This window comes from Pongo pygmaeus, chromosome 1 (assembly GCF_028885625.2).
Source record: "Pongo pygmaeus isolate AG05252 chromosome 1, NHGRI_mPonPyg2-v2.0_pri, whole genome shotgun sequence".
Taxonomy (NCBI): domain Eukaryota; kingdom Metazoa; phylum Chordata; class Mammalia; order Primates; family Hominidae; genus Pongo; species Pongo pygmaeus.
The window spans coordinates 10,700,003-10,772,091 of record NC_072373.2 but is presented as its reverse complement, the minus strand read 5'-3'; the positions used below and the strand labels follow the sequence as shown (position 1 = coordinate 10,772,091).

The 72,089-nt window shown below is 36.8% G+C and overlaps 1 pseudogene; it reads left to right on the top strand.

The window, feature by feature from the left end:
• The first annotated feature begins 47,289 nt into the window (after positions 1-47,289).
• On the top strand, positions 47,290-48,649 carry LOC129017000 (keratin, type I cytoskeletal 18-like; annotated as a pseudogene).
• The last annotated feature ends 23,440 nt before the right edge of the window (positions 48,650-72,089 follow it).

Genomic DNA, 72,089 nt, shown 5'->3' with positions numbered 1-72,089 from the left:
AAAGCATGAGCAGTGGGTGCCATAGCCAATTTCTTTCATTTGCATAGTTTCTATATAATTTTGTCTCCAAACTGTAAACAGCAGTTAAAATGGGCCATAACTTATTTTTCTACCATAGGACATCACTGAAAGTATAACATACAAGTTGTAAAATATGCATTCAAGTAAAATATGTAATCTATGTAATGCCTAGCCACATCAATACTTCCACTGTCAGGCATTCATTCCTAAGGGGTTGCATCAACTATGATGCACAATCATAAATGTAACAATTATTCTACATTAACACATGAATTATTCATCTTTGCAGCAATAAATAGATGGTTTTTTCTTACCATCTGAATTAGTAAAATGAGAAGTAACTTGTTTGATAATTAAGATTCCTGTGTTACTATGTTGGTGTACCATTAATACATAAAGTCAATCTGTAGAATTGGTAATACATGTATGATTATGATTTACGAGCATAAATCAATTTACGGTTTATGTAGTGTTGATTTTATTATTTCAAAAGAAAAATAACTAAGAAATTATCTCAAAATTATTTATATAAGGAAAAACTTACATAACACATAGCAAAAACATTTCATTGAATCCTTTTTAAAAATGGAACTACCTAAATATTCTGAATCTGTAGTCTGTTATGGAACTGGTGCATACACATTTTGAAAACTTCCACAGGTAAATGGTAACCATAATCTAGGTTGGAAACCACAGCCCTGACATAGTGTCCAAAAGAGAAATTCTTAGGTGGAATGGTCTTGAATAAGATATAAAATATAATCACATGTAGGAGACCACAAGAAGAAGGGTGACTTTACCTTGGCCAGAAACAGATAGTCTGGCTATCATTGCAAGCTGCCAGGAAAATAAAATATTCATTTAGTACAATAATAAGACATTTTTTCCTGGAGGAAAGAAATCAAGGAGCAATTATATGCTTGAGGCTACCTCGGATATTGCAGCTTCATCTGCCAAGGGTCCCTATCTCTAAAAGCATAATACAGTAGTTATCAACCATATGTTTAGTGAATTGAATATATCTGAAACAGTGCCAATAGTTATGTACATTCTACAGAAAAAGACTGCTGGGCAAACATGATAAGTGCCAACAGAAGGTTGGAAATTTCGCAATATATTACAAAGTTTTCCCACTACAAATTAAATAAGCTTTAATTATTAACTGTAAGACTCAGCTATCTGGAATTATACGTTGTATGAGAGTAATATATAGTATTTCTTTTATGGTGAAATGAGATTTTCATAGATGAAGTAGGTTGGGAATTTTTATAATTTCCATTAATTTACCAAGCAATGCAAGGCACAAGTTCTCCCCAACCTTCTTCATAAGAAGATAACCTTTCCTCCTTAGCCCCACTGGAAATGGACCAAAGCAAATAGAAAAACTGTGAAATGTGGATTTGCTTTGTGGGATAATGTGGTTATATGATTTAATTTTACATTGCTGTGCTATATTTTCTCACTTTGATGCTTTTAAAGATTGGAATGGGCTACAAAAGGCATTCAGCCCCAATATTACAAAAAATGTTTTTGAGTTTGACAGGGTAAAAAATACAAGGCTACATGTGTAAGCTTAGTAATTTCATTAAGTTATTCATACCAATAAAGTATAGCATATATTAAGAATTTATTGATTATTGAGAAAATGAGTTCTTTAGAAATTTAAAGTAAGGAGCTGTTTCGGAGAGTTGAATACATTTAAATATATATGTCTAATTAAACATTTGAACTGGGAATCTGATAACATGTAGGACTAAAGTAAGTGTTTCTTATTAAATTGTGACCCTGCCTCTTTTTATGTTCTAAAGAATGAAAAAATTCTTTCACCTTTTGTATGTTTAAATTGATATAATTACTGAGATGATGACCAGAGGTGTAGGGTGAGCCTAAAATCTACCAACCGACTTCTGTAGGGTCGGTTCAGTTTTTGTCCTTTATTTTCTTGGGTTACAATAGTAATCTAATCTATACATTTGTGATGAAAAATATATAAGATGTGACTATTTTAATTGGGGCTAATCCTAAATTTTGTGGACAACAGTGATACCCCACATTTTAATCAAAATGATTATATCTCAAACATAGTCAATCTCTTTAATTACCTGTACAGTAATCCATCAGATTGTCAACAACACTACTAAATTATACACTTGTGTAGATAGATAGATAGACAGATTGATAAATAGTATTGACTTGCTATTTTGATACTGTCCCATCATACTGCTGTAATCATATTTTCACAGTTTAAATGCACCCTCTTCAAAAAATTGCTAGGTTCAATCTTCTCCCCTGGCCATCCCCACAGATTTTTATAAAATGTTTCTTTTAAAATGTTAAAAATATTTTGACTTCAAAAATAACAATGTTTCAAATAGAAAATAGCAGCCAATGACAACTATAAAGGAACTATCAGGAAAACAGCAACCATCAGAGAAGATTGCCTTTATGGTATGTTTTTAGTTGAATCTGTGTCTCTAAGGTTATGACCTCAGGCTTTGATAAGCAAGCTATGTTTTGATTGACAGCTTCTTTCTTTTATCCTACAAATATGTATCATGGACCTATTATGTGCTTATATTCTAGTGGGGTGACACAAAATAACTCCATTAGTCCACAAATAAATGTGGAGTTTCTCAGTGAGAAATCTGTAAATAAAATAAAACAAAACAAAAGGAAAATAATACAGATCAGTTCCAGCTGGGAAAATGGATTCCTCTTTGCTTTCAATCAATCATTAATATATTTTTACTAATGATTTTTCAATAAGATTGTGATTATTTCATTATGATGATGGATATGGTTTGGCTGTGTCCCCTCTCAAATCTCATGTTGAATTGTAATAATCCCCACTTGCCAAAGGTGGGGCCAGGTGGGGATAATTGAATCATGGAGACAGTTTCCCCCATACTGTTCTCATGGTAATGAATAAGTCTCTTGAGATCTGGTTTTATAAATGGGAGTTCCCCTGCACAAGCTCTCTTGCCTGCCGCCATGTAAGACATGACTTCTGCCATGATTGCAAGGCCTCCCCAGCCATGTGGAGCTATGAGTCCATTAAATTTCTTTTTCATTCTAAATTACCCAGTCTCGGGTATGTCTTTATTGGCAGCGTGAGAATGGACTAATACAAAGATGATAGTTATGGCACATGGCTTTCTTATTTTCTGATAGAAAATAATATTTCTGAAGAGAATTCTGAGATTTGTGAGGACAGTATTTTTTTCCCAGTAATTAAGTCAATGATTTACATTTAGTAGATTCTCAATAGTGTTTGTTTGTTGAATAAATGGATCTAGTGTGTTTTGTGATAAATAAAATACTCAGCTATGTACATGTGAAGGGCATACATTTTTATTTTGTAATGTCAATAAGAAATTTCAATTATATAATAATTCACCCTGTTGTTAACAATCATAACAATATAAAATGAAAGTAAAAGGAAAGTTTTTTACATAAAATATGTATTCAAACTGGTTCAATAAATTCTATCATCAAATTCTATGTTTATAGAATTTGTTATTGTACTTTAAGAAGTTCTCAGAAACTTTGGACATAATTATAGCTTTAGAAGTCAAAGTGGACTATGGCTGTGACACAATATATTATTAGTATCCTAAGTAGCATACCCTAACTACCTAGACTTTTCAAAACTGTTTTGTAAACTTAAATATGGAATACAGTGAAAATGTTTTGCATGCCAAAAGTATATGTTGCGTGAGCTTTTAAGTTAGCTAAAAATGAGCTAAACAAATGTAGAAACAAATACTCATTATTCTGCAATAAAATGCAAAATCATAATACACTAACTATTCTTTGCAGTCTATCTTTGTGTTAGTCTTGTATTCATCCTTATTCATATGAATGAACTTATTACTGTTATGAAATGTATAATGCATTACAACGTATGATTCTAAAACTTTTCTGAATTTCCATTTATAATGCAGCTTCTAACTCATTTTTAATTGCTTAGAAAACTATGGCTAAAAAGAAAAATGCTCCAAGAGGCTCTTTTATTTCAAGTCACTGATAATATGAATTCTCAGTGTAAATATTAGTTATTCAATGACAATCAAGACAGAGGAATGTTCAACCAGATCGCAATTCTCATTCAGTGTCTCACACTGCCTCTGTAAAAGCTTTTAAAACATGGATATTTAATCATTGAGAAGATTTTGCAGAGGCTGAATATTTGAGAAAGAATATTTGGATATTAGAATGCATGGATGCCTTATTATGCAGTTATTTTTCATGCGTAAGTCACTCGTGCGTTTTTAGTATTCTAATTTCAAGGCTGTAATTCCATTTTAGAGCTGTATTTAGTAAGTGCAAGCTTGAAAGTTGTGTCAAATTTAAAGAATTGTCATATAAAAGCTCTTCAAGTATACCATGGCTACACTCCACTGAGGCTTATGTTCATTTTATCATTTAATCACATAATTTCAAAATAAGCAAAAAATACTTTTAATTCTCTAGACTGTGGATTTCAAAATTTCTGATGACCATTTCCTTGCCCATATTTCAACCATATGTAATGTCACTGTATGTAGAACATAAACTGTGGAAAATCTAGGTACATACATATCTATTCAAAACCAAGGATAGTATTGGCACACTTTGAAATCCTTAAGATGAATTTCTAAAAATGAGAATAAATTATTTGTAAAATACCATGTGACTCCAAGGAAACCAGGTAGTAAAATGTGGTGCAGCCTTTGATTTAGTGAGGAATCTTTTTAATCACATGAATAAATCTCTTCCAACACATCTCTTCTGTAAAACTGATATTTTTTAAAGGATAAATATTTAAAGACAGAGGCATGTATCTTAAAAGCAGAACTGGGTGATTCTAAGATATGGGCCATGTTACAGCCATTGCAACAAAATCCTCCACCTCACCTTCTGTGAACCTGAGAGAGGCACCTAATAATTTATGCAAATGCATTATCAGGAAACTGCTACCCAATTGCTGCTACCAGTGAATAAATCAGGCCTCCAAGGTGTACTTCCTATTTTCTCTCTGATATTAGAAATTTTGATGCAATGGGAGGGTAGGTGATACATTCCAGTACCATCCAATGGGAATCAAAAATTAAATTTAACATTAGAAAAAATTAGATTATTTATCACATTTTGGCCCCGCTGCATATTTACTGTTATTGAAATTCAGGCTGCTTATTGTGATCTGCAACTTGAGAGCAGGTTTGCAAGGAGTTTCCAAATAGAATTATGTGTACAACTATTAAAATAACCCACACTATTTACTACAGTGGGCTTGGTGTTTGCTCTCTTTAGCTCATTTGTCAGTAATCTCCATGTCCTTTTGCATCTATTTATATTTTTACCCTGAAGGATTTGTTTGAAAACAATAGGAAGCCATCAAATTTTAAAAATTACGCTGGAGTATTAAAGTACCAGCATTATATAAAGCTGTGGAATCCTATATATGGTATGTAGAAATCCATTTAAATATGTGCTGAATTAGAAGTAATGTGAAGTGAACTTTGGTTCAGGTTTTTGAGAAACATACTTAAAAATAGTAGAAGAAAATGAATTTTATCAGCTGGAAACTTCCATGACTTTGATTTTGATGGTGGTAATGCAGATGAGCAATAATGGACTATGTGACTGGACACATGCACCTTTCATGCCTGTGTCAAATGAGAATATTGATGAAGTTACTTCCATTACTGAAAGCTTGTGACTCATCTCTTCCCCATTCTTACTTTGAAAATTCAATTTGAAAATATCTGAGAGAATCTTTTAAAATGCAACCCACAATTTTTGTGCCCTATAAAAATACTTTATCTCAATACAGAATCAGATAAAATGATGTATGAAATCCTGAGGAATAACAAATGGAAAAACAATCTTTAAAGAGATAGGCTTACATATATTTCTACAAATAGAAAAGTGTGTTGAAATACCAACTACCTAGCATACCAAATATTCTTTGATAATTACTAAACATTAACAATATATAATAGGTTGCATTTTAAAAATAAAATTCTAAAGCCCTGTTTTCACATTTCCTTAAATGGATAGCGTTCATTGTAGCCAAGTGTGTATTTGCTTAAGAAGCTTAATGTGCTGAGAGAAAGTAGCTCCTTTCCAAATCTTGAGCTTTGATTTATCTACAATAGTAACCAAGAGAGCAAAAATTAACTTGTGTATGTTAATCCCAATAAATTAAAATTGACAGTTTTCTATGCTGATATGTTAAGAGCCTACTTTCCTTTCCCATCTAAGCTCAGACGTGAGCTAAGCAAACATGCCAAAATTGCTAGTCCCTTAAATCTGGACATTACTAATGAATAAACCGTGATCCTTATAGCAAGATGAATAAACCTATTTATATTATATTATATTATAGAGGAACATAAGAATAAATATAAACCATAGACTGAGAGCATATCCTATTCTAGAACACATTATTTTCAAGTACTCTGGAGGAATTTTAGTTCAAGGAAAAGCTAATGAACGTTAGATACATAGTTTGATATTTTAATTTAAACTAAGCATATGCATTTTAATAACCAATGAAGGAAGTAGGCTTACTTCAAGATATTACATGTGTGTAAAAATATGTAGGTATTATTTTAGAAAGTCAAAGGAAAGTCCCATTCCTTTCCATTAAGCAGATCAGGAAAAGGATATGATGAAGGAAGAACCTGACTAGTACAGATTACTTCAAGAAGACATGTTGGTGCCTGTCGCTTCTCTCCCTTGTCATTTGAGTGTTAAAGGAAAATGTACTAATCTTTTTTCCCTCAAATTTAATTGTACAGATTTACATCTTTGAGCCAATATTTGTTCCAGGCAACAAAAGAAAATTGAGATAACAAATGCATTACTGTCTCAAGAAGATTAGATAATACCTAGAGTTGAGGAGTAAGAAAGATCAAAGATAACACAAGACACATCTTATAATAATAAAGCATTGGCAAGTTTAAATAAATAATGAAACCATTGGAATTTATTATTAGATGAAGGGGGTGGGTCGCCCCTTCACAGCTGTGGGTGTTTCTCGTTGGATGGAACGAGAGACTTGGAAAAGGAAAAGACACAAAGTGAAGAGAAAGAAATAAGGGAACCCAGGGGACCAGCGTTCAGCAGATGGAGGATCCCACTGGCTTCTGAGTTCCCTTAGTATTTATTGATTACTTATCGGTGTTCTTCAGAGAGGGGGATGTGTCATGGTCACAAGACAATAGTGGGGAGAGGGTCAGCAGACAAACACGTGAACAAAGGTCTTTGCATCATAGACAGGGTAAAGAATCAAGTGCTGTGCCTTAGATATGCATAGACATAAACATTTCAATGCTTTGTTAAGCAGTATTGCCGCCCACATGTCTCACCTCCAGCCCTAAGGCAGTTTTTCCCTATCTCAGTAGATGGAACGTACAATCGGGTTTTATACCGAGACATTCCATTGCCCAGGGACAGGCAGGAGACAGATGCCTTTGTCTTGTCTCAACTGTAAGAGGTATGCCTTCCTCTTATACTAATCCTCCTCAGCACAGACCCTTTACGGGTGTCGGGCTGGGGGACGGTCAGGTCTTTCCCTTCCCACGAGGCCATATTTCAGACTATCACATGGGGAGAAACCTTGGACAATACCTGGCTTTCCTAGGCAGAGGTCCCTGCAGCCTTCCGCAGTTTTTGTGTCCCTGGGTACTTGAGATTAGGGAGTGGTGATGACTCTTAAGGAGCATGCTGCCTTCAAGCATTTGTTTAACAAAGCACATCTTGCACAACCCTTAATCCATTTAACCTTGAGTTTGACACAGCACATGTTTTAGAGAGCATGGGGTTGGGGGTAAGGTCACAGATTAACAGCATCTCAAGGCGGAAGAATTTTTCTTAATACAGAACAAAATGGAGTCTCTTATGTCTACTTCTTTCTATACAGACATATTAACAATCTGATCTCTCTTGCTTTTCCCCACAATTCGAAGTTCTCAAGAGCTAAATCAACATTTTCTAACATAAAATTTGGTTGTTCTGAAAACACACAAAATCAAAAGTCTGTCTAGAATACTCTCAAGAAGTGAATTAGCATCCTCCACACAGAATTCAGAGCTCTTTAGGGATGTAAGTAATCAATTTATCTTCTGTTTACTTGTGAATGTATTAATTATTTAGTTTTCTTTTCTGTCTCACTGAAAGAATCATATTTCCTCTTAGCAAATCTAAAATCACTTTATCTTTTGTTTTGACCTGATTCTTTCTGTCACATAAGAAATATTTATTAGCCTCATATATTCAATATATGTAAGCGCTGCTATCAGAAAAGAAAAACAAATCCCAAACCATTATTCCATTTTTATCACATGATTTCAGGCCATGTCCAGAATTAGGAAAGTAATAGTTTGAATACTGTACTTTAAATCAACTAGAACTGGAATAACATTGATAAACATACAATCAGATTATATTAGGTTCTTGACTCGCCAAAAATACCCTCCATAATAAATATACAGAAATAATTTTATACTTTGAACATCTTATATGTCCTTTACATTAGCTTTGTTGTTTCCATAAGATATATTTCAATAGCATGCATATTGGTGTCAACTTTTATTATGTGAGAAGGATCAGATGCTTAATATTAAGCAAATGTATTACTTGAAGGAATTTTATAGTCTTTCAGGCAAATAGTTTTTAATTTAACCCTAGAGTTTAAGTTGAGAACTAGGAATGCGGTAGTCAAGACTATTAAAAATTAAGAAATGTAATTTGCCATTCTTACCAAGAAATACTGATATTTGCCAGCAAATACGTGAGTAGATACCAAGGTTGCTGAATTGTTTGTATTAACAGCGTTTTCAGCAAGCCTTGCTACAGAGACGTTTCAGGCAAGAAAACATTTCTCAGCAGCCGAGCATTTTTGAACTTTCCCACACTGCTTACTCTCTTCTACAGGATCCTATGGGAGAAGGAGTGTGTATGAAAAAGATAATTTGAAACTATTGTAAGTGGTACAATGGAAATAAATTCAGTTGGAACTGGTTCATTTCAACATTAATCAGGCTTCATGAGGTGCTTCCTCAGGGACAGAAAAGACTGCCCAGGGAACAAAGCCTCATCACAATGCTGGTAAGGGAAAAGCATTTCTATGCTACAAAGCTGCAACTGAAATATTTACTGGTCAAGAGAGGCAACTTACCTTTACTAGAGTCAAGGAAGAGATTTGTTTTTCTACAGTAGAAAGCAAGCATTAAATTGCCTAGTTACTCTCCGGTTAGCTGAACATCTGGCATCAGTTTTGTATAAGTTGATCAGAAATCATTTGTTTCTCTTGGTAAACTGATTCACAGACTCGAAAATACTTGATAGTGCCAATGTCTGAGAGAGTATTTGAGTGACAGAAAGCTGTTTCTTGACCAGAACAGCCATGGCGCTAGTAGATATGTTACTGTATAGATGTATATCGATATGTTACTATATGGACATACAGCTGACCCTTGAACAATGTGAAGGTTAGGGGCTCCAACTCCCGTGCAGTAGAAAATCCATGTATAATTTTTGGCTCCCCCAAAATTTAACTACTAATAGACTACTGTTGACCAGAAGCCTTACTAATAACATAAACAGTCAATTAACACATAGTTTGTATGTTATATGTGTTATATTATTATAAGAAAGTGAGCTAGAGAAAAATAAAATATTTTTAAGAAAATCATAAGGAAGAGAAAATATATTTACTATTCATTAAATGGAAGTGAGTCTTCATATACATCTTCATCCCTGCTGTCTTCACATTAAGTAGGCTAAAGAGGAGGAGGAAAAGGAGGAGTTGGTTTTGCTGTCTCACGGATGGGAGAAGTGGAATTGGAAGGGGAGGGAGGAGACGCAGGCACATTTAGAAGTTTTATTGAAAAAAAATCCCCATATAAGTGAACCTGCACAGTTCAAATCCATGTTGTTTAAGGGTCAACTGTACTGTATGTCTAGAAGAATCACTATTGAATATTAGGCATGCTTTATCTTATAAATAAACGGTGGGGGAGAAAAAACACAAACCAAGGCCCATTATGTTAGGCTTTTACAAAATGCAAATCTGTCTTGATTTTCATTCAGAGTTGCTTCTAAGACCCTTCTCTGAGCGTGTCCCTTTTACCTGCTCTTGTTGCCCAATACTATCAGCCACAGTCCTCTGACTAAGAAGGCAGATTGAGGTGCCTTCTTATTCAGAGAGATTATTCATGTGATGATGGGCACATGCCAATTCTTATAGGGATCAGAGAGAAAAGTAGAGAGAGAAATCCTGAAGAATTAGTGTCCTCACTTTTGCAAACCAGTATTTTTAAAAACTTAAAGGAGAAAAGTTTTCACCAGTAAACTCTGGTCCTTTCCTACTTTGTACTGATTGCAAAGAACATTCAACTGGAAAGGCAATCAGATTTTATTCAGTGGCCAAAGAATGAAAAGGAGCTCCAAAGGCACCTTCTCCCTGGGCAGTGGGAAGTATGGGAGTTTTAAAGAGTTGGATGCAGGTTTGGGCAGGAATGTAAGTATGTACAGGGTGGAGTTCCAGATGTTCAGGTACAGTTAATGACATGCTTCTTCATACATCATGTGTACAAAAAATGGCAGCAATCTTCTATTGGGGAAGAACTTTTTGGTATTATAATAATATGTTAATGATCCAACAATAACTGAAGGTCACCTACTGTGGTGTGCACCAATGTCTAGCAGGTCTGGACGTCTGATATTTGGCATGTGGTCAGGAGAAGTAGGCAGTTTCTGGCATTCAGGCCACCTGGTTTCCATAAACGGCTGTGTCTATAGATAAACAGACTAAAGAAAAACTGTTAAAGTTTTTCTACAGTTTCTGCTCTGGTTTGTCCCAGTGACAAGGTTAAGTTTGACTTTACTTAGGGTTTGCTTTAAAGTTTCATTGCTGGTCATTTGGGGTCAATAAATAACCTTCCTGTCGACTCTGGCCTGAATGAATCTAATAAATAAATAAATACTGGAGTTTATTTAATTTAGTTTTTTTATAATTTATTTTTTTGAGATGTAGTCTCGCTCTGTTGCCCAGGCTGGAGTGCAATGGTGTGTTCTCGGCTCACTGAAACTTCCCCCTCCAGGGTTCAAGTGATTCTTCTGCCTCAGCCTTCCGAGTAGCTGGGACTATAGGCATGCACCACCATGTCTGGCTAATTTTTGTACTTTTAGTAGAGATGGGGTTTCACCACATTGGACAGGCTGTTCTCGAACTCCTGACCTCGCGATCTGCCCGCCTTGGCCTCCCAAAGTGCCGGGATTACAAGCATGAGCCACCGTGCCCGGCCATTTATAATTTGTTATTCTTTTCAATTGCTAATTGCATTTGCCATAAATTGCACTTATCTGCAAAATTGATGGCAATTATAATTTATTTTTGAGTTTAGGAGTGGAGGTTTAACAGGCAAAAGAAAAAAAAGGAGAACAACCCTCTCTCTTCCAAGAGAGAGGGGCAGCCAAATGGAAATCTGGCAATTATAATTTTTAAAAATGTATGTATCATATTTTGGACACCACTACACACCAGACACTGTGACAGGTCCTTTGCATATACTTCCTCTAAGCTTCTTAACAAAAAAATTAGGTAGGTATTGATAACCTCACTTTAAATATCATAGGCCAACCAGGAAATTGGTTATTAATTTATGTACTCATGTACTTGTTTAATTTATATTAATTTTTTTGTGATAGACAAGGGATTTATAGGAAACAAATGTTTGTCTTCATGAGGTTTGCATTGTTGTTTTTGTTGGGAGGCAGAAATAACTCATAGCCAAGCAAATGAAATAATTACAAAATATAATAAAGGCTGTAGAGGAAATAAAATGGAACTCAAGAACTTTAATGGGAGCAACTTGTTAATATGAAAATGTTTCATATTAACATTTTCATATTAACCCATTTTCATATTAACAAGTTAATGTTCATATTAACAAGTAACATTTAAGGGAACTAATAAATTGATAGCCAAAAAACAGGTTGATATGTAATTTGGGGAGAAGGAAATTATAGGCAATGTAAATAGCATGGACAAAGACCCTGAACTATACAAAAGCATGGCAAACTCAAACAACAGAAAGAGACCCAAAGTGGATGAGGAAGAGTGGCACACTGTGAGGGATTATTAGGATAGTAGGGTGTGCTACTACTAGTAGGGTGTCAACCCGGGCCTTCTAGGCTGTAAAAGTACTTCAATTTACTGAGGCCTTAATTAGGAAAATGCTATGGTCTTATTCAAATTTTTAAAAACATGGATCTTGCTACTTGGTGGAAAATAGCATGACACAATCATAAGGTTAGAGGACTCACTAAAACAAGGGCCTAGGAGCAGTCCTTGAAGAGTAATGTCATGTAAAATTGGATGGAGTGGAGAACAAGGGAGTGTCAGAAAGAACAGGAAACGGAGGTGACATTAAGACCAAAAATCAATAATAGTTTAAGGAAAGAGTGGTCATCTGTAACATTATGCTAAGGTCACATAATAGTAAGATAAAACAATTTACAGTAATCTCCCCTTCCCCACGGGAAATACCTTCCAAGGCTTGAAGTGGTGACTGAAACCTTGGATAGGACCAGCCCCAGTGTATACTATGTTTTCTTTCAATCTGAGAACCAAGAGAGCTGCTAAGTGACTAAGGGGAGGATAGCATCTAGAAAGTGGATCCACCAGACAGAGGTGGTTGACATCCTGGGAAGGACAAAGAGGGACAGTGAGAGATTTCATCATGCAAGTCAGAACAGAGTGGAATTTAAAACTTAGGAATGGTTTATTTCTGGAATTTTCCATTTAATATTTTCAGACCATACTTGACCATGGGTAACTGAAACCATGGAAAGTCAAATTGCAGATGAGAGATATGGGGGACTACTGTGCATCATCAAAGGTATTTTTACAATGAGAACATCAGTTTCAGAGACTTGAAGGTGTGCGTCTGGTAAGGCACAGCCTACTCCCATAGGATAGGATCTTCTTTACTACCCACACTACACATGATCCCCTCCCAAACCCCATCTGACTTACCACTTGCTTTCTTGGACACTCCTGGTACTAACTGTGGAGTGCTGGGTTCTTTGGAAATTGAAGCTGAGATAGAGTTAGAAGTGTAAAAGATTTATTGGAGATCAAAGCTCCATCTTTCATCCCTCAGAGAGATTTTTCCTTCCTTCCTTTCTTTTTCTTTCTTTCTTTCTCTTTCTTTCTTTCTTCTTTCTTTCTCTTTCTTTCTTTCTTTCTTTCATTCATTCATTCTTTCTTTCTTTCTTTCGTTCTTTCTTTCTTTCTTCTTTTTCTTCTTTCTTTTGTTTGTAGTGACAAGGTCTCACTATGTTGCGCAGGCTGGTCTCCAACTTCTGGCCTCAAGCAATCCTCCATCCTTGGCCTCCCAAAATTTTGGGATTACAGGCAGGAACCACTGTGCCTGGCATCGAGAGATTATTTTACTGAGAAAATTAGAACAAATAAAAAGAGAAAAGAACTAGTTCATTTGTTCACCATCAGCATAATCAGAGTTAGTTTTTTTTTCCCCCTTTGCTGGTGGATCATTTCTGTTAAATAATAAATAGTGCAATGTCTACCAGTAATTTTGTTTTCACACTTGGTGCCTGTATACCTCTAGTTTTTTCCATATTTCTCCTTTCCCTTTGGAAAAAAATGTCGCCAAATGTGTCACCTTACACCCGACCTTCCTCCTACCCTTCTGAGTCCCTTACCTCCCCATTCCTCTAAGATGTAGGTGTCCGATGTGGTAGCCACTAGCCACATGTATCTAATTTGATTTGAAATAATTAAAATTAAGCATATTTAAAGTGAGGTTCCTGAGTCACCTATGAATCACATTTAAAGTGTATTTAAAGCTGGGCACAGTAGCTCATGCTTGTAATCCCAACACTTTGCGGGGCTGAAGCAAGAGGCTTGCTTCAGGCCAAGAGTTTGAGACAAGCTTCAACATAGTGAGACCCCATCATAGTGACCTCAACATAGCGAGACCTCATCTCTACAAAAAATAAAAAATAAAAATAAATAAGTGAATAAAGTGCATTTAATTACCCCATGTGCCTAATGAATACTCTATTGCCCATTTCTGTCATTGCACCAAATTCTGCTGGACAGTTCAGAATATCACCTACTCAGAATCTCAACTGATATATCATTAAGATACCCACAGCTAATCCATCACCATCAGAAGTCTGTTTACCCCTTCGTCCAGATTGTCATGGCCATCCCTATCTCATTAAATGGCACCAGCAGCTACCCAGTTATTCAACATGCCCCTCCCACAAAACAACAACAACAACAACAACAACAACAAAACAGGTTTACTGTTGTTTCAACTTCCCCACTTACCACGTGACATTAAATTTATCAGCAAATCTCGGGAGCTCTACCTTTAAAACATATTCAGCATTCAACTAGATCTCACTAACTTCATAGCCAAAATTTTAATTAATCTACCATTATTCTTACCTAATAACATTCTCATTTGCATCCATTCTTCTGTTCTCTTCTATACTCCTTTTCATACACAGCAGCAGAGTGATCTTTCAAAAATGTAAATCAAACTACATCATTTGCTTTTTCAAAACTCTCCAAGGCTTGCCAGCATATTTGGGGAAAAAAATCCAAGCTGTGCACATAGCTTATAAATTCTACATAAAGTTGTCCTTTCCTAAATTCCAGACATCTTATGCCACTTGTGAGCTCTTGCCCAGCCTTGTGGGCTTTCTGTTGGTTCCTCTAACCCTTCCTTGCTTAGGACTTTTGGGCTGGCTGTTCTCACTGCCTGAACTTTCTTCCCCTGAACTAGATCATTATCTAGCTTATTCTTTTATTTTAATTCAGTCTCTGTTTATATATTGTTTCCTCAGAGTGGTCTTCCATGAGGACACCATGTAAAATAACATTTCCTCCATTTGGGTGGGTAGCTTCATATTAGTTTACCTGTTTCATTTTTCTTCTTAGCACTCATCACTTCCTTCAGTTATATTTCCTTATTTACTGCCTATCTCTCGCAGTAGAATGCCAACTCAGAAAGAACTGGAACTTTCCCTTTCTCATTCAGTGTTGGCTTATAGTATGTGCTCCATAAATATCTGTGGCATCACTGAGTGAATGACAGCATTACCATGGGATTTTAGAACCCCAGTGAAAGTATAGAGGATAGTCCAAGGAGACTTGCATCCTTGGGATTTTGTTAGACTATTAACAGAAAATAAGGCGTCAATCTGATTAATGCTAAAAAAGAGAAGATCAGTTCCTTTCCTGTTTGTCTGGTATAGCTTTGTGTTTCTTATTCTTTCATTTTTCTAAATTTTATCTTATTAAATATCGACAAATTATAATTCTGTGCATTTATGGGATACCAAGTGATGCTTTGATACATGTAGATAATGTGGAAGAACTTGCCCAAGCTAATTAACATATCTTCCACCTCACCTACTTACCATTTATTCACCCTTTCTGAAACTTTGTGTGCTTTGAGTAACTCTTCCCTGTTCTCCCCACCCCCAGCCTCAGGTAACCACCATTCTCTTCTCTGCCTTTAAGGATTCTTTTAGATTCCACAGATTTACATTCCAAAATAAAGGTGTCCGTGCTTTGGACTCAAGGCCATATACAGTGTGTTGTTGTTTGAAATGAAAACACTAGAATGGAAGCAGTTGTTATAACTGATGAATACCCGATGTTACATTTCTCACTAGTCTATAAGACCAGACACACAAAGACCTAATTATGTCCCATCGCTTCGAGCAGTGTCTGACTGTTTTACCCATGAACAACATCCTGCATGGATCTCCCTATGAATAGCAGAAATTCTAAAGAGTTAAAAACTGCTGAAGTTATAGGAAGCTATTTTAAAAATATTTTATTTTACGGTGATTATTATTATTATAATGATGATGCTGTCCATACCGTATTTTCAACATGTATTATTATTAGTAGTAGACAGAGCTTTGTGTTTATGCTCACTTAGAGTCAGGTTGGTTATTTAAAATAATCTAGACCCAAATAATTAGATAGACTTCTACATTGTATTGTCTATAGGAAAGTTAATTACATCCATCCAGTGCACACGTTTATTATTAGCTGATAAAAAGGAAATGGCAAAGGGAAATTGAATTTTTATGCATAAATGATTGCTAACAATCTAGAGGAAGTGAGTGAGATTTAGGATTCTTGGCTTCTTCCAATTATTTTCTCCAGTTTCAAGATTCTAGAATCATTCATTTTCCTTCTATTACATTACTATTAAAAAAGCAGACTTTAGTAACCATTTATATTCAGTGGTTCATTCAACAGATAAAATAAAGATGAGTTTAAGTATTATTCCATTTTTCCTCCCCCGAGACAAAACAAAACAAAACATGAAAAGAATATAGACATTCCATAATGTCAAATTTTGTTTTTAAGTTTGAAAAATGCTTTGATATTTATGGCTTGAAACCCTCATTACCACTTGTTTAATATGTGTCAACTTTTATTTTGTATGAGGAAAATCACTTGTTTAGTTTAGAACTGATTTAATATAAGACGTTGAAGCCCTGTCATATAATAAAACTTGGGAAAATAATCCATTGAATATTTTTTACAGAGCATATAGGTGTTAAAATGCAGAACCAGAAACACATTGGATTTGAAACTTAACATGCAAAATGAGGATATTTGTTTTTCTTTCTTAAAGCTACAGTTCAGAGCTTGGGAATGCTAACAGATGACTCACTGCTAGAGCCATTGGTTCTCGATTTTCTCCCCCCAGATTAGATGTCTCGAATTATACTAGCAGTTTTATGGCTCCCAGTGTTTCAGTCTTTGTTTTAGCTGTATTGTGCTTGGAATGTCAAATTATTAGGACCCTGAATAGTAAATCATCGAGGGCACCTTCGCCTGGGGCACCATTGTCTACAGTTTAATTACCTGCCATATATGGTAGAAATTAGAATGAGAGCTTTACCTGCTTAAGCCTTACATTCTAGTATTTAAAACTTAGTTAAGATGGAACCTAAAAAGCACAGAAATAATGCAAATGTGAGAATCATGTAGTGACAACTCCATTGTAAAGCTTCTTACCCCGGCCCCACGGGTAACACTATACAAAATGCATAAAGCTCATGAAATGCATACAACAGTTTAAAACTTTTATACAGATAAGGATGTTGCATTAGGAAGAGTCCTGAAACAAAGTCAGAATCTCTGGGGTCCAGTTCCATTCCAGCTTCTGAAAGGGTATATGGCTGGGTAAGATGTTAAGCCTTTCTTTCATGAACTTTCTTTCTGTTTCCATGTGAGCTGTAAGTTTTCATATGAGTAAAATAAAGGGGGTGACTAGATTTCTTCAAAGGTTGTCATCATTTTTAGAAGCTAGTGGGTACATTTAACTGATCCTGAGGCTGCGCCTGCGCTATCAAGAACACAAATGGTGGAAGAAAGAAAATGAATACAATCAGGGGGTTCTCCTTGTGACACAAAAATGTATTTCAGACTTGGAAAAAGATAAAATGAGGATAACAATATATGTTTTTCATAAAGTTCTTGCATGTTCCGATAAGTCTGCTTGTGTGTCATCTGATGTTTGTTGTGACAGTTAATTTGGCCAACAGTCCGTAGTCAAGGTTAGAATTTAATCTGCAGAAATTTATAAAATACTGTGATTTCACAATCTGTAAAAAGTCAACCAGTCTTCTAACTAATTTAGCAATTTTGTTTACACATCCCTTACACAAATGACTATATAGATCTCAATTTTTTCAAATGCTGTTGAATATTCCCCTTAATCTACCCTCTGGTTCTTTCATTAATGAGTTACATAAAGTGTTGACAAGCACAAACAAATAACTTTTTGCTTGAGAACTGTACTTTATCAATATTCTGGATCCACTTTGCACCAAATGCCATTTAGAATCTATTCACTAAATAAATTAACCTATTGTCTTAGCATAATGATACTTTGGCATAATGACATTTGCCTTATTATAATTTATTTAAATATATGCGTGTGTTAAAATATTTCAGGGAGCCATAATGTTGTTCCCTAAACACATCAGCACAGGCCAGATACCAGGGCCACTGTGTGTGAATTTGCCTTTTCTCTTTCAAAGCTGATTTTTTGATGCTGAGAGCTTGACTGTGGTGTTGTGATACGCCAATATTTAATTTACAAATAGCGTTATGTCTTGATTCTGTCACCCTGCATGTCTGGAGGTGAAGGACTGAGGTATGGAATTGAAGTAGATCTTTTCCACATACGGGGATCCCTTACATTCCTGCAGTGCTCAGCCATCTGTGAAAAGCATTGTCTTGCTGTGTTGTGAAATGTGCATTTACTATCTGTTTTCCCATTGCTAAATTGTGTAACTTCATTGTACAATGAGAAACCAAGAGCTTTGTAGTGGTAGCACGGAGAAGAAATACTTTTCTTATAATTTTGGACTCCTCCCATTGTTCGTTCATTTTTTTTCCTTCCACAGAATCAAGGGTGGCCACCCTGTTTTATGAAGAGAGTGCATTAGGTGTGAAGTACTGGAATACAACACACCATTACAGACATGTCACCCTGGCTTCCTGAAAGCCTGATTTGACTTGCCATATGGTCAACGTGACAGAGAGAGTGATCATTGAATACTGATAGAGCCCTGACTGCAGACTCCACTCTGCCACTCCTAGCTCAGTGTTCTTCTAATGACACAACTTTTCAATGTATTTCGAGGCCAATCAATTTCATCTTCTCCTCTACAGTCACGTGTGCTTTTAAAATGTCAAGTATATGTTCTAGATTGAGCTTCCTATCTTATCTGTCTTATTTCTCCTTACCACCCAATGTTGATTCATCGTCCAAGCAAAAATGTTTGTGGAACCATAATGATGACAGATTCCCTCTGTTTTCTTTATATCTGTTACTGTAGGAATAGAGTTTATTGCAGCAACCCTAGTACCTTGTTCAGTGTCTTCCATTTAGTGTACCTGATATGTATAAATTAAATTGAATTTAATTCTCTTTTCTATAGCAATGGTTTTTGTTTTCTTATTGCAATGTCATATTTTTCTAATTATCCTCTCTCTACTCTTCTGTGTCTTTTACCTAGGCATTATTGGCATGGAATGCCAACTTTGGATGTGTTTTTCTCATTTTATACTTGTTTCTGTGTTTTATATTTCCGCTTATATTGCAAAGGCTTTCAATTCATGACACTATCTTTAGCCCTCTCATTACTCATGTAGTGCACACTGTATAATGGCCATTCTGTATATTGTCAGGGTGACATACTGCTGTATGAACATAACCCAAGCTTTTTCTTTCCCAAGTTTCACTTTCATTTCCTTTCTGATTCATTTCAAATCCACACAATACTCCTTATTTCCAGGAATCGTCTTCTGAAGCTGTGGATAGACTTCAGGAGAGAGCTAATTTAGTATGCCTAAAGCAGCATAATTGAACTGTGGAAGGCACTGTTTTTGTATTCAATTGGTTAATGAGTGTACTTTTTCAATGCTGCAGCAGGAATAGTGCCAGCAAGCAAACTTTACGGAGAGTACATGACATGCTTTTCTGTTTTCTATTTTCTACTGATTCATCAGAATGGGGCATTGTTCTGTGATCCTTACTGCAGTTTCAAAGCAGATCTACATTCCATAGCTTCCTCATTTCAAACGGCCAATTTATCGCTAACTTCAAAAACGTGCTCTGTGTCACTTTTTAAAACAAATCAGAATCTTCCATGTGCTAACTTTTCCATGCTTTTGAAGTTGCTAGAAACTTGATAACATGTCTTCTGTAACTCTTAGCTCTCTTTATTTCTAGAGTACAGTATGGTATTGGCAAACATAACCATTTAATATTCTAACACTTTGTAGCTAACTGAAAGAAGGGGATCTGATTTTGCAAGAAAAAAACCCAGAAAATGTATCACACATCAGAGGATAAGCAAGGGCTGCCTGAAAGCATTTCAAATAACATTTAATGGAAAAGTTAAAAACAAAACTACTGAATTGATCTCTCAAAGCAGATTTCTAAGTTACGAAATGCAAAGGATTAATACTGTGTGAAGTACTAGAGTTCTGTTGTATGAATATGGTAGCTCAGAGCTCAAAATCTACAGTAATGTGGATTTCACAAAAGGCCTTCTCATTTATGTGGGGAGATTTTTTACACAGCCGACAGTGTTCCTTTAAAGTGTGTTCATGAATGCTGTCCGATCACCCCACAAACGGTGAAAATGTGTCCTCCTTCTGAATAAGAAGCGAGCACCCAGCAGGGGCTATAGGAGGGCTTGAGTTCTAACTGGAGGCAAGTAGTTCTGTATCTCCTGGTTTACCAGCACATTCATGGAAATCTTTTTTTTTTTTTTTTTTTTTTTTTTTTTTAAGAGAGAGTGTCACTCTGTCACCGAGGTTGGGATACAGTGGCACAATCACAGCTCACTGCAGCTTTGACTTTCTGGGCTCAAGCGATCCTCCCACCTCAGCCTCCCAGGTAGCTGGGATTATAGGCACAAGCCACTCTTTGTGGCGGGAAATCAATTTGGAGACAAAAAGCTATAAAGTTGACCTATTTTCTTATCCAAGGAATCAATAGTATTTCAAAAACCAGTGAATATTTATGCGTGAGAAAAGTGTTCCTCATTTTTTCCTTGTCTGTCTGCTGACTGAACTTACAGCCTAGGCCTGAACAACTGCAAAGGACCTTTAAAGTTAAGCACTTTTAAAAGCCTTGACATTTGGTATAATTATTCAGATGGACTGCTTGTTCACATTTTTTAAAGGTATTGATAGTTAACTGGATATCCGCAAGTCTGATTCTCTCTACTATAAGTGGAAAAAGAGACTGGAGAGTAATGAGTTTCTACAAGACTTAAAAGGAAACCCTCTATGTATTGATCTGTTCTCATACTGCTGAGTTCTTTGATAAGTTCTTAAAGACACAAGGAACTCATGGGCTAGTTGCATAGGAGGTCTGCAATGAGCTCCTGAAATCACATCTTTAAGAAGGCAGCTCAGAACATTGGCTGTTTGTAGAAAGCACGTCCTCCTAGGGAGAAAGGGCAAAACTTCTCCTGAGCCTCTTACTGTTAGATAGATCCCCAAGCAACGGAAGCAGCTTCAAATGTACTTGCTATCCATAACTGGTCATTTTCTCCACAAAGCAAGGTGACATGATTTGGAACTCTCTATGAGAAGCCAAGGAGATAATTCTGAATCATGTCATCTCACAAAGTTATGGCAAGAACATTCTGTAGGGGAGAACACATAGTTTCTTTTCTTTCCCTTTTTGGGTTCTTAGTTGAGACACTGCTGAAAACAAAAGTCAGTTTAAGAAAACAAAAACAAGTGGCCGAGTGCGGTGGCTCACGCCTGTCATCCCAGCACTTTGGGAGGCTGAGGCGAGTGGATCACCTGAGGTCGGGAGTTCAAGACCAGCCTGGCCAATATGGTGAAATCCCATCTCTACTAAAAATACAAAATTAGCCGGGTGTAGTGGCGGGTGCCTGTAATCGCAGCTACTCGGGAGGCTGAAGCAGCGGAATCGCTTGAACCTGGGAGGTGGAGGTTGCGGTGAGCAGAGATGGAGCCATTGCACTCCAGCCTGGGCAACAAGAGCAAAACTCCATCTCAAACAAACAAAAAAAAAAAACAAAAAAACAAAACGAGCAGACATTTGTTAACCCATGTTGTACCCATCATGCAGGAGAGAGAGACGTCAGCTCAAAAATTATTTCTCTGTCAAGTCAGTGGCTTAAGGGCTTTGCTCAAATAGTTTTTTTCTTTTCATTTTTAGCAAATGATGCTGGAACAACCAGATAACCATATGCAAGTAATGAAGCTGGACCCCTGTCTCATAACATATGTAAACATTAACTCAATATTGATCAAAAAGCTAAATGTAAGAGCTAAAACTATAGAATTCTTGGAGAAAATACTGAAGTAAAGACAACACTGAATTTTTTTTTTTTTGAGACGGAGTCTCACTCTGTTTCCCAAGCTGGAGTTAAGTAGTGTGATCTCGGCTCACTGTAACCTCCGCCTCCCAAGTTCAAGCGATTCTCCTGCCTCAGCCTCCCCAGTAGCTGGGACTACAGGTGCCCGCCACTACGCCTGGCTAATTTTTGTATTTTTAGTAGAGATGGGATTTCACCATATTGGCCAGGCTGGTCTCGAACTCCTGACCTTGTGATCTGCCCTCCTTGGCCTCCCAAAGTACTGAGATTACAGGCGTGAGCCACCATGCCCAGCCTGCTCCAATAGTATTTTAACAAAGAGCCATAAAATCCTATATAGCAACAAGACAAAGGAGAAAGCAGTTTGAGTGTTTTAAAAGATAGGAAAATGTGGGAAGTTAGTAAAATCTGTTCTCAGATTCCTCTGGTGCCTGCTGGTACCTTTTCTGGGTCAATAAACAAGTGCCGTCTCCAGTAAGGAAGGATTGGTGTCCTGTCGTCAGGCAAATAGAGGCTGAAACAGTGTCCCCCTATATTTTCTGTGTCTTTAACAGCCCTCAATATGTTGGGGAGAAATATTTTGATTTCCTTCAATTCCTAGAGATCACTTTTACCAGGTAAAGAGTTGGAATCTCAAGATTCTAGGAGACTTTTCCATGGCCACACTGTTAGGGAATGTTGAAGGTATTCAGTATCCTGGTCTCCCAAGGCAGGGCTGCTTCACCACATCATGCCCATTTTCTTACCCAGGAGATAGTCTCATGTAAATTAAGAGAAACGTCTCTTCCAGCAAATGCTTGCTTCTAAGGCTGTCCACTTCCTTAGTTCAGGCATCTGTGGGGAGGTTTTGGAATCCTGGAGGGAAGAGTTGGCCAAGCTTTAGGGTGGATCAAGGAGGCCACATCTCTACATAGTTACCTGCTTTGTATCCATTGCTCCAATAAGGTCTTCTACCTTCTGCTAGTCTCCATAATACCAGAGGGATCTGGATTACTTCCTTGTATGCAAATCTTCACTAAATCCCAATGCTTACTGAAAGGAAGTGGCAAACCTCTTAAGCTGATTTTTAGTTTTTCAGTTTAAAAGACCTCTCCAGCTACTTTCTTAAGACAAATTACTTTTAATATGTTGGCTTTTGCTCCCACATCTTACCATAACTTCCGTATTCTTCTCTGTGAATTCTGTAAAATAGTGAGAATACACAGTACAAAAGGACACACTCAAAGCCAGAGAGAGAGAGTGAAGAAGAAGAAGGAGGGGGAGAGAGAGAGAGATTGAGAGAGAGAATTTAAGAGAGAGCTATAAGGTGTTGTAAAATTGTGAAATGATACTTACACTCTCCCAAAAAAATAGTGTGGCAGGTATGAATACTTCCTATTCCTCATGCACCCACAAAAGACTATGATCCCTTTGCCTTTCTCAATTTCCCTTGAATTTCTCTTGTATATTTTCTGACATATGTGCAAATTAAGACAAATGTATGATACCCAACATTCTCAAACTAACAAATAAAAATGCATATATATATATATATATATATATATAAAGAGCCATAACTGGGTAGATAAAAATTATATAGATGTTTGTGTTTGTAATGAACAGATAGAAATATCCACTGATGTTATTATCTAGAAAAAAAATTTGTGATGACCTGCCTAGTTTTCCAAAAATTTACAACACAAACAACAAATTGATTTATTTTTGCATAATCCACAGCTTATTTTGGCATCGCACAAACTGCATATTAAATCAAACGTAACATTTTGTCATTGTAGTGAACATAACATTAAATTAAGTATGTTCTTCTTGGGCTTCATATTATAAATAATAGCATCAACAATATTCTAATTCCTGGTTTTTTTTTTTTTAAATGAACAATGATATGACAATTTATGGTAGCAAGACCGTATCGCCACATAATTCTGTTGAGTGATATAAAAGATCCATTTATTGATTGTAATAATCTTAGAGGCCTGTGTTACTTTATCATCGAAATTTTAAAAGAAGTAAGAAAGGAGAGATTTCTCACTGGAGCCTTACTGAGACAGTTTCAGGCATATGAGAATTAAAGGAATGCATTAAACTTGAAAGTCAGGCTTAATCTATCTAGCGGAAAAAAAAATCTTTTTAAAAGGTTCCAAAATACTCAACACAGATCAACTCACTGATTAAGTTATAATATTTCTCATGTATCCTATTTTATTCACCCAACAATGGGGATCCCTGAAATCTTGGGTCACCATATTATGATTGCAGTAGCTGCGCATGGGCTGGGTCCACTCTCCTTTTTTAAGTAATTCTTTTTAAACAGCCTACCAGGAAAGAATAAAGACAACCCAGTGAAATGTGTGACAGATGGAAACCCAGATGCAAAGCCAAGTCACAGAGGAGTCAAGATTTCAATGGAGATGAATTTGGTTGTGCTCCCAGGGAGAGAGATTAAGCCACTCAACCATAGCACTCAGGGCCCAGACAAAGGATTCAGATTCATTTCAGGTCCACAGAGGTGGAGGAAAAGATTTCAGAATCTACCAAACAGGCATAAAAAAATCAGATGTAAATTAAATATGTTAAATACTCAAAATACCCAATGAAGAGATTAAAATTTGCTTGTATTAGAATATACAGAAAATATTTTTGCATCACTGTTCTCAAAGGAGGCCAAATGTTTAAAATATTGTGTTAAGATAATTTTTCCCAATTATTCTCTACTATACCAATTGCAAAATGTCTCCCCTATTTCTGTGTTTAATAATATGTAGTCAAAAATGATAAAAATTCTAAAACCAGCATCTACACTGAAGCTCTTTTAACATCAAATTGAAAGCTTGACCTTATCATTTAATAGGAAATGAATGATTTATTTTTTGAGTTAAGTAACTGTTTCTAAAATTTAATCTTCTATTTTTTAAAACAATGCCATGAGTAAAATTTACTTGAAGCAATTCATTGCTAGAATCATCATCTCTTGGTATTTCAACACAATGAAGCCTATACTTTGTAATATGTCAATTCTACAACTTTTAAGAGTAGATACTTTAAACCATGTGCAAAAAATGAATCTCTACAATGTTTTCCTTTAGTTACACTTGTGAAGCATTTCATATTCTCAAACTTGAGGTAAAGAAAACGCTCTGATTTCCTTAAAACATCTTAACATTTAACAACTTTAGTCATACATGCAATGTGAATAAATACAATCTCTGAATAAACGTAATCATTCCAAATGCCTTTCATAGTACCTGGCACATGATATGTGTTCAATAAATGCTTATTAAAAGTTAAATTGTCTCCTAGATACAAAGATGGGAAGAGGTGGCATTAGGAAAATGCCATGTACAGAGATGTACGGATTTGTGTGTGTATTGATTACTATGTCTAATGGGTAAGGCATTTTAGACAGCCATTTGAAGCCAAAAGAAACAGGAAACTGTATCATCTCTCTTTTACACTTGGGCCAAGAGATAAAGGGAATCTAGTATCACACAAAAGGAAATAGTAAAACTTATGCCTGAGGAACTATAAACTCATATTTTACAAACAGACATTATCTTCTCTATTAAATTTGTGTGTGTGCGCATCTCTGAGTCAATGTGCATATAATTATCTGATAAGAAATTATTTAAAACGTGTATGCATATATCAATGTGAATAATGGGGATAGCTTCCCAAGGATATATATTTGGAACTTATTTCTTTAACAAAATTTTTTTAAATACCCAGTAGCTGCTTTGATAAATGGTAGCTTTTTAGAGAAAAAAGATTATTCTTTGGCTGAAGCTCATTACTGTCTCTTTATCTAGGACTTAGAAGAACTGCTAGTTGGGCCAAGTCTCTCTGAATAAATATCTTATGCTGCCTGAGGAATAAATCACGCCCTAACATTTCTAACTCTGTGTAACTGTTTGAAGGGTTGCACTGCATGTTGCACATTCTATAAGTGCTTCTCTTCCTTATTGTTCTTCACCAAGATGTAAATGGACCACAGGTGGACAACAGCAGGTGCCTCCTTCATGCATCTCTCCCATATGAAGAGAAGCAAACGTCTCTGTCTAGTGTGCTTTGGGACTGGATAATTGCCCTCTCTTCTCGCTAAGCTAATTTTATATAAAATGGATTCAAGTTTGATAGAAAGAAAAACAGAAAGGGATTCTATGAGAAACAGCACAAAATTGAAGTGGATTCTATGGGGAACCACAGTGCTGTAGTAAATTAACAAAAATATATTTTCATTCTACTTATGTGCAAAGCATTATCTTGTGTTTCCAAATCATTACTGCATAAAAAACTCCAGTTTATGCCTTACCTTTGCCTACTTTAAAAACTTTACTATTAGACAATACAAATTATCAAATCAAATCAGAGTCACAGGAATCGTAGATCTAACTAATACCAAATTTTACTGACAATGTGAAGGATACTGGTAATTATAACAAACAGAAAAAGTAATAGAGAAATCTGACCAACAACGCAGGTGCCCTTTCTTCTTCTATTAACACATTTTTTATTTCAAAATTAACATGTAAGGGGCTAATACATGCATCAGGACATTACTTGCACAAAGGAAACCCTTTTGTTAAGGATTATTTCCTATTACTATTTCATTAGCCTATGTAGACTGGGTACAACCGGCTAAAAGCATTTCATATGTAAGGATTCTGTTACTACTACATATCATTACTGTATTGCCATTAGCAATTTTGCAAGAGTTTTGGAACAAATCATCTTTTTCTGTCTTTCCCAGGCACTGCCTGTAGAAAGAGGAAATAGATTAGGCTGTTAGAGCTATAAAAATACCCTAAAAGTGTTGTTTCTACTCTCTACTCTCATGCGGTCACATATCTGGTATCAGACGATACCAGACCAGATATGTGAGGCATGTTTCCCCACACACCAACCAATCAATTCTGCAGTGGATATCAGCCAGATGTCTTTTAATTTAAATCAGTTGTGATGCTCTGTATATGATGAAGGCTTAGTCTCACAATACAGTCCCCACTTTAGACCACAGTTGCAAGTCTGGGCCACCACAAACTTCTGACCAACTGGTTATAAATCAGGGTTCCCACAACTTCCTCCTTGGGTTTGATTCATTTGCTAGAGCTGCTCACAGAACTCAGGAAAACACTTTTGTGTATTGGTTGATTATAAAGGATATTACAAAGAGTGTGGATGAATGGCCAGATAGCAGAGTTGCAGAAGGCAGGTGTGTGGGAAGAGCTGCCATGCCCTCTCTGGGCAGGCCACCCTCCAGGAAGCTCCAGGGGTTCAGCTATTTGGAAGCTCATTGGACCCAGTCCTATCAGGTTTTTATGGAAGCTTAATTATATGGGCATGATTGATTAAATCATTGGCCATTGGTGATCAGCTTAACCTTCAGTTCCTTTCTGTCCCCAAGGCTGGGGATGGAAATGAATATCTCAACTCTCCAATCATGCCTTGGTTTTTCTGGTGACCAGCCGCTTTTCCAAGCTATCTAGCCTCTCCTACCATCAGTCATCTCATCAGCATACAAAAGACATCACTCAAGAGATTCCAAGCTTTTTAGGAGCTATATGTCAGGAAACTGGATAAAGACCAAATCTGTATTTCACAATATCACATAGGCCTTCCACACTAACCCTTTTTTCCACAACCATAACAAGCTTTTACCTCTTAAAATTTGGGAGTTTGTAATTTTTTCTTATTGTAAAATCACTATACAAACATCACAAATTTGGAAAACCTAGAATGTATTAACACTGAAAAGTTAAAAAAGAGAAAAATCACAGTTCTATATCTATGGATAAACTGGTAATACATGTCTCCAAAACTTGTGTGTGTGTGTATTGATTTGCTTTCTACTTATCATTATATCATAATCGATATCAATGACATCAAAATTTCATTGCCTTGTATTCCAATGTGTAGATCTTCTTTCATCTATCATCATTTTAGCTGGTTTCCAATATTTACTTGTTTATATAGCACTCTAATGAAAATTTTCAATCAAATATCCCTGGGGACATCTCATGATTTTTATTTGATACATTCTTATATGAAACATGTGCAGTTAAGGGATTTTAATTAAATATTATAGAATGTATAAATTTAACCCACAACTAAAGCATAGTGGTACCATTTTATTATAGCTATTTTATAATCATATATTCTCTTTGTAAAATATCTAAAGATTTAGAGTGTTAATATTACACTACTTTCCATTATGTGTAAAGAATGTGGATAATTAGTTTATTCATGGTCTTTCCTAAATGCCACTTGAAGATGCTACATCATTTTCATACCAATTTGAAAAAACACCACATATTTTAAAGTGTTACAATTTTAATAAGTAATATTTTATAATTTTTTATATACAGAGAAACCTGATTTAACAATAGTTTGACTTAAAAGTTTTCAGTTTTACAAAGGTGCAAAAGTGATATGCATTTAGATGTTCCTCAACTTATGACAGGGTTATCTCAGGATAAACCCATGATAAGTTGAAAACGCTGTAAGTAAAGAAGTGTACATTTGATTTAGGATATTTTCAACTTACAGTGGGATTATGGAAGAGTAACCCCATCAAAGTCAAGGAGCATCTGTATCTTCATAACAGTGTATTTTATAATAAAATGGAATGCTTTTTCATAATCCATTGTATAATGGTGCAGAGCATATTTATATATCATAAAGTGATATATGTATTTAATGCTTATGATATATTGTATTATATACAGTACATATGAAATATGAAATAGGTATTATGTTATTTTATGTATCGGCATATTTATGTTCTATATTTTATTTTTTATTGGTAATAAAAATTGTACATAATATATGCTACATAAAATATTTCACTTTACAATAAATTTTGCAAATTATTTTTCTACTTATTCTATTGCTATTTAATTCTTTTTTCACATACTTACAAATTTTTATATATTTAAATAAATAATTTTGTACTCTGTTCCTTTGCATTTCTTCTTTAAAATTTATTCAATTGAAATAGCTTATAAAAATTTATAATTATATTTGAGTAATATAATTGATTCACTAGTCATTTTTATTTATATTTTTATTCTTTTGAGACAGGGTCTGGCTCTGTGGCCCAGCCTGGAGTGCAGTGGCAGGATCTCGGTTAACTACAGCCTCTGTCTCCCAGGCTCAAGTGATCCTTACACCTCAGCCTTCTGGGTAGCTGGGACTCCAGGTGCACACTACCACGCTTGCCTAATTTAGCTATTTTTTGTAGAGACAGGGTTTCACGATGTTGCCCAGCCTGGTCTTGAACTCCTGAGCTCCAGTGATCCATCTGCCTGGGCCTCCCAAAATGCTGGGATTATAGACATGAGCCACCACACCCATCCTGTGATTCACTATTCTTAGTGCTATTATTTTGTTGGAAATAATTTGACTGCCATTAGCTAGGGAATATTTTTTCAATATCATTATAACTATTGTTTTTATTACAATATTATTTATAAGAGGTTACCTCTCACTATTCTAAAATCTTATTTGATTATACACTTGTGTTTGTTTCTGGGTTTTTTTTCTATTTTATTTTTGTCTGTGCAGCATTTCTACAGTATTGATAATTGCTGCTTAATAAAATATTCAATATCTGGTATTAGAAATTTATTATTGCTTTTATTTTCCAAAGTGTGTTAATTATCTTCAAGTCCTTCTTTGTCCAGAAATTTAGAATTATGTAGATATGTTTTCCCCATTCCTTCTACCTTTAAGACTGTGTTTGAACTTCATTACATTTCTGAATCAATTTGAGGTAAAAAATTACAAACAGAAAACAGTACTGTTGACTCTGGTGGGGTTTAGATTTCATCTTGAAGATAAAGCTGGTTTTCTTTCAAAGGGAGGAGTTGGATGAAAATTGGGAGACTTTAGAACAATGTAAATTTGAAATCATAAGTTGTTTTCTTAAAGGAAGCTAAAGATGCTTCTCCTAACTCTCAGCTTTAAAGTATGGGGGAGGAAGGAGTTAAGGCTATTTGTTAAAAATAGATCAGCATTCTAGATTCAAACCCCTCCCCTTCCTGTATGGAAGGAGAAATGAACAAGAAAGAGACTCTCAGGAAGTTACTAGGATGATGGTGTGTGTGTGTGTGTGTGTGTGAAGCAGGAAAGAGACCATTATTAGTCAGTAAATATTTAGCTCTAGCTAACGCAGTGAGTATGCCTTTTTTCATACCATTACATCAAAAAACAGGTACTGAACCTCAGAAAGGAGAAATATTTTTCAGGTAGAAATCCAGCACAAGAGTGAAAAAGTCATACACATTTCAAAAATCTTAGAAGAAAATTAAGGATAATGCATTTTTATTTTAATTAAGGAAATATTTATTTAAAAGTTGTAATAATTATAGCTATAAAACATGAAACTAATTTTACTGTTAAAATTGTAAAAATACTAAATATGAAGAAGCTATACAAAATAAATATATTTGTAACACATACAACAGACAAAATATTGGTTTCTAGAATATGTTTCAAAACCACTACAAATTAATAAAATCAACAAAAACATTAACTGAAATTCACAAGAAAATTAACAGGAATATTCAGTAAACATATGAAAATATATTCAACCTCAGTAATAATCAGAAAAATTGAAATTACTACCAAGTAAATTAGTATTTTTTACATATTGATTTTAAAATAAAATGTGTGATAAGACTAAGTGTTGGCAGGTTATGTAGCCACAGAAATCATTATATATGGCCAGAGCGAGTCTACCCTGGTAATCTCCACCTTAGACAAATAATAATAATTCAGCATTACAAAAAAGAAATAACACTTATCTACCAGAGATATACACAACAATTTCATGCCAGCATTGTTAGTAATTAGAAGAATTATAAGCACTCTATGTTGCAACAGTAGGAAAATGGATAAATGAGCTGTAGTATATGTATAAAAGAAAAAGTCAAAACAGAGAAAATGAATGAACTGGAACTACATCTTTAACATATACGAATACTTTTAAAAAAAATTTGCTTGAGATTATATACGATATTTTCCTATTTATACAAGGTTTAAAACAGAGAAACAATATTATAAATGTGCAGTGATACCTGTGCTGCAGGACTTTTCCTCAATTCAGCTAAAGATGGCATCTTTGTCCGTCCCACAGCCACAAAAATTTAGGCTCGCAGATGGTTTGAAGGGTGAGTGAAGCAGGGTTTTATTGGGTGAAAAGGGAAAAACGGGGAAACAGGGATGCTCTGCAAGGCCAGAGTCACTGCTAGAGCGCTTCCTGCCCAGCCAGTCGAATTTCAGTTTCCACACAGGAAGGGGAGGGGCCAGGCTTCTCCCAGCTGCAAATGTCATCAACTTCCTGAGGCTCCACCCTAGTGCGCAGGCCAGATGGATTTTTCCAGAGACCCCCTCCCACCTGGCTGTCTTATTCCCCCGTCTAAAGAAGTACACATAACTGCTGTTAGAATAAGTATAAGGATAAGAATGAAGACCAATGTTAACTGCTTCCTGATGACAGGGGGCGCTGTTTTGGGGAAGCATCAGTCAGAGCTCCCTCAGAGGCCCATTTAAGGGTTCCCAGCAGAAGGGGCCATAGTCAGAGGCTCTGGTTGCATGACTGGTTGGAGTTTGATGGCCTGAAGGCAAGAACAGACCAACCAGGTTATTAGAAAACATGTATCAAAATGAAACAAGGGGAGGGGTAAGAAGAGCTCAATAATCCCGAGGCCTTTTACCAGTTTGCAAAGGGAGAAGGAGGCCAAAAGCTTGACTGGTAAAAAAAAACTTCACCCTTTTGCCGGCACACTGGGCTTCTGTGTTCCCTTCCCCTGAGCCTAATCTCAAGCCAACCAGTTCAAGGTTTGGGAAATTAACTCTTTCCAGTTTGGAGGATGCATCTGAGATGAGTGTCCCGTAGTACAGGGACACAATTACCTATCTGTGAAGAGAAGACAGAGAAGGGGAAAGGAAAAGAGAAGGCATTTTTTTAAAGGAGTCCCAGGGGTTCAGGATGCATTTGAAAGGGGTACAGAGTGAAGATGAATGGCTACCCATCTAGAAAGGTGAGCAGGCATCCATGGTTCCCTTCACTTCCTAAAAGATACCTGGGGTACTTCAGGGAGAGATGGAAGAGCGTCCTTTTTCCATCTTCTGTCCTTGCATCCCCAAGTTCTGGAGACCTTGGCAGGTGCCACCATGAGTACCAAAGCAGCTTGCACCCATGAAGCTGGGGGGCCTAGAGAATAGGAATTATTTGCTTTCATCTATACCTCTATCACCCCTACTGTAAGTAGCCTTGGAGTTCCCTAGACCTCTTTTATGCCATGGATATTAACATGGCCTTTATCCATGAAACAAGAAGACTGGGTTGGCTTAATGGGCAGGAATCAGCTACACTCACTTGTGCTGTGCCTTTTAACTTCCATTATTGTCTGCTTCTGGATCCCTCAGATCCAGTTTTCCTTCTCAGGGTTTTGGCCCAAAGCTTGGAATTGCATGGATTCCTCATGATAAGCTGAATGCTAAGGTAAAACTGTGGAATTGAGTCCCCTTCCAACAAGGGAGAGAAAAGGATGTCTTGTGACACACCCAGATAACTGGTAGCTATAGTTATGCTTGCTAGGGTTTCGGTGCATGGTGCTTGGCTTTGGTTAGGGCCCTTGGTCTTATTCTCCCAAAAAGGAAACTTCCTAGTGATGGGCATTCTATTTATTCCCATCACCTGGCAGGATTTGCAGGATAATTGCTAAGAACTAGAATATTGATCCAGATTTCTACATTACCAGATAACACCCCTCTTGTTCTTTCTGAGCTGCAGCTGGGGATTGCTGGTTGGTTCACAGGAATAAGCAGGGTTAGTCTAAAAATGTAGGCAAAAACTTAAAAACAACTAGTGAGTTTAGAATTTAATAACAAATGTATAACTTTTGAAACATAATTTCTGTCCAGTCCTCACTTTTGTTAAGAAAAAAACCATGATAGGACCAAGTTTTTTGCAAAATAGACTTTAGCCTTATACTTGGCCTGATTATTTGCATAATAATTACTTCTATGCAGGCCCTTTAGATTGGCTTTGATGGAACTCTATTCCTCAAGGGATCTCAGATAAGACCTTTTAAAGCCATGCCTAGCCATGGGTTTATCCTCAAATACATGTGAGTTGGGTCATCCTCTCCTCTTATGGTCCCAAGATAAACTTGGAGCTCCTGGACCTGTTAGAAAGTGACACTCTTTACTGACTACAGGTCAGGAACCCTGTACAGGGACTGAGTATGAGGCCAGCTTCCACATGGGGCTTTTATTGGCTCTGCAAGTCAAGATTGACTCCTTAAAGGGAAGTATGCCCTTCCAGTCAAAGCCTTTGTAAAATAACCAGTTTTTCCAATTGTTTTCTGTTGCAAAAGAAAAATGGATTCTTATTGCACTGATGCAAAAACTATATTGCCACAAGAATACTCACAGATAGTTTCCAAATTCTAGAGGAACCAGGCAGAGAGAAACAAACATGCTACAAATTTTTATCAGAGGAGTGTATACTTTACTTATTAATGACCATAAATAGTTCAAAATAAGTTTCCTTGACTGTGAAAAACAAAACAAGGATCAGCAAATATTCCAAGCAAAAGTCAAAAAGATTTGGTTCAGCTTCCTGAGTTCAGTCCATCTAGTTAACTCTTGTTTTGCTTGATATTTGTGAATATTTCAGCTCTTTATGAGTCCTGTAAATTTTCCTTTATTTCAATGTTACAATCTCAAAAGCTTTCAGAAGCCTGTATTTGAGAGCACCTCCTAAAGTTCTATAGCTTATTATAAACCATCTTTTGAAAAGGATTAAAGCAAGACAACAATTGTCTGTGAACAGCAAAATGCCCAGGGTAGTGACAGTTAGAAACACAACTGACAAAAAATGTTTGCTTATCTCTGCAGTTTGCAATAACTTAACCTTAATTATGATTGGTAGCATACACTTAGACATTAGAATTTTAGAAATCTCATACAGTGTTGGAACATATATTAGCATTATTTACCAAGATATAACCTAAAGAAGACTGAATATCATTTTGGCAATCCCATGTACCTAAACATGTCAAATAATCCTGTTTACCTCTCTTCTCTGGACACTTCAGGGGCCCTCTCAAACTACTCAAAAAGCCAGGTGCTGGGGAAGACAATTTTGAAGCTCAAGTTTGATTTTGGGAAGGCTGTTAAATGTTCAAGGTTTAAAACACTTGATATTAGGAAACAGAATTCCAGATTACCACAAATTATTTGTTTTGCAAAAATGATGACTCAGAAAACGTAAAGAAGCAAAAACCTTTTATAACCCTTTACAGATTTTGCCAAAGAGCAGCTAGTGCCATAGGAAACCCTTGTTATGCTTTTATTTCAATGCTCAATTTACAGAAAAACCATGTAACACGGTTTTTTGAATTTAGTCAATATGTTCACACAGAGAACCTCTTCAGCAAAGTTAATTTTCACAATTCTTCCATCACTTCTTTGAACCTTCAGCTTTTTAATAATTTAATTCAAAACAATCCTTTAACCCTAGGCAAAAATTTACATGTTCATGCCTTCTTATAACCTTTTACTTAAAAACATATTTCACTGTTCTTACAATCCTTGCATGCAAATCGATTTCCAGTGGTCTCAGTTACATGTTATAATGGTAACTCCTAGTAATTTTTAACATTAATTTAAAACCTGGTAAATTGTTTTAAATGTGTGCTAACTGCAGCCAAGGTTTGCCTTCTTAGTTAAGGACGTGATTAGTTCCGTATGTCTCCAGGCCCTACCAGCTGTGAAGCAGAGGAGACAGACAGTTTTCAAAACCCAAAAAGCAGTTTGTAACCTTGAAACACTTGAGCAAACCTTGCATCTTACCTACACTTTGCCAATAATATTTAGGGGCTGTTTTTATTTCTCAAAGATTAAAGTCATGTGAACTGAAAGGTACCACAGCTTTTAACTTCCCTTAAAAAATATTTGATCCAAGTGTTTGTCTTCTTTAGGACAAATTAATTAGAGATCTTTTTAAAGACAGCACACACAGTATACACGCAGATAGGCAGAAGGAAATCCAGTTGCTGGGTGAGGCCCTTTAAGAGACAGGGCTACGAAAACATGCAGATGTCAAACCAGAGAGGGCTCATCCTCTAAGGCAGGATCGCTCAACAATCCTTGCCAAGCAGTTACTGGCCACGCCCCCAGGATGTAAAACAAGATGGAGGCTTGCAGCACGCACCATGGAGACATGCAAAGCACACCAGGATTGGCCACAGCCCAAGACTAGCCCCACGAATCCTTTTTCACGATTGAAGCTTTACAGAGACTAAGTTCACTGCTGACTGGGTGTGAAGAGGGGAAAAAAAAAAGGTTTAAAAATGGCTGGGGAAGAACCTCTTATTCTTAATGCAAGTGGTTCCTCCACCAGGGAGACAAGTTTAATTACTGTGGGTCAGGGAGGAGGACATCCCAAGAGTGCTTGGCAGAAAACGCCAGCCAGCCACTCATGGCGCCTTGGGCCAGGTATCCCAGCCCTGGTAGGGAGGGGAGGGCGGTGGGGAGCCACTGCTCACCAGTTCCTTCCAAAAAAGGGAGAAAAGGCTATGAAAAGGCCCCTAACCCTAGGAGAAATAGGGGGTGGTGGCATGGTTTCCTCTACCCTCAGAAGCCGGAGGATGAGAGGGCTCAGAAGAGAGAGGGAAGGGAAAGAATTCTTGGCATGCATTTCACTCACTGTTTCTAGAGCCCCCACAGTGCATACCAAAAATGTTGCAGGACTTTTCCTTAGTTCAGCTGAAGACGGGGTCCTTGTCTGTCCCATGGCCACAAAAATTTAGGCTCACAGGCGGTTTGAAGGATGAGAGAAACAGGACTTTTTTGGGTGAAAAGGAAAAAAGGGGGAAACAGTGATCCTCCATAAGGTCAGAGTCCCTGCTAGAGAGCTTCTCACCCATAGCTTGAATTCCAGGTTCCACACAGGAAGAAGAGAGGCCAGGCTCCTCCCCGCTGCAAACAGCATGAACTTCCTGAGGTTCCACCCCAGTGTGCAGGCCGGTTGGAGTTTTTCTGGGGATCCCCTCCCACCTGGCTGTCTCACATACTTTTTTTTTTTTTTTTAGTGAAAGTTCATACTCTGGCTAAATGTATAGGAATTCCATAATATTAAATTCCAGTGGTGATTACCTGTCAGGGAGGTAATGGGAGGTGATAGAGAGTGAATATGTGATGAGCATTTTACAGTCATGGCATATTTTTTCTTTAAGCTCTATATCTTGTTACACAATTTCTTTTCCTGACCTATCTGGAATTTCTCTGCTCTCGTAACAGCTTCCCCATGATCCATTCATACCAGCTGGAAAATTCTACTTGGTCTTGTTAGTGTTAAGTCTTTGAGGAATAGCCTCCTTAAGGAAACAGCAGAAAGTGTCATTTTGTTTATTCTCATGACATCGAGAATCCTGTTTTACTGAAAAGTTTAATGCCATGTGCTTGGATCATTGTGGCTTCCATTCCCAGAGCCACTGCTGCTTGTCCTCAGGGTGTTTCCATGGCTTGAAACCCTATTAAAAATCCTTTCCTGCTTAATTGTTTTAAGCAGCTTCTTTTGAGGATCTCTTACCTATTAGTAAAGATAAATCTTCCTTCCCTTCACATTTCCTTGTTCGAAACAACTCTTTAGGTATTTTTGGCACTTAATTATTTAATTATAAGTGAATATAATTTTTTAAAGAAAGTCAGTTGACAGTTTCTTTGGGGGCATTTTTTTTTTATTTATTTTTATTTTTGGTTGGGGGGTGTTTATGCTGGGATTCATTCTGATTTCCTTCTCCTTTCTTGCCCTGACATGTCCCCAGAATGCCTCCTCTTCTAGAGTCAAGGTGATCACCTTAATTTCCTGCCCTTCTGTGGCAAGTGGACACAACCTTCTCCAACTCTGAGCCCAGGCCCTGAAAACTCTTGATCACTCTTGTAATAAGAAGGCTGCGGATGTTTTCCCTAGGCTTGGGCTTGGGTAGATGCTGTTGATGGCTACAAGTTCAGGGCTCTTTTCTAGAGATGTAAACTCATTTTTAAGTTTTCCTACTCACCCACCAGGGGACTTTTTCTGTTTACTAGGAGTGGGTAATTAATGCAGAAAAGACGGTGAGGGACTGATTTCTGTAGATTAGCAATGTAGGGGCAGGGGAAATGTGTAATTCTTAGTAATCTAAGTGTCTGCAGTACAAACGTTATGGACTGTACCAGTGTGCAAATGAAAAACTCTGCATTAATACCCATACAATGTTCATCTTGTCACCAAATTTAATTCTAGAAACATTTCCTACAGGACTGTTTACTGCATTTTATTGTTGAATACTCTCAGCTCCAGTTGAAACATACTGAAGTGTGAAATGGTCAATTATAACTGGATAAACAAAGTTGCTTGTATAAAATATTATTAAACTGGGTGGCTGGTTGTTTAGTGTTCATTTTTCTTTATCTCAGGGCAGGGGGTATACGGAGTAGAAGAAGGGTTTGGCACTTTAGGAAGATGACTTCGTGAACAAATTCACAGTTACCAAGACCAAAAAGACCTTGTAAGTCAATTTCATGCTGTTGTTTAAAACCATTTTCACATCAAATATTTCATAACTTCCCTACTCTGTAGAATCTTTCAAAGTTTGAATTTCTGTGAGGTAGACCTTATACAATATTCCCCCTTTAATACCTTTGGAGAATTAATTTAGTCTTGGAAAATACTCTCAAACATTGATACTTTGGAAAGTAAATTCAGAAGGGAATATCAGGAACATAATTTTAAATGGTTTTTAATACATGCCCCTGAAGCTTGAGATAGGTATCACACTTTGATGCATATCCTGTGTTTGCTGAAATATCACTTATGAAACCTGTGATTCCTTGACTGAGAGCTTCATTTAGTATCTTATTTATGATTCGCTAACTGATGGTGCTCCAAAGAAGTGCTTATCTCAAGCCGTATGAGTAATATTTCTGAAGTATTTTTTGAGATCATAGCAGACAGGAATTTCTGACAGTATAGACTGGTATTTTCTGGGACATCTGCCTGCAATTAGAATTTTATTTGGGACTAAATTTACCCAAGATTGGGAAACAAACTTTCTCCTTGTAACTCTCCTATTCATTTTTCAAGTAGTAATGTTATCCTTCAGACACTTTCAATTAGTGGTCTTTGTGGTGTTTTGTGAAGTTTAATGGCTATGGAGGCTAGGAACATAAAAACTTTATGTAAACCATAACTATCATTTGTTTTTGGTGTTCCAAAAGAGATTTGTGAGCCAGCAGTGATGGCAAATAGAAATTCCCTTCCCAATTTGTTGGCTGGTGTGCCTAACCTTCTACGTTCCAGATCTACTACCATGGCTGGAAGAGATATAGAGTGAAGGTTATTCAAGTGCACAGGTATATATGACAAATAGAGAGAAGAAAAGAGGAAGGTAGGGAGAAAGAGAAGACAGAGAAAGAGGAGAGAGAGAGAGAAAGAAAGAAAGAGAGAGAGAGAAAGAATTTAGAGTTAGAGCTGCCTGGTGAGATGAAACAGAAACGATGACCTCAGTTATTACTTAAACTCATGGCCCTTAACAAACTGTACCTCCTGGAATCAGATGAGCATCCTCTTGAAGTGAAGCGTAAAGTCACCATACTGACTCTAGATGTTTCTTAGCTATTAAGAAAGCCCTGTTGATTGCTCAAATGCAAAAATGTTTAAATGTTGGTTCCAGGGATTCTATGTTTATATATGGTGTCTTTTTTTTTTTTTGAGGTGAGTTTCTTGCTCTGTCACCCAGGCTGTAATGCAATGGTGTGATCATAGCTCACTCTAGCCTCAAACTCCTGGGCTCAAGCGATCCTAAGTAGCTAGGACTACAGGTGTGTGCCACTACACCTGGCTAACTTTTTTTATTTTTGATTTTATAGAGACAGGTTCTGGGTTGCCCGGGCTATGTCTTGAACTCCTGGCCTCAAGCAATCCTCCCGCCTCAGCACCCTGATTAGCTAGGACTACAGACATGCACCACCATGCCTGGCTAACATTTTATTTTTTATTTTTAAGATAGGGTCATGCTATATTGACCTGGCTGGTCTGGAACTCCTGGCCTCAAGCAATCATCCTGCCTCAGCCTCCCAAACTGTTGGGATTACAGGTATGAGTCACTGCACCCAGCTGTGCCTTTTACATACACTAAAAAATCTCAACGCATGATGAAACATCTTAAATATTGGCAAGAAAATTTCATTTCTCTGGAGCAACAATGTAACTTACCTTGAAAATACAATCTGCTTTTGAATGTTTATGTCATCCACCTGGGATTATTTCTGGCTGTTCAGCCAGCAGCTGGTATATTATACTGTCTGGCTGTTCAACCAGCAGCTGGTATATTATACTGTCATTAACTTGTTTCCAAGACAATTACTTCTGCAAATATTGTGGGCAAATATGTGCAAGTGTGTACAACTGTGTGTGTGTATGTGTTTGGGGCAGGGTACAGAGTATACAAATGTACATGTGAACACATAGGGCTTGAAAAAGAAGAAAAGAATATTTTGTCACTTTCTTACATTTATTTGCACAGGGATAAAGGAAATAAATCAGGCTTATGTCCTTGTCTCTGTGTAAATTATCTTTGCGCTTCAAATGGTTGCTTGCATACGGTGACTTAACCTTTCTTCAGCTCAGGAAAAAACATTTTTATTTTATTTTATTTTATTTTTTTGTGTGTTTTCTTTCTTTCTTTCTTTCTTTCTTTATTTTAATTTATGTATTTGTTATTCTTATAGGTTTTAGGGTACATGTGTGCAATGTGCAGGTTAGTTACATATGTATACATGTGCCATGCTGGTGCGCTGCACCCACTAACTCGTCATCTAGCATTAGGTATATCTCCCAGTGCAATCCCTCCCCCCTCCCCCCACCCCACAACAGTCCCCAGAGTGTGATGATCCCCTTCCTGTGTCCATGTGTTCTCATTGTTCAATTCCCACCTACGAGTGAGATTATGCGGTGTTTGGTTTTTTGTTCTTGCGATAGTTTACTGAGAATGATGATTTCCAATTTCATCCATGTCCCTACAAAGGACCTGAACTCATCATTTTTTATGGCTGCATAGTATTCCATGGTGTATATGTGCCACATTTTCTGAATCCAGTCTATCATTGTTGGACATTTGGGTTGGTTCCAAGTCTTTGCTATTGTGAATAATGCCGCAATAAACATACGTGTGCGTGTGTCTTTATAGCAGCATGATTTATAGTCCTTTGGGTATATACCCAGTAATGGGATGGCTGGGTCAAATGGAATTTCTAGTACTACATCCCTGAGGAATTGCCACACTGACTTCCACAAGGGTTGAACTAGTTTACAGTCCCACCAACAGTGTAAAAGTGTTCCTGTTTCTCCACACCCTCTCCAGCACCTGTTGTTTCCTGACTTTTTAATGACTGCCATTCTAACTGGTGTGAGATGGTATCTCATTGTGGTTTTGATTTGCATTTCTCTGATGGCCAGTGATGGTGAGCATTTTTTCATGTGTTTTTTGGCTACATAAATATCTTCTTTTGAGAAGTGTCTGTTCATGTCCTTCGCCCACTTTTTGATGGGGTTGTTTGTTTTTTTCTTGTAAATTTGTTTGAGTTCATTGTAGATCCTGGATATTAGCCCTTTATCAGATGAGTAGGTTGCGAAAATTTTCTCCCATTTTGTAGGTTGCCTGTTCACTCTGATGGTAGTTTCTTTTGCTGTGCAGAAGCTCTTGAGTTTAATTAGATCCCATTTGTCAATTTTGGCTTTTGTTGCCATTGCTTTTGGTGTTTTAGACATGAAGTCCTTGCCCATGCCTATATCCTGAATGGTAATGCCTAGGTTTTCTTCTAGGGTTTTTATGGTTTTAGGTCTAACATTTAAGTCTTTAATCCATCTTGAATTGATTTTTGTATAAGGTGTAAGGAAGGGATCCAGTTTCAGCTTTCTACATATGGCTAGCCAGTTTTCCCAGCACCATTTATTAAATAGGGAATCCTTTCCCCATTGCTTGTTTTTCTCAGGTTTGTCAAAGATCAGATAGTTGTAGATATGCGGCGTTATTTCTGAGGGCTCTGTTCTGTTCCATTGATGTATATCTCTGTTTTGGTACCAGTACCATGCTGTTTTGGTTACTGTAGTGTTGTAGTATAGTTTGAAGTCAGGTAGTGTGATGCCTCCAGCTTTGTTCTTTTGGCTTAGGATTGACTTGGCGATGCGGGCTCTTTTTTGGTTCCATATGAACTTTGAAGTAGTTTTTTCCAATTCTGTGAAGAAAGTCATTGGTAGCTTGATAGGGGTAGCATTGAATCTGTAAATTACCTTGGGCAGGATGGCCATTTTCATGATATTGATTCTTCCTACCCATGAGCATGGAATGTTCTTCCATTTGTTTGTATCCTCTTTTATTTCCTTGAGTAGTGGTTTGTAGTTCTCCTTGAAGAGGTCCTTCACGTCCCTTGTAAGTTGGATTCCTAGGTATTTTATTCTCTTTGAAGCAATTGTGAATGGGAGTTCACTCATGATTTGGCTCTCTGTTTGTCTGTTGTTGGTGTATAAGAATGCTTGTGATTTTTGTACATTGATTTTGTATCCTGAGACTTTGCTGAAGTTGCTTATCAGCTTAAGGAGATTTTGGGCTGAGACGATGGGGTTTTCTAGATATACAATCATGTTGTCTGCAAACAGGGACAATTTGACTTCTTCTTTTCCTAATTGAATACCCTTTATTTCCTTCTCCTGCCTAATTGCCCTGGCCAGAACTTCCAACACTATGTTGAATAGGAGTGGTGAGGGAGGGCATCCCTGTCTTGTGCCAGTTTTCAAAGGGAATGCTTCCAATTTTTGCCCATTCAGTATGATATTGGCTGTGGGTTTGTCATAGATAGCTCTTATTATTTTGAGATACGTCCCATCAATACCTAATTTATTGAGAGTTTTTAGCATGAGGGGTTGTTGAATTTTGTCAAAGGCCTTTTCTGCATCTATTGAGATAATCATGTGGTTTTTGTCTTTGGTTCTGTTTACATGCTGGATTACATTTATTGATTTGCGTATATTGAACCAGCCTTGCATCCCAGGGATGAAGCCCACTTGATCATGGTGGATAAGCTTTTTGATGTGCTGCTGGATTCTGTTTGCCAGTATTTTATTGAGGATTTTTGCATCAATGTTCATCAAGGATATTGGTCTAAAATTCTCTTTTTTGGTTGTGTCTCTGCCAGGCTTTGGTATCAGGATGATGCTGGCCTCATAAAATGAGTTAGGGAGGATTCCCTCTTTTTCTATTGATTGGAATAGTTTCAGAAGGAATGGTACCAGTTCCTCCTTATACCTCTGGTAGAATTCGGCTGTGAATCCATCTGGTCCTGGACTTTTTTTGGTTGCTAAGCTATTGATTATTGCCACAATTTCAGCTCCTGTTATTGGTCTATTCAGAGGTTCAACTTCTTCCTGGTTTAGTCTTGGGAGAGTGTATGTGTCAAGGAATTTATCCATTTCTTCTAGATTTTCTAGTTTATTTGCATAGAGGTGTTTGTAGTATTCTCTGATGGTAGTTTGTATTTCTGTGGGATCGGTAGTGATATTCCCTTTATCATTTTTTATTGCATCTATTTGATTCTTCTATCTTTTTTTCTTTATTAATCTTGCTAGCGGTCTATCAATTTTGTTGATCCTTTCAAAAAACCAGCTCCTGGATTCATTAATTTTTTGAAGGGTTTTTTGTGTCTCTATTTCCTTCAGTTCTGCTCTGATTTTAGTTATTTCTTGCCTTCTGCTAGCTTTTGAATGTGTTTGCTCTTGCTTTTCTAGTTCTTTTAATTGTGATGTTAGGGTGTCAATTTTGGATCTTTCCTGCTTTCTCTTGTGGGCATTTAGTGCTATAAATTTCCCTCTACACACTGCTTTGAATGCATCCCAGAGATTCTGGTATGTTGTGTCTTGGTTCTCGTTGGTTTCAAAGAACATCTTTATTTCTGCCTTCATTTCGTTATGTACCCAGTAGTCATTCAGGAGCATGTTGTTCAGTTTCCATGTAGTTGAGCGGTTTCGAGTGAGATTCTTAATCCTGAGTTCTAGCTTGACTGCACTGTGATCTGAGAGATAGTTTGTTATAATTTCTGTTCTTTTACATTTACTGAGGAGAGCTTTACTTCCAAGTATGTGGTCAATTTTGGAATAGGTGTGGTGTGGTGCTGAAAAAAATGTATATTCTGTTGATTTGGGGTGGAGAGTTCTGTAGATGTCTATTAGGTCTGCTTGGTGTAGAGCTGAGTTCAATTCCTGGGTATCCTTGTTGACTTTCTGTCTCATTGATCTGTCTAATGTTGACAGTGGGGTGTTAAAGTCTCCCATTATTAATGTGTGGGAGTCTAAGTCTCTTTGTAGGTCACTCAGGACTTGCTTTATGAATCTGGGTGCTCCTGTATTGGGTGCATATATATTTAGGATAGTTAGCTCTTCTTGTTGAATTGATCCCTTTACCATTATGTAATGGCCTTCTTTGTCTCTTTTGATCTTTGTTGGTTTAAAGTCTGTTTTATCAGAGACTAGGATTGCAACCCCTGCCTTTTTTTGTTTTCCATTTGCTTGGTAGATCTTCCTCCATCCTTTTATTTTGAGCCTATGTGTGTCTCTGCATGTGAGATGGGTTTCCTGAATACAGCACACTGATGGGTCTTGAGTCTTTATCCAATTTGCCAGTCTGTGTCTTTTAATTGGAGCATTTAGTCCATTTACATTTAAAGTTAATATTGTTATGTGTGAATTTGATCCTGTCATTATGATGTTAGCTGGTTATTTTGCTCGTTAGTTGATGCAGTCTCTTCCTAGTCTCGATGGTCTTTACATTTTGGCATGATTTTTCAGCGGCTGGTACCGGTTGTGCCTTTCCATGTTTAGCACTTCCTTCAGAAGCTCTTTTAGGGCAGGCCTGGTGGTGACAAAATCTCTCAGCATTTGCTTGTCTGTAAAGTATTTTATTTCTCCTTCACTTATGAAGCTTAGTTTGGCTGGAGATGAAATTCTGGGTTGAAAATTCTTTTCTTTAAGAATGTTGAATATTGGCCCCCACTCTCTTCTGGCTTGTAGGGTTTCTGCTGAGAGATCCGCTATTAGTCTGATGGGCTTCCCTTTGAGGGTAACCCGACCTTTCTCTCTGGCTGCCCTTAACATTTTTTCCTTCATTTCAACTTTGGTGAATCTGACAATTATGTGTCTTGGAGTTTCTCTTCTCGAGGAGTATCTTTGTGGCGTTCTCTGTATTTCCTGAATCTGAATGTTGGCCTGCCTTGCTAGATTGGGGAAGTTCTCCTGAATAATATCCTGCAGAGTGTTTTCCAACTTGGTTCCATTCTCCCCGTCACTTTCAGGTACACCAATCAGACTTAGATTTGGTCTTTTCACATAGTCCCATATTTCTTGGAGGCTTTGCTCGTTTCTTTTTATTCTTTTTTCTCTAAACTTCCCTTCTCGCTTCATTTCATTCATTTCATCTTCCATGGCTGATATACTTTCTTCCATTTGATCGCATCGGCTCCTGAGGCTTCTGCATTCTTCACGTAGTTCTCGAGCCTTGGTTTTCAGCTCCATCAGCTCCTTCAAGCACTTCTCTGTTTTGGTTATTCTAGTTATACATTCTTCTAAATTTTTTTCAAAGTTTTCAACTTCTTTGCCTTTGGTTTGAATATCCTCCCGTAGCTTGGAGTAATTTGATCGTCTGAAGCCTTCTTCTCTCAGCTCGTCAAGGTCATTCTCCGTCCAGCTTTGATCCGTTGCTCGTGAGGAACTGCGTTCCTTTGGAGGAGGAGAGGTACTCTGCTTTTTAGAGTTTCCAGTTTTTCTGCTCTGTTTTTCCCCCATCTTTGTGGTTTTATCTACTTTTGGTCTTTGATGATGGTGATGTACAGATGGGTTTTTGGTGTGGATGTCCTTTCTGTTAGTTTTCCTTCTAACAGACAGGACCCTCAGCTGCAGGTCTGTTGGAGTACCCTGCCGGCCGTGTGAGGTGTCAGTCTGCCCCTGCTGGGGGGTGCCTCCCAGTTAGGCTGCTCGGGGGTCAGGGGTCAGGGACCCACTTGAGGAAGGAGGCAGTCTGCCCATTCTCAGATCTGCAGCTGCGTGCTGGGAGAACCACTGCTCACTTCAAAGCTGTCAGACAGGGACATTTAAGTCTGCAGAGGTTACTGCTGTCTTTTTGTTTGTCTGTGCCCTGCCCCCAGAGGTGGAGCCTACAGAGGCAGGCAGGCCTCCTTGAGCTGTGGTGGGCTCTACCCAGTTGGAGCTTCCCAGCTGCTTTGTTTACCTAAGCGAGCCTGGGCAATGGTGGGTGCCCCTCCCCCAGCCTCGCTGCCGCCTTGCAGTTTGATCTCAGACTGCTGTGCTAGCAATCAGCGAGACTCCGTGGGTGTAGGACCCTCTAAGCCAGGTGCCGGATACAATCTCCTGGTGCGCCGTTTTTTAAGCCTGTCGGAAAAGCACAGTATTAGGGTGGCAGTGACCCGATTTTCCAGGTGCCGTCTGTCACCCCTTTCTTTGACTAGGAAAGGGAACTCCCTGACCCCTTGCGCTTCCCGAGTGAGGCAATGCCTCGCCCTGCTTCGTCTCGCGCACAGTGCGCTGCACCCACTGTCCTGCGCCCACTGTCTGGCACTCCCTAGTGAGATGAACCCGGTACCTCAGATGGAAATGCAGAAATCACCCGTCTTCTGCGTCGCTCACGCTGGGAGCTGTAGACCGGAGCTGTTCCTGTTCGGCCATCTTAGCTCCTGCCCGACATTTTTATTTTAAAACCTAATAATTAAGTGTTAAATCAGCAACTTTAAAACGTAAATAAAACCTTGAATTGAGATAGGACTTTTCCTGTTTTCCTATGTCTATTGCTTATTTCTTTTCATGTATAAATAATTTTATTATATTTAATAAATCAAAATCCTCAAACTTAACAAATATATTTTGAACATGAGGATAATAATTTTGTCCCACACTAAAGTAAATTTTATTCTGGATCAAGGCCTTTCTTCTGGTGTAATAATTTTGTGAAACTTTTAAAGTTAAAAATTATATTGCATAATTCAAGATAGGTTCTAGTTCCGCCAGAAGTTAATTTATTTTCCTGATATCTAGTTGAGCCAATTTGGATGATGTACATCTCTGAACCAATTAATTGGCGAAGGCATTAGAATTTTCAGCAAATGTATAGTTCTATGACAGAATCAATAAACTCATATATCATGAATTAAAGTGTTGAAAGAATGGTATTATTGCAGCAAAGCTTTTGTGCTATTATCAGAATATGGTAAATGGATACTGGGTAGCAAATATAGAAAAAATTCTAACAAATGCATTGACACAATGTTTTTTCTGCCTTATCCCTCAGCCATTGCTAAAAGCACCAAAACAAAAGTAAACAGCACAAAAACAACACACGTATCTTTGGGGATTTTGTGTGTGTGTGTGGCATGAGGGGGTGGAGAGTTTACCGAAAACAACAGAGCAATGAGCTTCTTTACCGACCTCTTTCTCCCATTTAATCAAACTCTTCTCCATTCTCCTATGTGTATCAAGGCCCTCAAAGACAGTAGCAAATACATAAGCTGTCCTCGAAAAACCAACACTTCTGAAGTGACCAAAATCAGTGAATATCCAAACATTTGTTGACAAATATGTACTATTATATTTTTGTTTTTAATTTTACTTGTCCTTAGTGTGATATAATAAATATTTTTTCAAGTTGCCATGTATTTCTGTCTCCCAAAATGTGCTGTTAATCAGTCTACTGATTATAATCCAATTAACCAATTAAAGGCAGATCTACACACCAAGAAAGGATAATTTATCATAAAGATAAAGCATGCAGGTAATTCAAAGTAAAACTTCAGGCTCGTTGAATAAGAACTGCGTTCATTTAAGGATCATTGAATAGCTTTTGTTGACCAAAGACTGATGCTGCAACATAGTTCTAACTTTGAGGCCTTTAAAAAGGGACAATTAATTGGTAACATATTGGGACACTTACCTGAGTTGCCCAAGCAAAAATATAAACTTCGTTTTTATAAAAGAAAGGTTAAGGAAGTAGTTAAATCAGGTTAAATATTATTTCTTTGTCTTAATTTAATTTTATATCTTTTGTAATTATTAAGTGTGCTTCCACCTGATTCTGCAAGACTTTTCTAATCTTTATACCACTTTTGTGACAAATAACATATGCTCTGTATGCTTATTGTCTGCCTGCCAGCTAGGTGATAGCTAAATTGGTTGGATCTGTCTGTATAAATAATATCTACAACAAGTGCCGGGAAAGTGGATGAAATGAAATGAAAACAGTAGGGCAGAAAGGTCATCGGCAAAGCCTGAGTCTTGTCCTCTCACTCTCTTCACCAGACAGCTTGAGCTTCACCACTCGCTCCACCTTCTCCACCAAATACCAGTCCCTGGGCTCTGTCCAGGTGCCCAGCTAGGCGCCCAGCCGGTCAGCAGTGCGGCCAGCGTCTATGCAGGCGCTGGGGGCTCTGGTTCCCAGATCTATGTGACCCGCTCCACCAGCTTCTGGGGCTGCATGGGGTCCGGGGGCCTGGCCATTGGGATGGCCGGGGATCTGGCAGGAATGGGAGGCATCCAGAATGAGAAGGAGACCATGCAAAGCCTGAACGACCGCCTGGCCTCCTACCTGGACAGAGTGAGGAGCCTGGAGACGAGAATCGGAGGCTGGAGAGCAAAATGCCGGAGCACATGGAGAGGAAGGGACCCCAGGTCAGAGTCTGGAGCCATTACTTCAAGACCATCAAGGACCTGAGGGCTCAGATCTTTGCAAATACTGTGGATAATGCCCGCATCATTCTGCAGATCGACAATGACCATCTTGCTGCTGATGACTTTAGAGTCAAGTATGAGACAGAGCTGGCCATGCGCCAGTCTGTGGAGAGCAACATCCATGGGCTCTGCAAGGTCATTGATCACACCAATGTCACTCGGCTGCAGCTGGAGACCGAGATCAAGGCTCTCAAGGAGGAGCTGCTTATCATGAAGAACCACGAAGAGGAAGTAAAAGGCCTACAAGCCCAGATTGCCAGCTGTGGATTGACCGTGGAGGTAGATGCCCCCAAATCTCAGGACCTCACCAAGATCATGGCAGACACCCTGCCCCAATATAAACAGCTGGCTCGGAAGAACCGAGAGGAGCTGGACAAGTACTGGTCTCAGCAGATTGAGGACAGCACCAGAGTGGTCACCACGCAGTCCACCCAGGTCGGAGCTGCTGAATCGACACTCACGGAGCTGAGACGTACAGTCCAGTCCTTGGAGATGGATCTGGACTCCATGAGAAATCTGAAGGCCAGCTTGGAGAACAGCCTGAGGGAGGTGGAGGCCCGCTACCCCCTGCAGATGGAGCAGCTCAGTGGGATCCTGCTGCACCTGGAGTCAGCGCTGGCACAGACCTGGGCAAAGGGACAGTGCCAGGCCCAGGAGTACGAGGCCTTGCTGAACATCAAGGTCAAGTTGGAGGCTGAGATCACCATCTACTGCCGCCTGCTGGAAGACAGTGAGGGCTTCAATCTTGCTGATGCCCCGGACAGCAGCAACTCCATGCAAACCACCCACTAGACCACCACCTGCCAGATAGTGGATGGCAAAGTGGTGTCTGAGACCAACGACATCAAAGTTCTGAGGCATTAAGCCAGCAGAAGCAGGGTACCCTTTGGGGAGCAGGAGGCCAATAAAAAGTTCAGAGGTAAAAAAAAAAAGGAAATTTATATAAATCATCAATAAATTAAAGGCTGATTTTGTCAAGAATAATTGAGAAACTGTAAAAACATCCAATCCCCAGTATAAATGATTAAATGCAATTAACAAATTCTACAAAGAAATGGCAATCTATGTACAGTACAGAAGATGTTTATATAAGATAGTATAGGGAGCATATTTACCCCAGTAAATTTTACAAGTTAGATACTTTTTCTAACCAGTACAAATGACCAATATTGACTCCACTCAGGATGACCAACCGTTTGATTTGCATGAGACTGAGGGAGTTCACAGGTGTGGGGCTTTCAGCACTAAAACTGTAAAACTCAAGTGGAAAACTAGGATGCATTGGACATTCTAAATCATATGAAATAGGAGAATTGTATACATCACTGTGTGTTTAAATAAGTGAGTAGTCTAAATACTCATGTGCGTCACCATCAAAGGTATCAGACCTATGTCATTTTACAGCTGAGTTTTACCAAATCTTCAAGAAATAGTCCTCAGTTGATGTAACTGTTTATGAAAGAACTGTTGTGTAACTGTTTATGATGTAACTGTTATGAAAGAAGAAAATAGCAAATTTTGCCTAATTGAATTATAGTAGAATATGAATAACAAACCTGGAAAATGACAGTATAAGGAAAATTTGAACAATTTCACTTTGAACATTAATACAAAAATCCTAATGACATAGTAGCTTACTTAAGCCACAATATAGATGAAATATATATTATAATTATGTAAGATGAATCACAAATGTGAAAAAGTTACATCAGAGTTTATATCAATATAGTTTACTACATTACTAGATTATATGAAAGAAACCTATAACCATTTCAGTAGATGCAGTAAAAGCACTTAAGTTGTATGCTCACTTTGGAGTAAACCTGTTAGTAAATTAGAAATAAAAGGGAGTTATCTGATCTGAAATTTCTCCTATCAAAAGTACATGAACAAATATATATATATATATATATAAAGCATTACAGGAATTAGCATTAAGGTCAGAGATATATTGTTTTCCAACATTATAATGGTGGTACTAAACAATGCAATCTGATAATTACATACATAATGTAAGAGAGTAAGAGATGAAGGTATTCTTACATAAGACATGAATATAAACACAGGAAATACAATGTAATAGAAAAAGTGATAGAAAGTATAAGAGAGTTTTGCAAAGTTACTGCACACAAGGTCAAATTACAGAATTCATCAGTGCTCTGCCCACCAGCAATATTCATTTAGAATATTTGGCAGAAAAGTTATCCCATACAAAATAACAACAAAAAATAGAGCTTCTAAAAAAGATGTAATAAATGTGCATGACATTGAAAGCAAATGAGCAAATAAAATCCAGGTGAATTAAAGACACAAATGTAAAAAAATAAAAATTGTGTAATTTTTGAAGAAATTATAAGATACTTTGTCTTTGGGATATGGAATGATCTCTTAAAGAAGATGAAAAAAGAATAAACCACAGGATATTAATACATTCTATCACATTAATATTGATTATATCTTTGTCAAAAATTTCTACAAAAATGGAAAAATAGAAGGCAAGAAAAGAAGAAAATATTTCAATGCACATAAATTATAAAATGTTAATATTGAGAAGATATAAAAATTTACATATTACTAAATTAAAGACAAGCCTAAAATCGTCAAAAATATTACTATGCAATTCTTAGAAAAGAAGTTCAAATGGTCACCAGTAATCATTGCTAGGTAAACTAAAATAACAATAAAAAATAATTTATCTTTTATCAGTTTAGCAAATATTTAAAAGTCTGGGCCAGGCACGGTGACTCACGCCCATAATCCCAGCACTTTGGGAGGCCAAGGCGGGCGGATCACGAGGTTAGGAGATCCAGACCATCTTGGCTAACACGGTGAAACCCCGTCTCTACTAAAAATACAAAAAAATTAGCCCGGCATGGTGGCGGGCGCCTGTAGTCCCAGCTACTCGGGAGGCTGAGGCAGGGGAATGGCGTGAACCCAGGAGGTGGAGCTTGTAGTGAGCCGAGATCGTGCCACTGCACTCCAGCCTGGGCAACAGAGAGAGACTCCGCCTCAGACAAAAAAAAAAAAAAAAAAAAAAAAAAAAAGGGTCTGACAATACCAAGCTTTGGTCAGGACATGGAAAAGAACTACTCTAATTTGCCTGTAGAAGGGTAAGTTGGTAGCACTTCGTGAACACAAGTTTATGATACTCTCATTTGGCCCAGGAATTCTATTCCAAACAACCTAAGGAGATACTCTTAAGAATGTTGAAAGTAAGGCTGGGTGTGGTGGCTCACGCCTGTAATCCCAGCACTTTGGGAGGCCAAGACGGGTGGATCACTTGAGGTCAAGAGTTCAAGACCAGCCTGGCCAACATGGTGAAACTCTGTCTCCACCGAAAATACAAAAAAATTAGTCCGATATGGTGACACATGCCTGTAGTCCCGGCTACTCGGACGGCTGAGGTAGGAGAATCGCTTGAACCCAGGAAGCAGAGGTTGCAGTGAGCCGAGATCATGCCACTGCACTCCAGCCTGGGTGACAAAGCAAGACTCTGTCTCACAAAAAAAAAAAAAAAAAAAAAAAGAATGTTGAAAGTAGAACTATTTATAACAGCAATATTTGAAAAAAACTACAAAGACCCATTAATAGGAGATGGAGAAAATGTGGTATAGTGATGTAAGAGGCTATTTGATAATTAGTAAGAATCAAATAGATGCAGGGGTATCAATAAGAATAAATCTCAGAAGCAACAGAAATTATATTTAAAAGGCCAAGCAATTCAAATTGTATGATTAGTAATAATATTAAGGATAAAGATGGGCACACCACTCCTAAAATTTCATGGATGCATATGTATGTCATCATTGTAGAAAAGCAACGTTAGGCTGGTCATGGTGGCTCACACCTGTAATCCCAGCGCTTTGGGAGGCTGAAGTGGAAGGATGACTTGAGCCCAGGAATTTGCAGCTACAGTGAGCTATGATCCTGCCACTCCACTCCAGCCTGGAAAACAGAGTAAAATTCTGTCTCAAAAAGAAAATAGTGATAATCATATATTTTTTTAAAAATGGCTAGAAAATATCCATGCTGGTGTCTGAATGTTGATTACCATTTGAGAGAATGACAGGCTGGATGTATCTGCGCACAATAGACTTTAACTCTATTTATAAGGTTTTATTTATTAAAATCTGAAACTAAAAAGATAAAATATTAACGTAATATTTTAATTCTATGTGTTAGACATAATGAAAAGCATCATTTTATTCTAGGGATTTTCTGTTTATAAGATGTGACTCAAAATAAAAAGTGTTACAAAAACAAAAAGTGTCTAAAACCTACATAACTTATTTGAACCTTTAAAATTAAATTAATTCCACCACTACCATCGAATGGATTATAGCTAAAGGACTGAAGAAATAATTCACATTGACTCCCACCCAGGCTCTCAGATTGCTTCTGACATACATTTAAAAAAAATAACAATGAACTGCTCCCTGGATACCTTTGTCTAAATGTTAGCAATCCTACAAATAATTTTCTTTCTCCGAATCTTATTCCTTCAAAGAATATTATTATTCTTCCTAATCTGATGGTCTTCTTCAGTCATTTCAACTCTCCAGTGTTGTCTTTTTCATCCTCCCAGAATACCAAATTGCTTAGGAAATGCTTTGAGTTTCATATCAAAAATATCTCTGGAACCTGGCACTTTGTTACCACTCATGCTGCACATACATTAGTCAGAACCTAAACATTTCATCTATCTCTCATCTAAATATATATGTTATAAAAATATAGAATATAATTTATATATATATATTCTACATACATATATGTTATATATATAAATTCATAGAATATGTACATTTATATTATATCTAAATATATAATATCATGTATAATACCTACAAATGTACAAATACAGAGAAAGAGATATGGATAGTTCAGTTGTCTCTTTTTAAACGTAAAATGACTATAATGATTATAAAAATAACATGTATTCATTTTGTGTATTTCTAAACTTAAGCAATATAGGAAGGTTCAAAGAAGACAATATGAAATAATCTGTACATCAAACACCTGTGACATGCAATTTGCCTGTGTAACAAACCTACACATGTACCCTTGAACCTAAAATAATAGTTTAAAATATAAAAAAAAGAAGAAAGTAGAACCTCCCCAAATCTTCAGAATTCTCCTTCCAGAAATATTTTAAGCTTTTGTTTGACATTATTGATATGGTTTGGCTGGGTCCCCACCCAAATCTCATCTTGAATTATAGTTACCATAATCCCCACCTGTCATGGGAGGGACCCGATGGGAGGTAATTGAAATGAGATTCATGCTGTTCCCTGAGCTATCCTCGTGATAGTAAGTTCTCATGAGATTCGATGGTTTCGTAAGGGGCTTCCCTCTTTGTTCGGCTCTCATTCTTCTCCTTGCTGCCACCATATGAAGAAGGATGTGTTAGCTTCCCCTTCCACCATGACTGTAAGTTTCTTGAGGCTTCCCCAGTCATGCTGAACTGTGAGTCAATTAAACCTGTTTTCTTTATAAATTACCCAGTCTCGGGTATGTCTTTATAAGCAGTATGAGAATGGACAAATATATGTATAAATATGTAAATATGGAGGTATCTATCTATTTATCTCTCTATATATTTAGATTTTCCAAAATAGGACTATACTAATATGACAACACTGCGTTAATAATGTATGAGTACCTTTATTTCCAACTTTAAACAAAAAATGATCTGCAGCAGAAATTAAAGAGCTGCTGAATTTCAGAAAAAGATTTGTTCAAAGGGGATTACTTTCAACAACTTTTTTGCTACTGTTAATGAGAGAATTATGCAAATCACTAAAAAATGTGACCTCAGGTGTTTTAACTGCAACTTTAAACAATATCTCTTAATTCCTGTTTTTCCCATTTGCCCATTTTTTAAAGTTCGTATATAATTAGTTGAAAATTATTAGGGTTTATTATATGTGCCCTTCATCTTGTAGTATAATTTTAGTGCTTTTAAAGTTTATATTTAAATTGATGCTATGTTGACCACCAGTGAACATTCTCTATTCTTGAGTTTTTTTATTTTGTGTCATCACTTTTTCGATAGACAGCATTTTGTTATTTAGAAATGTTTTGCTCTTTGAGTTTGTGCTCATCGATATTGTATTTCCAAATTATTATATTACATGCAATTTGCCTGCAATTTGTGCAAAATACCTGCAATTTGCATTTGTCCTTCTGAGCTAAAATTATCTCTTTAAAATCATTTTATGTGCTGTGTGAATATAATATTCCTTTAATAAATTAGAATGTTAGAAATAATGTTGTTGTCTTTTGAACACTGAATATAACTACTCCCCTTCTTCCTTTATGTGGAGTCAGCCTTTTTGATAGATTTCCTATGTATACTTCATTTTTATACTATTACATATAGTCTATATGCCCATAGAAATCATACTTAGTATTGGTTTCTGATTGGGTTTATGTGTCTTTTAAAAAGTTTATATGTATGCTATCTTATTATACTTATCTTTCTTCCCCATTTAAAAAAGTCATTAACTTGTGTTTTGAGCTCAATCCACGACCAATGTCATATATACCATGTATATTGAACTATATAGCACTGGAACCATACCTGTAACTACTATATTGTACTTTTATGTGAATAGATATCTAGGTTGTTTATTCTGTTTCTCTATTATAAACAGTGTTATGATAAGCATAGTTTTATGTTTGACTTTATGCTTCTCTGAGCTAATTTCTTTAGGGTAAGTATTTGATATATTTAATAGGGTTGCTGAGACATAGGACCTGAATATTATAACTTTTACTACATATTGTCAAATTTCCTGCAACTTAGCTTTACTGGTTTACTACTACCAAACTATAAATTTGTGTCTCAACTATTTTCAAACACTTGATGTTAGTATTTCCTTTTCTCTGCAAACTCACAGCATCTGCTGGGTTTTTTTTTTTTTTTGACTTTTTAGTAATAGCCATTCTGACTAGTATAAGATGGCATCTCATTGTGGTTACTGTTGGTGGAAGTGTAAATTCAACCATTATGGAAAGCAGTATGGTGATTTCTCAAAAAGCTGAAAGCAGAACTCCCATTTGACCCAGCCATCTCATTACCAGGTATATACTTAGAGGAATATAAATCATTCTACCATGAAGACAGATGCTTGAGAATGTTCATTGCAGCATGATTTACAACAGCAAAGACATGGAGTCAACCTAAATTCCCATCAATGACAGATACTGTATAAGGAAAATGTGGTACATATACACTATGGAAAACTATGCAGCCATAAAAAAAAGGAGATCAAGACTCTTGCGGAACATAGATGGAGCTGGAGGCTATTCTCCTTTGCAAATTAATGCAGGAACAAAAAACCAAATATGGCATATTCTCACTTGTAAGTGGGAGCTAAATGATAAGAACTTATTAACCCAAATAAGGGAACAACAGGCACTGGGGTCTACTTGAGGGTGGAGGGTGAGAAGAGGGAGAGGAGCAGAAGAGATAACGATTGGGTACTGGGCTGAATACCTGGGTGATGAAATATTCTGTAAAACAAACGCCCATGACAGGAGTTCACCTATATAACAAACCTTCATATGCACCCCCAAACCGAAGAGTTTAAAAAGAAAACAACAGTTGATGTTAGAAGATATTAAAATTGTTGCCAGCGTAATTTATAAAGATTCTTTTCCTTAAATTTGAATGTTGATCTCTCTTATATTTTAACACTTTTCAAATCTATTTATTCTGTTCTCTTCTCCGTAAGTAATAATATATGTGTGTTGTATCACCTTTGTCCTATGTATCTTATTCAAATTACATTTTAATCTTCCTTATTCTCCATGTGTCTGTATAGCTGATATGGTTTGGCTGTGTCTCCACCCAAATCTCATCTTGAATGTAGTTCCCATAATTACCATGTGCTGTGGGAGGGACCCTGTAGGAGATAATTGAATCATGGGGGCAGTTTTCCCCAAACTGTTCTCCTGGTAGTGAATAAGTCTCACAGGATCTGATGGTTTAATAAGGGGCTTCCCTTTACACTGGGCTCTTATTCTGTCTTGTCTGCCACCATGGAAGAAGTGACCTTCACCTTCCACCATGATTGTGAGGCCTCCCGAGTCGCGTGGAACTGTGAGTGCATTAAACCTCTTTTCCTTTATAAACTACACAGTCTCAGGCATGTTTTATCAGCGCTGTGAAAACAGATAATAAAACAGCTTTCTCAAGCCTTCTACTTTATGCCAGATTAACTAATTTTTTTTTCTGTTTTGTTGATTTAACTATTACTTTTATCCCTGAAATGTTTTTATTTTGCCTTTCAGTGTATTCAAGGTTTTAAAAAATCTCCTTGGTTTCCTTTATAATCTCTTCTTTATAGCCTTAAATCTCTCCTTCTACTCTGTATTTTTCATTTTTTTAAGATTGTTGTCAGTACAATTTTTGAAATTATGAAGATTTGTCAGAAACATTTTTTCCATTTCTTTGGTTGATTTTATGTGTAGCTTCTCCTATGGTCTTTTTCTTAATAACATTTATATGTGAATGGGACTGAGTATTTGCCAAGCTGTGTATGGAGGAGTGGGCTGGGAGTAACCTGAGGCAGCCTACAAAGCTGAGTCAAATCCCCTTACCCTCGCCAAAACCGCTCATTAAATCCGTTATGTTATTTTACTTTGAAACATGCTTCCTTTTAGGTTTCAGCTGCCAGCATGGTTCCTAGTGAAGCACCCTGTGTCTGGCAATTACAGCTTTATTCCCCATCCTTTCATCTTCTTAGATTGGAGATGATAAAAAAATGTTTCATTATGAGTTCTAACACTTCTAAGACTCCGGTTTTGATCACTGTCTAGCATGCTTAGCACTGAATATACATATTCAGTGATTATGTATTTAGATATGTAAAAGAAGCCAAAATATCAGTATCATGGTGTAAGATGCACTAAGATCTATAGACGATGACACAATAAATATTAGTATCAGCTAATATTTTTATCACATGTGCTATTTTAAAACATTTTTATTATTGACAGTGCCCTGTAATAGTTTCTCCAATCATATCTGCCCACAAAATAAATAGTAATTATTAAGTACAAATATCTTGTACATTTCTGATTTAAAAATGTTTACATCTGAACAGATGGCTTAACCATAACATTTCGTATTATTTGTTAGAAATTGTATCATTCTTCATTAGACTTTTAGTATAGCATAAATGATGGCAGAGATAAAACCAATGAATACGTCAGTGACTCAATGTTATTAACCGTTACTGCTAAGGGAGTTGCTAAATCAGAATTCAGCATATTATAGGATAAACAGACTGATAAATAGGATGAAAATAGTTTGGCATCCTGAAGTGGCTAAATACACTGAATACTTTTGCTTAAAAAATACTTTCAATTACCTTTTTTGAAATTAAATTTTCTCTACCCAAAATAGCCCCAGATGCTCTATTATTTTTTTTAAAAAACCAACCATTTTTTAATGCATTTTCTGAAACCTTTCTTTGAGTGTGATCCTGATCTCACAACTTAGCACTAAGCCAACATTATGTAATTATTCCACAATGAACCATTCCCTGAGTGAAGCCATTTCCACTTTCATGAAGTCAGGCAGTCAGTGAGATGATAGAAGATAAAGTTTGGATAGCTTTTGAATAGCTAATCAGATGCTGTTTTGTAAGGCAGTTTCTTTTCTAATCTAGCTCAAGATATTACATACCTAGTTATTAAGTTGCTATGCAGCATATTTCTGGCTGAGAAGTATGTATTTCAAAGTTTCTAGCTGCATGAAAATAGTTTATACTCTTGGTCAAGAGATGTCTATTTATTTTATCCTGCATCCTTTTGCTTGACATACCTATCACTTACTGCCCAGGTGGTTTGAAAAATACCCTGGGAAATTTTATTCAGTCTTTCATTTACTCAGTAAATTTATTTTTATTGGGATTGTGCGTGCATTTCTACCAACATGCACATGAATATTTGCCAGTCCCATTGATAGAGACATTATACTCTAGATGCTTTGGGAATTGTATTTCAGATTAAAAACGATGTGATTTTAAAAGATCTGCTGTAAAACATATACTGAATTGTGAACTTAAAAATTTATTAGGAGAGTAGATCTCAGATTAAATGTTCTTACCACGCACACACTATACAGAGGCGCAAACATATTTTTACCTTAATTACAGTAATAATTTCCTAGATGTACACATAAAAATGTATGCGCTAAATATGTACCATGTTTTTGTATATCATATATACCTCTATGAAGCTGTTGAAAAAATTAAAAAATAAAATGTCAGTTGAGGTGAATCTTTTAAATTGAATTTACACCTTTACAGAGGGTAAATGATGACGTTTTCAGAATAAACTTCTGTGAACATTAGGGCAACCCCTTTCCTGTCTTTTGAAATTTTTGTACAACTATATCATTTGCAACTTTACTTGTCATATTTTTAGTTTTGCTTATAAGTTTCTAAACATAAATTTATGAATATACAGATTCTCATTGGGAGCTTTGAGGTTTAACAGCTGCAGACTAGACCGTTGAAGGGCCTCAGAGAGTAGTTTTAGGGGTAGTCACATTTCAGGCCTGTGGTTCTTTCGGCTGTGCAGGTTCTTCAATATTTAATAGGCTTCCAGGAAATCTCCTCCTAGTAATATGGTAGATCAGATTATTCACCAACTCTCACTGAAAACAGCTAAAAATGGTGATTGAATTATTTGTAAGTGTTCTTAAAAGCATAAAACAAAGAAAACAGCAAACAAACAAAAAAAACAGTAAGAGCCATCAAGCTTAACCCTCGCTAAAGGCTAGAACCTGGAGGACTTGTCAGGTGAGCTAAATTTTGTTGGTGTTTTTATGTTCTCACTGGAGGCAAGGACTACTAAAGACAAATCTCAGCACTTGTGCATGATGAAGATTTATTATGAGACCCTTCTCCCCACACGTACTAATCTGAGAGCTACATCTTCTTTAGAACCAGGAGTAAATACACCCCACCCAGTGCCTCCGGGGAATTAAAAAGCAAGTTATCCTAGTGCTGAGTATCACACTGCAAGAAAGCCTCACCTGTGAGCCCTTATGTGAATTTGAGCCCAATGCATGTTACCAGGGTTTACAGTAGTCTTAGATAGCTCTCAGAAACAGATGTAAATCCTCTTTGGAAGAATACGGGTATTCATTCTAGATCTTAAATATGTCTTATAAATAATTCTACAAAGAGGCTCAACATATTAAGGCCAAATAGTATTACATACTAAGGAAGTTTGCCACCCAAATCAAGAGCTAGCATAAAAACAGAAGATCTCAAAACATTTCCGATGTTAATATTTTCAAATATAGGTTTTAGTATATTTCAGCTTTCTTAAAATATATGAATTTAAATTAGAGACTCACTAAATGGATGTTTATATAATTAGACCAGAAGGGAATAACAGATTATAGAGGACAGAAAACATTTTACAGAAAATGATTTAAAATTTTCAAGTTAATATAAAAAACAAAAGCAAACAAACAAATATTTTTTAAAATTTCAAAGTTAGGACAAATAGAAATCCACACTTAGATATATATTGTGAAATAATAGAACATAAAAGACATTAGAAGATTTTGAAAGTCCTAGAAGCCATCAACAATATGTAAAATACTATAATTTCAATGGGATATTATTTAAAATATACAAATAAAAACATACATTGTATAACTTTATTAAAACATACAAATAGGTCTTAATATGCAATGGCATGGAGATGTCAATAGTCTCCAAATCAATTTATAAATTCTATGCATTTCCAATTAATATACCCACAGTTTTTTTTTTCTTCTGTGGAAAATGATGATGGTATTTCTACCATTTATATAGAAGAGAGAAAGCATAAAAATAGCTAAGACTTTTTTTTTTTTTTTTTTTTTTTTGAGACGGAGTCTCTCTCTGTCGCCCAGGCTGGAGTGCAGTGGTGCGATTTCTGCTCACTGCAAGCTCTGCTTCCCGGGTTCACGCCATTCTCCTGCCTCAGCCTCCTGAGTAGCTGGGACCACAGGTGCCCGCCACCATGCCCTGATAATTTTTTGTATTTTTAGTAGAGACGGGGTTTCACCATGTTAGCCAGGATGGGCTCAATCTCCTGACCTCGTGATCCACCCGCCTCGGCCTCCCAAAGTGCTGGGATTACAGGCGTGAGACAATTTTTAAGAAGGATAAAAAGTGACAGGACTTTTCCAACAAGTTACAGAGAGTTATCTTAAAGTCATAGCAATTAATATATTGTGATATTGATATAGTCATTTACAAATAAAGGAAAAGAGTAGCACGTCCAAATGCTTACTCACATGAGGCAAATTGATGTTTGACTGAGGTAGTAATGCATGTCAAAGGGAAAAGAAGGATGGTCAAGGAATCACACAGAGTTAGTTAGACCATATGGCAACAAATATATTCTTACTGTATACCAAATACCAAAATAATTCCAGGAAGATAGAGATATTAAACATGTAACTGAATTTTTACAATTTCAAAAACAATGGGGGAGGATTTCTATATAACATCAGAGGCTAATTGATTTATTAAATAAAATACAAAAAGCATGAAAAGTCCAGGACATAATTCATGTTATATCATATTAAAATGGGAAATTTTTGTTTATCAAAAGTACCATAAATTGCCAGGCAGGGTGACACACACCTGTAATCCTAGCACTTTTGGAGGTCGAGGCGGGAGGATCAGTTGAGCCTGGGAGTTGGAGACCAGTCTGGGTAACATGGCAAAAACCCATTTCTATGAAAGAAATACAAAATATTAGTCAGGCATGGTGGCATGCACTTGTAGTCCCAGCTTCTCAGGTAGCTGAGGTGGGAGGATCATCTGAGTCCAAGATGTTGAGACTGCAGTGCAGTGAGCTGTGATCACACCGCTATGCTCCAGCCTAGGTAACAGAGCAAGACCCTGCCTCAAAAAAAAAAAAAAAAAAAAAAGAAAACTACCACAAATAATAAAATGGGGAACAAATAAAAAATATTGGCTGGGCACGGTGGCTCACGCCTGGAATCCCAGCACTTGGGAGGCCAAGGCGGGCAGATCACCTGAGGTCAGGAGTTTGAGACCAGCCTGACCAACATGGAGAAACCCCATCTCTACTAAAAATACAAAATTAACCAGGTGTGGTGGTGCATGCCTATAATCCCAGCTACTCGGGAGGCTGAGGCAGGAGAATCACTTGAACCTGGGAGGCAGAGTTTGTAGTGAGCTGAGATCGCACCACTGCACTCCAGCCTGGGCAACAAGATGGGCAACAAGAGTGAAACTCCCACTCAAAAAAAAAAAAAAAAAGAAAAAAGAAAAAATATTTGCAACATTTGTGACTAACAAAGGCTTGGTAACCAGAAAGTCTACAAAACCTTTAAAATCAAAAAGAAAAGGGCCAAAAATGTAACTAAAAAATAAGCAAAAGAGATGAACCAAACATCAAAGAAGAGGAAGAAATGACAAACCTATGATAAAGAATTTCAAAACCAGAAATCAGGGAAATGCAAATCAAGACCACAATAAAGTATCATTTTAAACTCAAAAGGTGAACAAAAATTTGAAGAACTGGCAATACCAACTATTGATGAGGATTTGAATCAGCAGGGCATGCTTAGTTATTCCTAGTGGTTATAGAACAAGTTAGAGTCACATTTGGCATTAATTTATAAAATGGAACACACACGTATTCCAGGACCCAGAAATCAAATTTAAACACCCAAGGGAAACTGGCAAATGCATGAATGAAGAGAATTGTACAACAATGTCCAGAGCAGCATTGCTTGTCAAAGGAAAAAAATATAAAAACAACTCAAATGTTAAAACAAACCAAATATCCAGGAAAATGCATAGTGCTTTGCATATCCACATAACAGATTGGTGTATGTGTATTATATACCATTTAATATCTATAAAAATGAACTATTTTCTAAAGAATAATCGCAGATGACAAAATTATCACATTATTATAATAAGTATTGATAGAATTCAAGACTCTCTGTTTTTTAAACTCATATTTGTTCACAGTAAGTGCCCTTGAATTTAGTTTATTACAGCCCCTTTAAAAATGGCTTTAAAATTTAACAAATTATATGTTATTGCAAATAGAACAAATACAGATGACTTTTACTCATTCCCTTTGTTTCTTATTTTTTCTAAAGTTTTAAAAAATATTTTAATTAGAAAAATGTTTAATTCAATTGAGACTATGCATAGAAACAATTCTAGGGATTTGAATTTAATTATTTTTAATTAATGTGAAATTTTTTCTTGTTTGGGTATAGAAGTTGATCATTGAAAAGTATAAATACATTTTGAGCATGAGTATAGCTGGAGTTGTGTTACCAGTGGTAAAATAAACATCCAGGTAAAATGGAATATTCAGTCTTTTGAATTATTAATTATTTCATGACATTGCATAAATAATGTCTTTGACTCCTTGGATCACAGATTTTCATAAATCTTCCCAGTCAGAAAGCTAATATATATTTTACATTTTAGAATGGAGAATTTTCATTATAAGATGCTGATGGTTATCTGTAACTAAAATATAAGGCTTTCTACAAATCTAAAAATCCATGAATACCTGAGATGTGTGTGTGTGTGTGTGTGTGTGTGTGTGTGTATTAGAGAATAATACATACATAATGCATAATGCATAATGGAGCTACTTCCAAAATAAAAGTATAACTTTGTCATTTAAAGTCACTTGTATTGTGAAAGTCAAGAACATAAAAGAAAGAATTTTGTTCGGAAGTTTTATCATAATTTTCAAATGCTTCTACTCTGATATTTCATTAAATTATTAAAATACTGTTTTATATTGTTGATAAGATCAGAGCGCATGGAGGTTTAGTGTTTATGCATACTGATGTGAAGAAGCAATTCTGTTGTGTTGGAAAAAGGAGAACTGGGTGGTTGTATGAATGGAACAATGATGGTCCAACTATTGCAGAGGCACTTATTTCTCTCTTGATATTTGTTGATTTCTATATAAAATTTTTAGAGATATAAGAAATTTTGTTATTGCAAACTTAGTATTAAACAGGTCTTGTGTATGTTGCTTAAACTGTGATTGGTGGAAAATCCTTGTGTACCTGTAACAGAGCTTACTAACACAAAGACAAAGTTTCTCCCTCAATTACACTACTCTGCTCTAATCTACTCCAGATGCATCATCTCAAGTTGCTCTTTCTCCCAAGAATTGCACCTAAATAATTTTCCTCACGTAGTTTCTCATTGTAATTGTTTTTGAGCATTGGAATTGTCACGCATCATTGGAGGTGTTACGAGAAACACACAGAATGATAAATGTGTGAATTCTCCCCTCTGTCACTCTGACACTGGCAATAGGATTATTCCAGGTGAGATCTGGGGGTAGGTGAGGTAAAATCCATTCACAGAAGTGGGAATACATAGAGTCATCAAATAAATGGTAACAAGTAAATAATTCTGGCTCTGAGGAAGTGAGAGTTGTTGTATTTATAAAAATATTTAATACCCTAGAGCATATGAGATGTAGCTTTTATTGCACATGTGGTTTTAGTAAGTCAGATCCTCTGTTTTTTAACTCATATTTGTTCACAGTAAGTGCCCTTGAATTTACAGTTTGTTAAGTATCTTTTTTCTTTTTTCTGAGATGAGTCTTAAAATTTTGACAGAAACAGTACTAGAGCAATTTACATAAGGAGTAAAATCAACTTTCTTATGTTTTATCTAGAGATTCCTTACTTAATTTGTGTTTAATAAAGTCTATTTGAAAACTGGAAATTATCAGAAATTTAATGTTAATAACATTTCTTAAAGAAATTAGGCCTAGGGATTTATAGATAGCTGAATCTATGACAGAGAATAATTCAAGGATCCCTAAATATTTTATGATTTTGTTCTCTGTAAACTTATGGACTCTAGTCAAATAACAGCACAAAAATTATAGCATCTTCAAGATGTAGTTCCTGGATATAAAGATAATTATATTAATATAAGATAATTGTATTAATATGTACTAAATATTTATGAATGTTGCAATGTATTTACCAAAAAAAATTCGTTTTTTGTGGGGTTACAAAATGTATGCTTAATAGCTGTAGTGTTAACTTTTATATATTCTAATGCTTATATAATAGACTCAAGTGAGCATATAAACACTAGCACTTAATTATAGGCAAATTAGAATTGATACTGTTTAAATTCTTCAATTGTTAGTGTGTGAACTTTGGAGATTCCTAGAGTGTCCTGTACCGTTCGTTTTCTGTGTGACAAAGGTGTCTGTAAAGTATTTAGCACGAGACTTTGTATATAGGAGGTTTACACCTTGACGTCTGAGATGGAGCCAGCAGGGTTGCTGTGCTTGATAACATTTTATACCAAGATTATTCCATAATTTCTGGGTGTTCCCTTTGTCTAGCAGTGACTAGCTCCACTTACCTGTGGACCATGCAAAAGTTTCATCCAAGATAGGGCCCTCCTCTCCTTACATTTCATCTAGAACAATAACCAAGGGTCAGGTGATCCAAGAGCAGGATCTCTTGGATCCTGCTCCAAGAGAAAAGCATTCACCAAAATAACTCTAGGTTCTAATTGATACATATCAGGTACTGAGATCCCGGGATTGGATCTGGAGTGTGCTTGTTCATGGGTACAGATAAATAAAAAATTTGATAAGGGATTTATTGAAATTGAATATTAGATAAAACATAACTTCTCATCAAGGAAATCTGGAGATTGTATTGATACATTGCTAAGGTAGTTCCTTAAAGCTTGAGAAGAAAAAATTCTCTAGTAAATGAGATGCAGGTGCTGGAATTGCCATGGAAGAGTATAAGGAAGGGCTGAACGTACTCGGAGATTAAGGCATGTTAGAATAGATATATTCTGTTATATCAGAGAATGCTTTAGATAATTATGTTCCCCAAGTGCCCAGAAGCAGCCCACTCTATAGAGTACTGGGAATGCTCTAGTATGGGAGCATAGTCATTGTTGAGAATCCCAGAGAGATCTATTCTCCATAGGCCAGGTTTACCAATAGGAGAGTTTTCAATAGAATTGGACTTCCAAATATTAATAGAAATCTTAGAATTTCAGAAAAAGCGGCAAATAACTGTCAAAAGCAGAATGGTGTATTTATTGCTTTGGGAAACAAGATCAGACTGAAAACCAAGGGCTTCTGAGGTACACCTGTTTGTTACACCTCTTTGGATTTTGGAGAGTGTGATGTTGAGATCTCTGTATCTATCTATCATCTATCAATCAATCAATCAATCTATCTATCTATCTATTTATCTATTTCTAATATCTATCTAACTTTAATAGCAATCTATCATCTATTTATCTCTAATATCTGTCTATCTATCTATCTATCTATCATCTATGTCTATTTATAGTTTCCAGATAGCCGAACACGTGGAGGCTGACAGGTGAAGAAGTACTCATCCATCCACGTTCCGGAGGAGTGGTGGCATGCCCCCAATTCCATGGGGATGGAAGCTTCTGCACTTGGGACCCTTCCAGATCTCACCATATGTATCTCTTCATCTGGCTGTTTATTTCTATCTTTTAAAATATCCTTCATAATAAGCCAGTAAGTGTAAATATTTTCCTGAGATCTGTGAGCTGCTCTAGCAAATTAATTAGACCCAAAGAGGGGGTTGTGAAAACCTCAACTTGAAGCCAGTGGATCATAAGTTCCCCCAGACTTGTGACTGTGGGGAAGCAGGGGAGGTTTTGTGGGACTGAGCCCTCCCCCGTGGGATCTGACACTATCTCCAGGTAGACAGTGTTGGAGTTGTATTGGAGGACACATAGCTGGTGTCCATTTCTTGCTGTATGTGGAAAAACCCCCATACATTTGGCCACAGAAGTCTTCTTCCGTGTTAATAATTGGGGTTGTGTAAGAGCAGAGGAAAAGCAGAGCTTGAGAGTTTGTTTGTTTGTTTCCCTGAAAGGTCTAGTATCCATGCAATGCTGGGGAACACTCCTCTGAGTAAGCTTTATCCAAAGAGAGTTCTTCAACAGGTTCAGGCTGTAGAAAAGCAGCCTGGCTGTTTTCTGACATGTGCACTGGCAAATCCCATGGTGCTTGAGGTATTTGGGATAGATAAGGATGCTGTGTGGACTCTCTGGCAAGCCCCAGTAGAAGAGCCACAGTGTGGACCTAGGGTTCTGCGACTGTTCACTATTCAAAAACAGCCTCTAGCTTCAGTGGCATCAAACACAGCAGTTTCTGAGCATGTCCTTCACGTGACTATGCAAATAGAGCTGCCCATATTGACAGGTCATTTTGTAAAGTCAAATCTACAGATCTATAATATTGGGTAGGCACAGAGGCAATTCATCACGTGATAGAAATAGTAAATTGGGGATTCGTTCAAGTTGGTTTGAAAGGCACAAGTGAATATGTAAATACATTTGGCAGTCACCTGCAACAGGTGTCACCTAGCTCCTTGCACAGCCATTTGTTACTTAGCTCACATCTAATTTTTTTTGTGGGACTACCACAACTGGATGATAAGGAAGGAAGAAACACAGTTCATGGATGAATAAGATCAATAGGTTGGTATGAGCAGAAAATAGGTTGCTCCTGCAAAAAGGCCCAGCACAGAAGTATCTCTAAAAGAAAGAAGTAAAGAGAAAATTCTCCTATGGTGGGCAGAGATTGGAAATGGACACACAGTGATCTACTTGCTATAGAAGGAGAAATGGCTTGCAGCAAGGATATGCACAGGCTCTTGGTGAGTAGCAAATTGCCCTGCCTGGTGGAACAGGATCTAAGAAAGTGAGATTGGAAAAATAGAGACAAAGAAGACAGGGGAAGAGGCATACGGCTGGACCTATGGGAGTGGACACCGAATGTGTGGATATTGGGTTTTCTCATCGGTTCCGCCAGAACACATCCACCCCAGTGGAGCAACTCAACAACTATGCAGATAGAATGACTTGGGTAGGGCATGTCATCCAGCCTCTGTCTTTAGCCAGCTCTGTGCTTGGGTGTTGTGCTCATGAATGGAGTAACCCTGGGGCAGGGTTGGAAGCTATGGATGGCAAGCAAGCTACTTGAACACCAATTCTGGCAGTAGGAAAGGAAACAGAATGGCTGGTATACAAGGGGATGATAACCAGCAATGACACTCTCTTGGAACCTACTATTCACCCCATTACAAATCATTGTTTTGTTGTTGTTGTTGTTGTTGTTTTAAGGAACTGTGACCAGTCACAAATACAAAGACAGAAGACGTTAGACTTAATGTGTGTCGTAAATGCATCTGAGCAGTACAGAGGTGGGCTACAGCAGACATTGTAGGTGCACAGCCCCTAGCCCCCCTCATGGTTATAACTGGAGGCTCCACAGAAAGCACCTGCCAGTTGGACTGAAGATTCTTTTTTCTGGCTAAGGGAATATGCCAGGCCTGTATACATGATAAACTAAAAGTAGTAGAGATTTAATTCTAGAAATCACCTTCAATTAAAGAAAAATGGGGATCTGGTAGATTCAAACCCCAGTTTCCTCATCACTTGTTAAGGATCGCTCCAAGGCTGAGCTCTCCTGTTTCCCAGAATTCCCAGTGCACTCCAGCTCCAGGGTCTCTCGGTGGTAAGAGGTAAGTAGATGCCTTTCCATTCCTGGGATCACCTACCAATGAAACTGCTTGTCCACTTGTCATCAGTTCTTCATCTCAGGATCTTCTGGGAGAAGAAATCCATCACACATTAAAAACAATCTATTTTCTATAGTTAAATGAAACATGCATTCTGAATGTTGTGTCGGTAACTTTCTCATATGGACTATGATGTCCTAATTTTCCCATTTAGAACCTTATTTTTCCATGACTCCTCCTTCAGTAACATCTGAATAACAAGAACTCAAAATATAAAAGAGCAATGAAAGAAGTACCCAAATCAGTAGAGTGAATCAAATCTGCATGAGAAATGCAAGGTCATAAATATTTATGTAGGCTTTTCCTCAATTTTTACCCTATGAATGAATGACCCGTAGGTTCAAAAGTATTCTAGACCATATTAAGTGCCACAGAAAGTTCTCACTCTCTATAGTTACCTTCTCATTCAATTACAACGTAATGTAGTTAGATTTCATGCATGTATGTGTAAAGAGATGTTTGAATGCATGGCTCGTCTGAAAGCTAAAAAAAGTATGAACCCTGGATTATAAAATGGGTTCACAAGGATTAAGTTTTTCTATTCCAGTCTTCCAAATGGCATTTTCATCTCTAGAAATTTGAGAGAGAAATTGACTGTCTTCATATGTGAATGGCTCTTCAATTACTTTTTAATGCAAACTCACGCTATGTAAAATAAGCCCTTTATTTTATATAGTAGTAATTAAACTACTGAACATATTTGACAAACACTTACTTTTTGTGGATTTATACAAAATTGCTATTGCAATTAATGTCAGGATTGCAAAGATAAGGACCACAGTCCATTAACACTTAGCAAACCCTATCAGCTTGACCAGTGACTGGAAATACAGTGCCAATGAATTTCATACATAATATTTGAGAAAAGCTATTAATTTGTAACATACTTCACTAAGCAAATGGAATTAGCAATAGTGAAGGATATTGAGCGTATGTTAGGTTTTGTTAATGAAATAAGACAACTTCTTTGAAAAAGTAAAAACTTTGAAATACACATCCACCAAGGAGTTCTTGTATGCCCAAAGTAAAAATCATTTTAGCACTATAGACAGATAGTTTGTCTTTTGAAAGAAAACATCATCATAATAGTGTTGGAAAAGTTTATTCCGGATCAATTTTTGTGTGAACTTGAGAAAACTTTCCTTTTATTTTTTATATAAAGTGTTTACATCTTGGGAACTTAAGATTTTTCCTTTCCTATTTTCTTGTTTCTCTAGTCATTTTCCATAGATAATGCTTGCAAAGGAAGTTAAAAGTGATGTTTTTTCTCATCATAATTGGTCCAGTGAATTTTTGCCCTCCTCAAGACCAGTAGTACATTTTCCATTGATCTCCTTCTAACTTCAATTTATTCCTATAAAAGATAGATTCCATGATTAATAACTTCAATTACCCTCTTGTCACTATTACCAATGTCCTTACCTCATTGTTCCAGTGATACAGGCAGCTGGCAAAAGAAACTTGAGGAGAAAAATCAGAAAACTCTATACTATATCTTAGTATTGACTTGACATTCTCAATGCTTCCCTAGCTAATATGTTTTCCTATGATCACAAGGAGCTAGTTTAAACTCCTATATTATAATACACTTACCTCTGCCACCTGTTAAAGTTATCATTCTCAGAAGATGGTCTCACTCACGTATCACGTCACAGTCAGCAATTTTTTAATAGCATTTTCACAAACTCTGTCCAGCTTTCCAAACTTTTACCTTCTGTGATTGTATTCACTTTCATTTATTCTTCTACATTTTGGACATCAGTGCTGCTTATGATTATTATAATTTTAACTTCCCTACTGAGTCTTCTACACTTGCCTGCATCTTTGAGGCAGTATCCTCTTCCCTTTTAAATCTATACCTATCATGGAGGTGAGCTTCTTTCACTTTCGTGGTGTAGTCACAAGCTGCCTATGAAGAAATTTTTCTCTTTGAGGTGCCAACTGGAACTTTCATTCGGCAGGTCTTCTTTTCTTAACTGGCAATGAACTTGAGTGACTACGAAAGGACACGGCTGGCTTCAGATTCATTTAGAAGGATGTGGTGCTAGTGAATGCTGCATTTCTGCATGTCAGCACAAGCCATTTCTTACTCGTGAAAGCCCTCACAGCAGTCCTACGGTAGTGCAAGGACTGTGGACTCTAGAGTAATTCTGTCTAGTTCTCTCCCTGGTGCCATTTACCAGCTGTGACCCCTGGAGTCATAACTCACTCTATTTCAATGTTCTCACTTAAAACATAGAGACAAACATCATAATTCACCTAGGAGTGTTTTGTTGACGGCTAAACAAAACAAACTAATGTAAAAGACCCTCTGGTAAGTGTACAATAGTTATTGCCAAAAATATTATTCTGTACTAGCTTAATAAACTTTTCACTATTTTGCCTATATATGCATAATTTTTCCCTCAAGGTCTATCTGAAATGTTACTTCCTCTGTAGCTTGTCCTGAGGCCCGCCTCAATTCATATTCCTACAACTCATAACCATAACCACCATAATCAATATTATATCATTTATATTTTATTACCATACATGTTTATATTTTGTGTGAAAATATTCACTCACACTACTTCCTAAACTCTTCAAAAAACCAGCAAATACCACAGTGCATACCATATGAAAGTAATTAAATCAATATTTCTAAATGAGCAAGCTGTATTTCAAAGACTCCCTTTTAAAATATATGTGTTAAATTTTAAAAAATAAATGGCTAGTTGTTGGGTTCGGGAAATATAAATAGTAAAATTGAATTTTAGTCAAATTTATCTATAGTAAATTTACCCTTCTGTACAGAGTATACATTTTTAGTAGAGGCTAGAACTTCTGTAGGTTATTTGGGAGAAAGTTTCTAACCCATGTAGAATATAAAGCTAAAGAGACATCAATAATATTTTGTATATAATATGCTCTTGTAATGGAATCCTGTTACAACTTAAAAATGTATTTTCTATTATGGAAGCTACTAGCCAAATGTGGCTCTTCAGCATTTAAAATGGAGTTGGTCAAAATTAAAGTGTGCTCTAAATATAAAATAGATTATAGAGTTAGAAGACGTAATACAAAACAAAGATTATAAAATGCCTCATTAATCAAATTTTTTATTGATTTTATAATCAAAGTATATTTTGAATATATTTTGAATATATTAAATTCTGTACTGTTAAAATTAACTTCACTTCTTTTTTCTATATGGTTTCTGGATAATATATAATTACATATGTAGTTTGTGTTTTATTACTACTGGGAAGTGCTGTTATAGATAATGAGTTACAAGTAAAGAGGGAATTGAGGTGGTGTCCAGTGGTATAGGAATATAAAAAGGATTACAAATATAAATAGGATATGAGCAAATTAATTTGAGTTACCTCATTCTTTTTAAAAATATTTCATTTCTAGCTTCTATTGTTCGTTTGTTTATTGGTTTAGACAATATTTTTTTCTCAAATTACAAATATGTAACTGACTTCAACTTTATTTTTCAAACTTTTCAAGTGTCTTAATGATGTTTAGAAAATGAAAGTATAAGTTTTACTCAGTGGGAGACAAAATGGCCTTAAACATATTTTGCTGATATAGGATTGAAACCACCTTTGCAAAATTATAACAATGAGAGAAGTCTAACATAATTGACTCCATCTTGCTTCTAACCTCACAAGCTAACTGTCTTTGCTTATTTCTGCATGTAGGCCAAGCTAACTATGGGAGGAATTTAGTTTATAGTTTAACCTTAAAGAAAAAATAATAATAGTCCCTTCCTGAAACTTACCTTCCCTCCTTGTTCGGGGATAGAAACTGCCTTTGTAAAATTAATGAAAGGCTACAAGTTTAGAATTATGGTAGTGGCCTGAATTCTGCTAAGACTTAGGCATAGCTAAATAATAACTAGTCATTGTTTTCTAACTTGCTTTTTTGGAATTGCATACTACTCAGGAGTCACGTAGCTAGTGGCCACAAGATTTGTAACTTCCCCAATTGCCCCTGTAGACAACATCACTACTGTGAAACCTAAGACTGATGTTTGAGATATTTTTCCGAACTTCCATTCTGGTGGACCAACTTATGCCACCTGGACTGGTGACCCATACCAACAAACTCACTCAACTGGTCCTATGACCCCCACCTGGGAGCTGACTCAGTACACGAAGACAGTTTCAACACTCCTATAATTTCATCTTGAACCCAAACAATCAGCATTGCCCATTCCCTACTTCCCTGCTGCCAAACCATTTGGGAGGCTGAGGCGGGCAGATCATGAGGTCAGGAGATCGAGACCATCCTGGCTAACACAGTGAAACCCCATCTCTACTAAAAATACAAAAGAAATTAGCCAGGCATGGTAGCAGGCACCTGTAGTCCCAGCTACTCGGGAGGCTGAGGCAGGAGAATGGCATGAACCTGGGAGGCAGAGCTTGCAGTGAGCCAAGATCACACCACTGCACTTCAGCCTGGGTGACAGAGCAAGACTCCATGTCAAAACAAAACAAAACAAACAAACAAAAAACCCTAGCCTCCAAATTCTCAGAGAGGTGGGTTTGAGAAATATCTCCTGGTCTGCTCACTCAGCTGCCCTGAAATTATTAAACTCTTTCTCTACTGCAACACCTGCTGTCTCAATTCATTGGCTTTTTCTGTGCAGTAGGCAAGAAG